This window comes from Salvia miltiorrhiza, chromosome 2, assembly GCF_028751815.1.
Source record: "Salvia miltiorrhiza cultivar Shanhuang (shh) chromosome 2, IMPLAD_Smil_shh, whole genome shotgun sequence".
NCBI classification, from domain to species: domain Eukaryota; kingdom Viridiplantae; phylum Streptophyta; class Magnoliopsida; order Lamiales; family Lamiaceae; genus Salvia; species Salvia miltiorrhiza.
The window spans coordinates 22,574,563-22,646,052 of record NC_080388.1 but is presented as its reverse complement, the minus strand read 5'-3'; the positions used below and the strand labels follow the sequence as shown (position 1 = coordinate 22,646,052).

At 37.0% G+C, this 71,490-nt stretch overlaps 5 protein-coding genes and 1 long non-coding RNA gene across 12 annotated transcripts; 3 read left to right on the top strand and 3 right to left on the bottom strand.

Annotated features, from left to right (window-relative positions):
- Positions 1 to 12,128: 12,128 nt before the first annotated feature.
- Positions 12,129 to 13,037, top strand: LOC131011608 (uncharacterized). Of its 2 annotated transcripts, none has more exons than XR_009097043.1 (2): positions 12,129 to 12,430; positions 12,588 to 13,037. It is a non-coding gene; the product is annotated as an uncharacterized LOC131011608 (long non-coding RNA). The 2 variants fall into 2 exon arrangements; XR_009097044.1 differs by having other exon boundaries at positions 12,130 to 12,430; positions 12,527 to 13,037.
- Positions 13,038 to 23,967: 10,930 nt separating this feature from the next.
- LOC131011607 (uncharacterized) lies at positions 23,968 to 29,255 on the bottom strand. 3 transcript variants are annotated; one of them, XM_057939378.1, is made up of 9 exons: positions 28,531 to 29,255; positions 27,598 to 27,741; positions 27,387 to 27,499; positions 26,697 to 26,775; positions 26,585 to 26,613; positions 25,884 to 25,977; positions 25,408 to 25,497; positions 25,067 to 25,259; positions 23,968 to 24,800 (listed from the first exon to the last, which is right to left on the bottom strand). In XM_057939378.1, exons 2-9 carry the CDS (start codon positions 27,739 to 27,741, stop codon positions 24,322 to 24,324), a joined length of 1,221 nt encoding a protein of 406 aa, XP_057795361.1. In that variant the 5' UTR covers positions 28,531 to 29,255; the 3' UTR covers positions 23,968 to 24,321. The 3 variants fall into 3 exon arrangements, with proteins under 3 accessions (XP_057795361.1, XP_057795362.1, XP_057795360.1); XM_057939379.1 differs by lacking the exon at positions 28,531 to 29,255 and adding an exon at positions 28,192 to 28,468; XM_057939377.1 differs by lacking the exon at positions 28,531 to 29,255 and adding an exon at positions 28,131 to 28,448.
- Positions 29,256 to 41,583: 12,328 nt separating this feature from the next.
- LOC131011606 (monooxygenase 2-like) lies at positions 41,584 to 42,474 on the top strand. The gene is made up of 3 exons (XM_057939376.1): positions 41,584 to 41,760; positions 41,826 to 41,972; positions 42,054 to 42,474. The coding sequence occupies exons 1-3, from the start codon at positions 41,666 to 41,668 to the stop codon at positions 42,136 to 42,138; spliced, it is 327 nt and encodes a 108-aa protein (XP_057795359.1). The 5' UTR covers positions 41,584 to 41,665; the 3' UTR covers positions 42,139 to 42,474.
- Positions 42,475 to 44,311: 1,837 nt separating this feature from the next.
- Positions 44,312 to 47,325, bottom strand: LOC131011604 (uncharacterized). 3 transcript variants are annotated; one of them, XM_057939374.1, is made up of 2 exons: positions 47,028 to 47,325; positions 44,312 to 45,448 (listed from the first exon to the last, which is right to left on the bottom strand). In XM_057939374.1, exon 2 carries the CDS (start codon positions 45,383 to 45,385, stop codon positions 44,939 to 44,941), a length of 447 nt encoding a protein of 148 aa, XP_057795357.1. In that variant the 5' UTR covers positions 45,386 to 45,448; positions 47,028 to 47,325; the 3' UTR covers positions 44,312 to 44,938. The 3 variants fall into 3 exon arrangements, with proteins under 3 accessions (XP_057795357.1, XP_057795358.1, XP_057795355.1); XM_057939375.1 differs by having other exon boundaries at positions 47,080 to 47,325; XM_057939372.1 differs by having other exon boundaries at positions 47,064 to 47,324.
- A 9,203-nt stretch (positions 47,326 to 56,528) lies between these two features.
- LOC131011603 (microtubule-associated protein TORTIFOLIA1-like) lies at positions 56,529 to 61,978 on the top strand. Of its 2 annotated transcripts, XM_057939371.1 has the most exons (7): positions 56,550 to 57,542; positions 57,945 to 58,133; positions 59,157 to 59,259; positions 59,366 to 59,940; positions 60,024 to 60,902; positions 61,246 to 61,485; positions 61,751 to 61,978. In XM_057939371.1, the coding sequence occupies exons 1-6, from the start codon at positions 56,850 to 56,852 to the stop codon at positions 61,441 to 61,443; spliced, it is 2,637 nt and encodes an 878-aa protein (XP_057795354.1). In that variant the 5' UTR covers positions 56,550 to 56,849; the 3' UTR covers positions 61,444 to 61,485; positions 61,751 to 61,978. The 2 variants fall into 2 exon arrangements, with proteins under 2 accessions (XP_057795353.1, XP_057795354.1); XM_057939370.1 differs by lacking the exon at positions 61,751 to 61,978 and having other exon boundaries at positions 56,529 to 57,542; positions 61,246 to 61,704.
- Positions 61,979 to 62,507: 529 nt separating this feature from the next.
- LOC131011601 (DNA polymerase I B, chloroplastic/mitochondrial) lies at positions 62,508 to 69,583 on the bottom strand. Its single transcript, XM_057939369.1, has 13 exons — positions 69,087 to 69,583; positions 68,237 to 68,630; positions 67,646 to 68,120; positions 67,350 to 67,537; positions 66,541 to 67,214; positions 66,011 to 66,464; positions 64,853 to 64,948; positions 64,355 to 64,447; positions 63,835 to 64,029; positions 63,396 to 63,488; positions 63,105 to 63,317; positions 62,898 to 62,987; positions 62,508 to 62,792 (listed from the first exon to the last, which is right to left on the bottom strand). The coding sequence occupies exons 1-13, from the start codon at positions 69,215 to 69,217 to the stop codon at positions 62,631 to 62,633; spliced, it is 3,258 nt and encodes a 1,085-aa protein (XP_057795352.1). The 5' UTR covers positions 69,218 to 69,583; the 3' UTR covers positions 62,508 to 62,630.
- Between the last annotated feature and the right edge of the window lie 1,907 nt (positions 69,584 to 71,490).

Here is a 71,490-nt window from a genome sequence, read left to right as displayed (position 1 = left end):
GATAGAGCTAGCTGACGGCTCTATTAGCAGCCCATGGGGCCTTGTTGAGGATGTTGAGGTTGTTGTGAGGGGGATTAGAGTTTTGGCTGATTTTGTTGTCCTTGATGTGGGAAAAGGGATTAGAGGAGAGAATGGGCATCTTCTTTTGCTTGGCCGACCTTTTATGGCCACCACCCATACTCGTATTGACGTGAGTACTGGAAATTTGAGTATGGCAGGGGCAGGGAGGTCTGTAACTTTCTTTGTTTTTGATAAGAAATCTCCTACTCGTACTCCCTTATTGCAAAACTGCTCTTATGTTGAGACTTTTGATGTTTTGGATGAGGACTGTATTGTGCAGGATTTTCTTTATAAGTTACAGGAGGAGGACGAGATTGTGGAGGAATTCCTTGCTAACTTGCAGGATGAGGCTGACATTGAGCAGGAATTTCTGGATAAGCTGCAAGATGAAGATGATATAGAGCAAGGCTTTCTGTGTGCCTTGCTACTGGAAGAGAAGCTTGATGAGGTTGTGTCACTCGATCTCGCTTGATGTATGGATAGAAGGCCATCTCATGATATGAGCATGGAGCGCTCATTAGGAGGACCCGCAACTGCAATTCAATAAGATGTGTTTACACAGGCACTTAAGCAGCTGACGCTTCAATCGGATTTTGGTTAAGGGATCCTCTCAGTCGGGCTGGCGACTTAAAAACTAGCGCTGCATGGGAGGCAACCCATGTTTTTCTTGCTTTCCTTTGTTTTCTTTTTTCTTTCGTTTTGTTCGGGTTTGTGTTTCTTTTTTTTCTGTTGTTTGGTGCAGGTTGGTGCGTTGGAGATTGTTTGTTCTTTGCATGAGAGATAGGCAGACACCGTGGGAAACTACGGGCTCGCCACTTGGATCGATATTCAGGGAAGTTTTTCTCTTTCACCCCTCTTTTTGCGAGCACTGAGGATAGTGCTAGATTTTAAGTGTGGGGGGGTGTTTGTTGATCCTGTGGGTGCCTTTTTGTTGTGATTTTGGGCTTTCTTGTGCGGGGCAAATGGTCTCCTTTATCTTGATTGTTGTTTGGCTTCAAGTAATAATGCACACTTTGATGATTTGTTCACAAGTAAATTTCATGCTTTGTGTTGGCTTGGTTGCTATCTTTGTCTCTCAGGCTATGCATATTCCTCTCTTGATGTAAGTTGTTTAATGTTTTGGATGCAATACCCTTATGAGCTATTCTTGACGTGATTTGTCCGGTAGATGCTAGAGGGAGTGTTTTCATTGTGATAGCCTACGATCTTATCCCTTGAGTTTGAATGTTGGTTTGTTGTGAAGTTTTCTATAGCTCTGGGTCTCTGCTCCTCTGACGGTAGTGTTATGAGCATGGAAAACCACGTGAGAACATTTTGGATTACCTCCAAAAGTGTTGATCTCACGAAAGTTGGCCCATCTATTGAGAATGGAATAACATCACCTTGAAAAGAAAGATGTATAAAATTAGATTTGGTTTGATTGTTTATCATCTTCAAGGAAAATGGGATTTGATTATAAAGGCAATCACATTAGGGAATTCACCTCTAGTGGAGAATTGGGTCTGATCGGATTGAATTGTATCATGTGGTTGTTGCTTCTTAAAATCTTAACAATGAACATCTCGTGAGGAATGTGAATGGCTAAGAGACTTAGATTGGTTGGAGATGTGAATGGTGAGGAAGTTTTCTTGTGAACTATCTTTTGGTGTCGTGACTTTGCTTGAGGACAAGCAAATGATCAAGTGTGGGAGGGTTGTTTAGCCCTATTTTGTGATGAATTTGTGGGTGTTTACGTCTTATATTGACTTTTATTTTGGTCTCTTTCACTCAAGAGTTGATTGATTTGAGCTTTTGTGCTGATTTTGTTGTCTCAGGATTTTATGCTCAAATTGATTGATATGTGGACAAAACTAAAGTCAGAATTTAGTTGATTGGTCTGAAGAAGAATCGAATTTCGTCTCGATACGAGTTCGTAGGCGAAAACGGATCCAAAATCCGACTTGAAACGAGGGAGAACGGACCAAAACAAAAACGCTGCGCATTGCAGTCTGCGAAAGGCATACACGGCGCCGCCGTCCCACGGCGGCCGCCGTCCCTGGGCGCGTTTTTTCCATTTAAAAGTCGATTTTTAGGGTTTTTCACCCCACTCTCGACCCCAGCAGCCTCCTAGGCGATTTTCACTTGATTTCCCTTAGTTTTAGAGTAGTTAAAACATCAACAAACATCTTTTGGCTTTGTGGATTGAAGATCATGTTAGTTTTCATTACATTGGATTGAAGTTTTGGATCGTACTCGTTGTAAGAACTCAGTTAATGTTTTCTATAGGATTGAATGCTAGTTTATTTCCTTTGCATAGATTATTGTTGTTTCGAGTTCATTTAATGAATTGTTTGTTCTTTTATCTCGCCTAGATAATCATTGTTCATGATTGATTGAATTAACTATTGCTTTCTAGATTGCTAGTTTAGAACCCTAGGTTTATTATTTTTCCTGCGTTCTTAATCTGCTTCCTATCTTTGGCCTAGTTAGTTTTATATGCTTTATTTTAATTACGCATTAGTTAATCGGAGAGTGAATGTAAGACTCAAACTTCTGATTAGAGTGTTTAGGTTTATTTCCTGTTTTCTGTGCGTAGCATGATCAGAGCCCTGCTTAGCCTTCCTTGAGAGACGACTTGGGTTAGCTTATTACACTAGGACGACCTCGTACGATTGCGAGTCAATCCCTTAGGTGTTTTGGGTTGAGTCAGATTGGTTAGAGAAAAACCATGCGACGATACAATGCAAGGAGAGACGAATATCATTTCAACCTCCCGGCCAAGAGTCTACTTCTTTTATTGGCATTGAGAGAAAATGGAAAAAGACGCCAATCATCTCAGCGCTACGAGCCAAAAAGCTTTTGGAAAGGAATGATACAACTGCTTACGTTGTATACTTAAATCAAAATGAGGAATCCAAGGCAAACATAGACGACGTGTCAGTCGTGCGGGAGTACCAAGACGTTTTTCCTGAAGCTTTGCCAGGATTACCACCCAATCGACAACTCGAGTTTACGATCGACGTTGAGCACGGAGCCGCACCGATATCAAAAGCACCTTATAGAATGGCACCGGCAGAGTTACAGGAGTTGAAGCTGCAACTACAAGAATTATTGGACATGGGTTTCATTCGACCCAGTGTTTCCCCGTGGGGAGCACCAGTTCTTTTTGTTAAGAAAAAAAATGGCAGCTTGAGGTTATGCATCGATTATCGTGAGCTGAATAAGGTGATGCTGAAGAACAAGTATCCGTTGCCCCGGATTGATGACCTGTTCGACCAACTACAGGGAGCGAACACTTTTTCGAAGATTGATTTAAGATCGGGATACCATCAATTGAAGATACGGTCAGAGGATATTCCGAAAATGGCATTTCATACAAGATATGGACACTATGAGTTTATAGTGATGCCTTTTGGATTAACGAATGCCCCTGCAGTGTTCATGGACCTCATGAACCGAGTTTTCCACGAATACTTAGATAAGTTCGTGGTAGTCTTCATCGATGATATTTTGATTTACTCGAGAAGTAAACAGGAACATGAAGAACATCTAAGGATCGTGTTAGAGAAATTGCGAGCTGAGAAACTTTACGCCAAGTTTAGCAAATGCGAGTTCTGGCTTAAGGAAGTCAATTTCCTGGGCCATATCGTTTCTGCAAGAGGAATTGAGGTAGATCCAGCAAAAGTGCAGGCTGTACAAGAATGGAGATCACCAACTACGCCGCATGAAATACGCAGTTTTCTAGGGTTAGCATGTTATTACCGAAGATTCATTGAGGGCTTTTCAAAAATTGCTAAGCCAATAACGCACCTGCTAAAGAAGGATGTCAAGTATGAGTGGACTGGCGCATGTGAGCGAAGTTTCCAGGAATTGAAGACGAGACTCACCACTGCCCCAGTGCTAGCTGTTCCAAAGGCAGATAAAGAGTACGCTGTCTACATGGATGCGTCAAAGAATGGTCTAGGATGTGTACTTATGCAAGAAAGGAGAGTGATAGCTTATGCTTCACGACAACTTAGACCACACGAGATGAATTATCCGACGCATGATTTAGAATCAGCAGCAGTGGTACACGCATTGAAGATATGGAGACACCATCTTTATGGAGTACGGTGCGAGATATACACCGATCACAAGAGTCTCAAATATTTCTTCGAGCAAAAGGATCTCAATATGCGACAAAGAAGATGGCTCGAGTTAGTGAAAGATTATGATTGTGGAATCAATTATCTCCCTGGAAAGGCTAATGTTGTAGCTGACGCTTTGAGTAGAAATAATCAAGTAGAATTGGGATTTCTCCTTACCCAAGAAAAGGACTTGATCAAAGAATTTGAGAGGATGAAAATAGAAGTTATATTACCACCACAAACGACAGAGATTGTTATGGCCAACGTTGAGTATTGCACCTGATTTGCAATCAAGGATTATCGCGGCGCAACGAGAAGATGAGAAAATGGAGAAATTACGTGTGAAGATTCGAACTGAGAAAATGGAAAGTTATCAAGAAGCGGCAGACAATGCCATCTTATACGAAAGAAGATTGTGTGTGCCTGATAAAGATGAGTTGAAGAATGAAATTTTGAGCGAAGCTCGTGACACTCCCTACACCGCACACCCAGGAAGCACGAAGATGTACCAAGATCTGAAAACTAGGTTTTGGTGGGAAGGAATGAAGAGAGAAATAGCAGCTTTCGTAGAAAGATGTTTAGCATGTCAACAAGTAAAAGCACTACACCAACGACCCTATGGCAAACTACACCCGTTAGAGATTCCAGAGTGGAAGTGGGATCACATAGCTATGGACTTTGTCACTGGGTTGCCAAAGTCAAAAAGAGGAAACACAGCTATTTGGGTAGTCGTTGATAGATTGACGAAAAGTGCCCATTTTATACCTATTTCGATTACTTATGGATCTGACAAGCTAGCTCAAATCTATGTTCGAGAGATAGTACGACTGCATGGAATACCGATGACGATCACCTCCGACAGAGATTCCAAATTTACCTCACGGTTTTGGATAAGCATGCAAAAGGAGTTGGGTACTAAATTGAACTTTAGTACAGCTTTTCATCCCCAGACAGACGGACAATTTGAAAGGACTATACAAGTTCTGGAAGATATGATCCGAACTGTTGTGTTAGACAAAGGAACCCAATGGGAACATGTTTTGCCCCTAATTGAGTTTGCTTATAATAATAGTTTCCAGTCAACTATTAACATGGCCCCATATGAAGCCTGGTATGGGAAGAAGTGTAGGTCTCCGCTCTATTGGGACGAGGTAGGAGAGAGAAAGGTACTTGGACCTGAAGCAGTAGACGAAATGATTTCTACCGTGCGACAGATTCGTCAGAGAATCAAGGAGGCCCAAGATCGTCAAAAGTCCTACGCAGATACCAGAAGAACAGAGATTCATTTCGATGTGGGAAATAAAGTTTTTCTGAAAGTTTCCCCGTCTCGAGGAGTGCATCGATTTGGAGTAAAAGGAAAGCTCAAACCGAGATACATAGGGCCATATGATATACTAGAGAAAGTAGGCCCCGTTGCTTACAGACTTGCGTTGCCACCACACTTCGCAAACGTCCACGACGTTTTTCATGTATCTCAACTGAGGAAGTACGTGTTCGATCCAAAACACGTCATCCACCAAGAAGAAGTATCCCTGGAACCGGACTTGAGCTATGAAGAGAGGCCAGAAGTTATTCTGGACAGGAAGATACAGCAGTTGCGAAACAAATCAATTGCTTTGGTGAAGATCCAATGGAGACGTCATGGCCAAGAAGAAGCAACTTGGGAACTTGAGGAGAAGATGAAGGAGAAGTACCCCGAGCTTTTTCCCGAAGGTAAATAACGTAAATTTCGGGACGAAATTTTTTTTAAGGGGGGTAGGATGTAACACCCCGCATTTTTTCCCTCATTATAAATATTTTGAGATGTATTTTTTTTAGAGCACTGAGAAATAAAAATAAGCTGATGATGAGATGAGATATCCAAATAGATTGAGTTATTATATTTTCGATGTTGGAACTAGAGAATGAAATACTTTGAGAAAATAAGGATGTATAGAGATGTTGGTTGAACATTGATGTAGTTAAAATTTTCTTTTCTTTCATTAGTTGGTGGCAGCTCTGGCGAGCCGAGCTCTGCTCTGGCAGCAGAGCTGAAAACCGAGCTCTGCTCTGGAAAGCAGAGCTGAAGTTGAGCCGAGCTCTGCTCTGGAGGCAGAGCTGAGTCGAGCTATGCTCTGGAAAGCAGAGCTGAAGTTGAGCCGAGCTCTGCTCTGGAGGCAGAGCTGAGTCGAGCTCTGCTCTGGAGGCAGAGCTGAAGTCGAGCTCTGCTCTGGAGGCAGAGCTGAGTCGAGCTCTGCTCTGGAGGCAGAGCTGAATCGAGCTCTGCTCTGGAGGCAGAGCTGAAGACGAGCTCTGCTCTGATGGCAGAGCTGAAATCGAGCTCTACTCTGGTGGTCGAGATGTGCTCTGCTCTGGTGCGGAACTGACTTTAGAGAGGGGAGTCAAAGCAAGTGGATAACTAAGCAAAAGGCAGAGACGGATCTAGAGGCCGGGCAGCCTCGGCGGTCGCCCGGTCAATTTTTTTTTATATTACCTATATATATGTATATATTTAGATGAAATCTCGACGGTCGCCCGGTCTATTTTCTTTACTAAAAATTCATTAAAAACATCCGATGAAGTCTCGTCCGGTTCTAATTAAATTCTTAGATCCGTCCCTGGCAAAAGGAATAAGATATTTTATGCAAGTGGATAAATAAGCATGTGTTATTTATCCAATACTTGATAGCTAAGTAAATGGGATTATATAAAACAACTCATTTCTCTTTCATCCTCACCATAGCAGCCGTCCATTTCTTCTCTCTTCTCTCTCTTTCTCCATCAACACCTTCCATTGTTGGGCATAACCAAAGCTCCATAGATCAATTCTACACCATAGAAAGCTCTTAAATCAAGCACAAAACATCATTATCTCCATAAATCAAAAGCTAGCGTGTGATTGAAAGCTTAGTTTCAAGAAGGATGAGCTATACTTTGCTCTTCAAAAATCATAGAGTAAGCTTCTAAACACATGAATCTACTTATTTTTTTAAGCTTGATAAACATGAAAATGGAGGATCAAAGCATGAAAACATCACCTCTTCTTCTCTTCAATATTTTTGAAAATTACTAGGGTTGGAAGTCTTCTAAAATATTGTCATCTTCTAACCTTAAGTGGAGAGTATATACATGCTATTAAGATGTTATTTATTTGTCTTTTGAATGATAAGCATGGATTTAATTTGAGATATGGAATATTGAAGGTGTTGGGTTGTGTGATGTTGGAAAGTTTAAGTTCATGAAGAAAGTGGGGATTTGAGTATAAAAATGAGCCTAAGAGATTGTAGCTATGATAGTTGATGAATTAAAATGATGATTAGAGATGATTGATAAAAATTATGATGAATTGGTTTGATGAGAAATAGAGTATGCTTGGTTATATGTTTAAGATTGACTAATTGATGAGTTAATATGACTAGCTTAAAAAAAAGAGCTACTGACTTGATGTAATTCGACGGGGTTAATGATACCCAAAAATCTTGAAAATTTTATGGTAAGTATGTATAAGTGTTAGGAACAGTGAACTTAGAGAGGTTTTGTCTGATCGACGTTTATCTTATTACATGAACCGTCTACGCCAATGATTATACCTGAAGACACGAGTCGAGGGCATAAGTAAGATTGCTCCAAAGTACGAGAACCGAAGCTAGGATTTCCAGGTGGGCATTACTTTCTAATACCCCTATTACTGGCTTTCTAAATGATTATTATGATGATGTTTATAAGTTTTTAAAATGATTTGAGATAAATTGATGTTTGAACTAATTAACTTGCCGAGTTTTGATGACGACGAGCCTGTACGTTACCCTCTACGGATGAAACGATTTCGGGTCCTGCCAAAGGCGGGATTGTGTACACGAAGGTAACCGTGAGCTATATACCGGGTTGGCCGGTCAGAAATGACTGTGAGCCGATTGTCAGGTCGGCCGGTTACGGTGCTTGAGAAGGAGGCCTACTTCTTAGTACCTTGATGATGATGAGTTGTAGAAGTGGTACTACATGCTAAGTATTTGTGACTGCAGTCTATTTTTCTTTACTTTATGATGCTTATAATTTATCAATTGCTTACACGGGTTCTTTTGAGTAAAACCCCTGTGTAGAGTATAAATGGCAAGTTAAATTTATAGCTCTAAGAGCGAGATTGTTTATTTTCGGCTTATGTCCACTGAGTATTTTATACTCAGCCCTGCATTTATTTCTAAATGTGCAGGATGAGCAAGGAGAGAGATTGGAGGACTGCTGGAGGGTTGTTATTTTTAGACGACTTTTGAGTACCGTATTCTGCTCCTATACGGTAGTGTGAATAGTTGAAGACTATGTCCTTTGAACTTAATAGGAATGTCACTCTCAGCTATATGTCTTCATACATATAATCTGATCACGTTTTGTTGTGCTACCCTGAACGATATGAATCATTGTAAATTTTTAGCTATACTCCCTTTGTTTTCGTTGACTAGAATCCTGATACGTTTGAATGTATGAAGCCGACAATATTTTCTATTAAGATTGATGATATTTTATTATCTTGAGCATGAATTATTATTAACTTTCGCTTGATGAGTCATCTAGTTTTCCTTGTTTTACCATATCATTTTATTAGTCGTATCGATACCCGATCTACGCTATCACCGGCTAGATGTCGGGCTGCGACATTCAAACTTCTCTAATGTCTCCTGTTGAGCTCTGCGCCTTGGTGCTCCATTAATGGCATTTTGCATCAGAAACTGAGCCAATAAATTCTTCTCATCACTAGTTAGACAACGAGGCCTCCTATAATATGTCATTAGTGTTTTGTGTAATGAATGTAGTATTTGTGTATTTATAGTGTAATTGTAATAGGTTTGACAGATTAGATTTTAGTTGTAGCTTTAAAATTTCCCTCCAACTTTTTAATCACATCAAAGTGGATTGAGAAAGTGGGCAGACATGGATTTTAGTTGTACCATTTTGAATTTTATTTAATGTCAAGTGGGCAGCTGTATTTAAATTTCATAATTGCATTGCATAATTAAGTTACGTTTTATTTGTACTTAATTAGTCTCCAAATAACAAGCAAAAAGTGCCTTTATGATGGGGCCCAAACTCCACTCACTACAATATCTACTACTATCCATCACTTTTCATAATACTCGAGCCATCCACAATGTGGAAACGATATTGCGAACGAAGGGAGTATATTTTATTAATCTAATTTATAATTTATATTGTTTCCTCAAACCCTAAGAAACTAGATGAAAAATTGGAAAAAAATAGGCGCCACTGTTCAAACTCAGTCTTCTCTCTCTGTTCTCTCTCTTGGCTCTCACGGTTTGCCGTCCAGCGTCGCCCCATTCGACGGCGGCGGAGGATGACAACGCTAGCTGCAGAGGCACTCCTTCCACCAAGAAAGCCCTTAAATGTCTCGCCTCCTAGGTAAACATCAACTTCCACCGGAATTCTCGTTAACTTTATTTTACAACCAATTTTGATCATAATTAGTTCGCGGCAGAGTGTCATAATTTTGCATAGATTAATTGATTCTTGTTTTTGGGAAATGGAGATTTCATTGCAATTCTCGTTAAATTTATTTTTTAAACTAATCTGCATCATGGTTAGTTAATATTTCTGGTGGTGACTTAATTAGCTCGCGTAGGCGTGATGTTTTGGTGTTCTATTTTTGCGTAGATTGGAGAAATTATTTGATTATGTGTTTTGAGAAATGGAGATTTAGTGGTGCATAACTTTTTGTATGTCCCTGATGTCTTAGCCCCCACGTCCTTTATAACAAGGAAAAAATGGCATTTTTGTAAACTACCACGTTCGGTCGGTTTTGATAGTGTTGTCGGTCCAGAAAAGATAATCTGCTCGATTTTCAGTTTTGTCGATTCGGTATGGACCGAATGCACACCCCTAGATAAGGTCATTAAATAAGTGGGTACCACCACTTTATTCCTTTAATACTTATTTCTTAATTTGTGTGCTAATGTTCTTTTAGACAAAACAAATGAAACAGATGGAGAATTATTTATATTGATTTTATTAATCACACTATTTTATTAACATGAATATCAAACATGCTCTTAATAAAAAGATGCATGTACATGAGAGTTTGTCTTTAAACTAATGCAAAGACTTAATTCTATACAAATTAATATTATTTGAAATTCGATCTAAATTTAAAGAATAAAAAAGAAATTGTTAGGTCTGGAGGGTCTCGAATATGTGTATGGGGGAGGGGGAATACACCTATAGGCTATTTTTCAAAATGAAACTTTAAATACAAACTGACTCAACCTTTTTACTGAAAAGAGTTTTGTCAAAACAAGGTTGACGACTGAAACTGAATACTCTTCAGTAAAGAGCTATCAGTTAAGTCAATGACTTTAATTGATACACGTAAGGCTTCAGTCGAGTTTGATAAACAGAGAGATGTTATGAATCTTACTGACTATCAGAAGATAGATCAGTTAGACTAATAACACACGCAGCAGAAAACTTTTGTTTCGAAATAGTCTGTGATTTTAATCACGTTGTCAGCAGTTAAGTTTCTCTTTGCATTTAATCAGTTTTCAGTTTAGGAAAGCAAAAGCACAAGTAAGAAGGTAAATATTGAAAGCTGTAAATAACACAGAGATTTTTACGTGGTTCGGAAAACACTTCCTACATCCACGGTCGGTTGATCAGACCAACAACTTCACTGGGCATGTGCTTACAGGTGCACAGCAAACCGATGCGTATGCTTACGGGTACACAGTAAACCTGAACGTGTGCTTACGGGTGCACAACAAACCGAGACAACTGAAGAGCCTATCTTCAGTACCAACACACCTGGTTGGATTTCTCACTCCTGGCGCACACTGGGCACTAAGATCTCATGGAGACAGAACACTGGTCTGAACTCCTTTTCGACACAAACTCTCAATTCGGTTCGTTGAAAAGAGGTTTGAAAACTTGTCAACTAAACCACAAAGAACAAGTTCTTTGCAGTCAGTTTTACCTAGGCTTTGGATATACAATATTTGCCTAAGTTTTAAGAGAATGTATGTAATCAGCAGTGACTGATTTTTGGCTTTGTAATTCTCTTCTTCGATTCAAACTTTGGGGAGGCTTGGTTTTGCTGAGTAACGAATTCGGCAGCGTTTCAGCTTATGTTGTTGAATCGGTGAAGATTGAAGTGATCCTCGATCACAATTTATAGGAGACGTCTTGAATAGATCCGTTGGCGGAGATGGTCTTCAAGATTTCTTCCGTTAGAGAGTAATTTGAACTTTGGGTGAGGCTTCAATCTTCGAGGTTACTTATTTGGTGAGATCGGCTACTTTGAAGAGCAGGAGATGGGACATCTTTGAAAAGGTAATCGCCAAAAAGGAATGGCCTCTGCAGAGAAAGGACGATCCTGAGAACTCTGCATTTAATGCGGCTGTACTTCTGGAGTGTGAGGCTTCCTTTGAACATAGGAGATTCAGTCCGAGGAAGAATGTTTAACTGATACTTGACTTTTGTATCAGTCCGCTGAATCCACGTGGCGCGCATTAAGTAATCAGTCGAAACTGATCCTTCGACTGATAAGTCAAATATCAGTATTTGACTTTGCTTTAATCGTTACATCGGTCGGTGTCTTCAGTCTTCAGAACAACAACTAAACTAAAAAAAGAACTCTAACACTTGAGTTCGAACAGTTCTAGTCTATTACAAGTGAAACCTATTGATTTTGGTATCATCAAAATTAGGATTAGGATATTTCATTAACTTCCCAACAGAAATAGCAACAAATTTGGGTTAGAATATATATATATATATATATATATATATATATATATATATATATATATATAGGGTCAAGTTAAACAAAGAATGACCCTATATGTAGAGAATAGAGATTAAATCTCATCCCTCAAAATCGCTCCATCGTGCGGTTTGAATTAAATCAGCAAGCCACATTTAATTACAATATAAACGGATGAAATTTACTTATAACTACAAAAAAGGTATATTGGTAACATTGAAAATGAGTGAAACGAAACATTCCAAATTCACTCCACAATTATCGAAACCGATCTTCTCCCCGTTTACTGGATATTTTTTATTCTCTCTCTCTCTCTCTCTCCTCTTTCTCTCTCTCTCTCTCTCTCGTTCCAATCCCTCGTCCCTTCTCCCCATTCGACGGTTGCCGACATCTGTTCTGGAACTCACGCAGTGTGAGATCGAAAAATTGCGACTAAATGTTGCGGTCGCAGGCGGTGCTGACACGACCATGGTGGCATGGATCTTGTCGTCCAACTGAGCCTTCTTCAATTCCGTTGTTGGTGAGTTTGATTATTTTTTTCTTAGTCATCTATTTCCCAGTGATTTGCTATGGTGTTTCTTGATAGATTTGATTTTTATTTCTAATTTTTTATCAGAAGACGGGTTGTCGACGTCGCCTTTCCGATGTCTAATCTAATATTTATTTGACATTTCTAGCAATTGTATCAATCAGTCCCATGTTGAGAGAGTTTGATCATAAGAGCCAAGGATTTCAACATTGTTTTTGATTATGTGGCCATCACACACTTGTCGTACGTATATATGGTGCCTAATTTTCAAAGGTTGTGGAGCAGAAGCAAGTGGCCCAACAATAGGTGGAGAGATCAAAGTTTGTAGTCATGAAGGCAGAGCTGCTATTGTTAGGGTTGAGGGTGAAACTGAGTCTGCCAAGCTAATTTATGATGCAACTGTAACTTCAGGGGTGGGTTTGATCGAGCTGAGGAAGATTGAGGCAGCTGCAGGAGAGGAAGAAATTGAATTATTTTAATTGTTTCATTTAGGTTTCTGTTCATTTAAGAATATATCTTGTTCGTTAGAAATTGTGTTATGTTCATTTATAAAATGTAATTCTTTGTTGCATAATATATTCATGAATTACTTTTTTCAGTATAATATTTTTATTTTTAATACTTTGTGAGTTAAAACTGTGTTCTGTGGATTAAAAAATTATATTTCGTTTATTGAAAAATTATGATTATTCGTTTCGTATTATATTCCTAAAAAATATTATTGATATCTCATTCAAACTTGTAAAAATATTTAATATAAATATTTTGAACAAACTTTAAAAGTTTACGAACATCTAAATAAAATAATCGAATTTTTTTTGCTGACATAAATTATTTAACATAAAGTAATTTGAACAAGCCCAAAAAATTTACAAACATCTAGAAGAAAGATTTGAATTTTTTTACTGATATAAAATATTTAACATAGAATTTTTCGAACAAACCTAACAAAATTACGAACATCTAAATAAAAATACTGTACACATAAGACTCGAAAATATATGAGAATTTTAAAACAACAGTTATCTTTTCACGTATAATCAGTGTTCAAAAAAATATTTCCATATCTTGAAGTTAAGTCGTGATCTTCAGAAACGGCGTCAGTGTCGTGAATAAATCAATTTAGGGCTAAAACATATATTTTAATGTAAATAAGGTGATTTGGTGTATCTTTGAAATACTCTTTACGGTTACAAGGTTTACAAAAATAACCTTTTCCAATAAAACAATACATAAAATCGGTCATTATGTGCACCGTTAGATTAGATTATTTAAGGATTAGGATTGATTCTCTATTCTCTACATACTTATCATTCTCTATTTAACCTTTCTCTCTCTCTCTCTCTCTCTCTATATATATATATATATATATATATATATATGTATATATATATATATATATAGTTAAAAAATTATAGAGTTTTTTGGGCCAGCTGACTCGTAAGTTTTTTCTATATAGTTTTATATTTTTTTTAATCTTAGAGCTCTAATTCGTCTCAACGTTTAATGTCCCGACATATAATAAATTACAAATCCATTTTCAACTTTTCAATATTTCACAATTTTGATGCAAAGTGATTTTACATTAAATAAAGCGGGATTATATAAAACTACTGTAACACCCCGTACTTTTTTCTTATTATTAATAGTGTCGAGACATTATTAAGAGTACTAAGATATCGACATACTAGATTTTGCTTATACTGGATGAGACGGAGTTTCTCGATAGATGGAGATGTGAGTATTTTAAAAGCTGATGATAGAGCTAGTGAATGAATCGCTTTGATAGAATGAGTTGAGATAGAGATGCTGATTGAATTGAGCAGAGATTTTTTTTTTGTTTCCGATTAAGGAAGCATAAATATATTTGAGACTGATTGTTTTATTAAGTTTCTTAAGGACACCCGTCTAGAAATAGAGTCTAGGTATGTGAGTGAGAGTCCCTATAGAGAAGAGTCGAATTCGAGAGACGATTAGATTGACGATGAGATTTGATTGTTTTTTATGTGACGTTTGTGTAAGATTATTTGATTGACCGATTATATGTGACTTATTTGATACGCGTGCATCAATGATTGAGTGATTATGATTTTTTTTCTTGTGGATAATGGCACGCGAGATTAATTTTGAAATTTTTAATGAACGGGATTAATTTTGATCGAAAAAGGTGAAGTACTATTGATATTAAAATCTTCCTCACAGAATTTCTTCGAATTTATTTTCTGAGATAATTATGGAGTAGATTTATGTGTGCACTAATTATTAGTATTGTTATTAATTTGGCCACATGAGTACTTAGTTTTGATTTAATTAGTGAGTATTGTTACATGATTTAATTTTACTACACATTCCTACACTCACATTCATTATTTTAATAAGTTTTAAATGTGATTTTTACCACATGGCCAAATGGGTTTAGTAAGCATTAAATGAGCATTAATTGCACAAGAGGCTTAAGGAGCAAGCTTTTAGATTAAACAAAACCAAAATTTCTCTCTCTCCCCCTCACACCCCAAAACTCATGCCCTCCCCCCTTTCTCTCTCATCTCTCTCTTTCTCCTCCATTAATCCTCCATTGATGAGATCACTCAAGCTTTTTAGATCATCTCTACACCAAACTCATCCATAGAAATCAAACTCTAAACATCTATATACTTGGAATCAAGAGCTATTTGAAGAAGTTTTCAAGCTTTGAGTCAAGAGTGAAGAATTTTCATTTTCTCTCTAAATCTTTGAGTAAGTGTTCTAATTTCTTGGATCTAGACTGCATGGTGTGATATATGTGTGTATATGCATGATTAAAGCAAGAAAAGCACCCCCTCCCTTTTTTCCAAATTTTCAAAAATTAGGGCTAGTGCCCTTTCAAAAAAATTTCTCTTTCTTTTCTTAATTTAGAATGAGATTTGTGCTATTTGAAGTGTATTAAGATGATTCATAAGTTTATTGCAAAGCTTTGAGAAGAGTTATGAAATTTCACTTATGTTAGTTTGTCTAAATTTGAGAATTCTTGAATCTATGGATTGATTGATGAATTGAGTGTTGGTATGAGCTATTGAGACTACTAGTTTCTTGTATGAAGTCTGCCAGAGCCTGCGCTTTAATCGCAGTCTGTGGCTCGAAATCCACATCATATTCACTTAAATCGATTGCCCATTTGACTATTCTCCCCAACAGATCTGGTCGCCCTAAGGTCTGCTTGAATGGCAATGATGTTCGTACAATGACTCTATGTGCCAGAAAGTACAGTCTTAGCCTTCGGGCTGTGACCAACACTATCAGCGCTGCTCTTTCCACTTCAGAGTAATTCAGCTCTGCCCCCTGCAACATTTTACTAACGAAATATATTGGCATCTGTTGCCCCCGTTCTTCCCTGATGAACACTGATCCCAAAGATTCTACTCCTATTGCAATATACAAGTATAAAGTTTCCCCGGCCCTTGGTTTTGTCAGCACTAGTAACCCCGCCAAATATTGTTTCAATTGTTCAAAAGCTTGTTGACAATTTTTAGTCCACTCGAACTTGATTCATTTCCTTAAGATTTTGAAAAAACGTAGACTCCGGTCCGCCAATCGTGAAATAAATCATCCGAGTGTCGTGAGTCGCCCATTCAGCATTTGTACCTCTTTAACATTTCTGGGTGGTGTCATGTTTATGATAGCCTGCACTTTGTCCTTATTTACCTCAATGCCCTGCGGAGTCACTCGGTAGCCTAGGAATTTCCCAGTCCTGACACCAAAGGTGCACTTCTTCCAAGTCTGAAGGATGAGAAACGGCAGCCCTGCTCTGCACCATCATATCATCAACATATACTGACATGATGAACCCAAACTGATTTTGAAATATCGTATCCATCATGCGCTGATATGTAGCTCCAGCGTTCTTGAGCCCAAAAGACATCCTTGCAAAGAGTTTAAAATGGAGGAAATTTGAATACTTAGCAAAATGGGAGCAATAAAGAGAAAATATTATGTGCTGAATGCACGTGCACAAGAGCTGCGCCGAGGCCTCAAGGCCAGCGGTCGAGGGCCGCTCTTACCCATCGCCCGAGGCCTTCAACCCAGCGGCCGAGGGCCGCTCTTCTCCATCGCCTGAGTGCGAATCCCAGCGGCCAAGGGCTGCCTTCTTTCCACCCTTGGCGAGCTCCTCAATGTCATTCGCCCGAGGCCCCTATTTTCCTCCGCGGTCGAGCTCAGGCCCAGCGCCCACTGGGCCTTCTTTTGTTCAAGAGTGGCACTTTCAGGTAAAAGAAGGAGAAACGTGTTTTATGGGAGAGACTATTTAAAGAGGCTGACTACTCCTTTTGACCTATCACTTCCGCCCACGTACTGGCACTAAGAACACTTTTTAGGTTTTAGTTTCTTGAGTTTTTTTTTAAGTATTCTGTCGCTAGAATTTAATTTCAGATTTGAATTACAATTTTCCTTTGAAGTTGTAAGCACTGGTGGATATTATTCTCTCAACATTTATCGGTATTTCATCATTTCCTCTTATTTGAATTTAATTGAAGTTCGTTCGCACGTTTCAATATATTGATTTAGTTATGTTCTTCTAGATTAATAGATTTAGTCAGTAGATTTAATGCTCGGTATTTTAAATTTATTCGTTTGATTGTCAGTTTTTACTTTAGTAGGTTGTTAGTTAGTTTTTCTTTAATTATTGCCTATGATTCTTATTTATTTTCTGCATCAGTACTAGTGTTCTATTTATTTTTGCTTATCATTATTAGAATTAGATTTATTTCAGTTATTTAATTAAGTGCATTAGGAAATTAGTACAAACAAACAAATCAATTAGAGTGTTTAGGATTTACCGCTTTCTGTGTGTGACTGATTGAATGTCCTGTTAAATCTTCCTTGAGAGACGACTTGGGTTACCTTATTGCACTAGAATGACCTCGTACGATTGCGAGTCAATTCAATAGGTATTTTGAGTTGAGTCAAGCACACCGCAAAGGCTGTCTTTGTTATATCTTCCGGATGCATACTGATTTGATGATAGCCCTAAAAGGCGTCCATCATGGACAACAATTCGCACCCAGCCGTTGAATCAACTAGCTGATCAATACGAGGCAGAGGGTAGCAATCCTTTGGGCAGGTGGCATTCAAGTCCCTGTAATCCACACACATTCTCCACTCTTTCTCTTTTTTCTCGACCATCACAGCGTTGGATAACCACACCGGGTACTGTACTTCCACTATATGGCCTGCATGTAGCAAAGCCCTGATCTGCTCCCTGATGGCTGCGTCCTTCTCTGGCCCGAAGTGCCGTGTCTTTTGAATAACTGGTTTCTTTGTTGGGTCAACATTTAGGCGATGCTCCGCCAGTGTTCGATCAATTCTTTTTAAGTCACCTGTGGTGAAAGCAAACACATCAGCGTTGCGCCGCAAACATTCGATCATCTCATTCTCCAGAGCTGTACAAATTTCACAAATTCAAAAGGCGAATTTCATCTTTAACATTTGGGGATTTCAGAAAATCAATTTCGTCATTCAGAAAGCTAAATCTAGAAATTCAGAATATAAAAAATAGGTCAAAAATTGAACGGTGTTAATTTCTATAGTAAGAAATTGTCCAAGATTCACGCACTCTAAGTCAACTTTAATTTGGAAAAAAATGAAAAATGTGTTAAAAATTTAATAAGTTTAAAGTTCATGTATTTATAACTATATTTTAAAGTTAGTGTTAAATACCAAAAGTTAGTAAAGTTCATGTATTTATAACTAGGATTTAAAGTTCATGTTAAAAACCAAAAAATGAGTAAAGTTCATGTATTTACACACCAATTACCCAAAACAAAAATCGGTGCTAAAATTGAACACGGAGTAAAGTTACCCATATAAATTGAAACTTTTTAAGTTCATGCTAAATTTGAATTTCGATCAAAATTGGTGATATTACATATATTTAACCCTAAACGTAATAATCAATACATTTTTTTTTTATTTAAACAAGTTATCTACATAATAATTTTTAAACAATACATTGTAACTTGTCTAATACTTTTATGCGCCTAAATCACTAATTTGAAATCTCCTAAATAATAAACGTGCTAAATTGATACTTTAATTGGCGCATAATACATAATAATCAATACTTTTTTATTATTATTTAAACAAGTTAGGGTTAATAGCCAAAAAATACACCAACTATCACCGAATTTGCAAATTACACATGACCTTCAAAATTAGCCCCAGAATATATCACATTTTAATTTAGTTGCAATTTGCACACGCGTTGACCATCACCTTAAGCGTAGTTGATGTGGCAGCCTAAAATTGCAGACGTGACTAACCACCGAGCATATAAAATGAGGTCGTTTTGGACGCATTTTTTTAATAAAAATAAATAAAAAAAGGGAACAGCCTTGTTCTCTCTCAATCTCAATTCCAACTTCCGCTCTTTCTCTGTCTACACACATCCGCTGCCACGGTTGCCCAGTCGCAGTGGCCGCCGAAGAGGTTGTCGTCCTGTCTTCCGATGCCGCTCTTCCCTCTCTTTGTCTCTCTTCTCTCTTTTTTCCTTCATCCCTCCTCTCAATTATCTTATAATTTCAGAACTCAAGAAAACCGTGCCTTAGCTTCTCTTTCAAAATTTTGAGTTGTGGTGGTTGGCAACTTTGGGTAAATTAAATTTTGAATTGGGGTTTGTTGTTGCGTGGTGTGCATGGGTCGGCCATTGATAGGGGCGGCGTTGCCTTCGTCGCTTGGGGTAAAGAGGGGGAAATCCCCAGATCTGGCACCGGCGACGGTGAGGAGGGAGATGATGAGCTGGGGTTTGGTATTTGTTGTTGCGTGGTGTGTGTGGGTCGGAGAAGGTCAGAAGTGGTGGTGGCTCAGCCACTGATGGGGGTGGCGTCGCCTTCGTCGCCTGGGGTAAAAAGGGGGGAAATCCCCAGATCTGGCATCGGCTTCGGCGATGACGGAGAGGAGCTGGGGTTTGGTGACGGGGGCCTGGGGGTGGGGAGGCACTCGACACCGTGGCAGGCGTAGAGGGTGCACCAGGACTGGATGAGGCGGCGGAGGGTGACGTTGGGGGTGAGGTTGGCTTCAGAGAAGGGAGAGGGGCATGTGCGATTTTCCGGTGCCGGAGGAGGGGATTGCTCGGCCTCTAGAGGGGAGAGGGGTTCTTCAATTTTTTTTTTAATTTTTTTTGGGCAAAACAACGTCGTTTTGCCCATGTGGCTTGCCAGCATGTTAAAAAAGCCACAAGTAATGTCATGTAATGTTAAATACTGTCCACGTCATCGTCGGTCAAACTTAAGGGCTACTGAAACTTTCACCGTGTACAATTTACAACTAAATTAAAATGTGATGTATTGAAGGTCATGTGCAATTTACAAATTCGGTGATAATTGGTGTATTTTTTTGGCTTTTAACCCAACAAGTTATCTATACAATAAATTTTAAACAATAAATTGTAACCTAAAAATCAATAAATTGTTATCGTTACAATTCCTAAGAGAATAATCATTACAAAATTCATAAACATTGGACGTATTACGAAATTCATAAATAACCAGCAATAAATAAAGTATAACAAAAATTTGACACAGTTAAATATAAAAACCTGGTATTTTATCTCCTTCCTTTGATATTCCAAAGTGCACTTAACAAACAAAATTTGGATATCTCAGCAAATTTCCAATGTTTGGTATGTTTCACACAATTTTTGTTGTGTTTCCTTTCATCCTCCAATCCAATATATGGTGTAATAATTTTGGTTACCCGTGAATTTGTTGTATCTTATGGATGTTGACAATTCGTTCATAAGAATTCGAGTATAAATCCAAACACATTCATCTGAAATTGTAACAATGTACGCATAAATCCAAAATTATAAGAATTGTAAGAATTTACGCATAAATTAAAAATTGTAAGAATTTGTGCGCACAAATCAAACACATATTGTAAGAATGCGTATAATGACAAGAATTGTGAGAATGCGCATAAATCAATATATATATATATATATATATATATATATATATATAGGGAGAGGTTCAAGAAAGAACCATAAATAAAAAAGAACGGAGAACCATTTTCAGCCATTCGATTATCAAGATCTACGGTGAATGTATCATCTTGTTGGATGAATGCAGATCCTGGGTTCGAATCCTGAAGGGAGCAATTTTTTTTATTTTTTTGAGTGCATTAATTTTAACAGTGAATGCATTAAGTTTTATAGTGAATGCATTAGATTTGATGGTTCTCACATTCTCACAAATAATGTAGTTCTCTCTAGAACCACACCCTATATATATATATATATATATATATATATTAATGCGCATAATCAAATACAAATCAAATCAAATATATTATGCGCAATATATATAGGATATATTAAAAATGCAAAAGGATATAGGATGTAATAAATGAAAAAAAAAAAAAAAAAGGTATATTTGATACATGCATTCACCAAAGTGAGTAGTTTAGAAAATCTCCCTTAAATAAATAATATTAAGAAAATGAGTTATTAGCGTGTAAATACACGAACTTTGTTCACTTTATAAAATTTAACATAATTTTTATTTTTTGTCCACAAATACATGAACTTAGCGTTTTTTCTTATTTTTGAAACAGACAAGAAAAAACTCTAATTTACTGGCGATTACTCTATTCAAGTGCATATTCCGTAGTTCACGTCATGTATTTCGGCCTCCACATCGACAGTAAATAAAAAATTTCTTTATCGGTATTAAAAATCAGAAAAAATGCTAAATTCATGTATTTGTGAACTAAAAATAAAAATCATGTTAAATTTTAAAAAGTAAACAAAATTTATATATTTACGTGCTAAGAGCATCCATAGTGGGGTGACCTGATAGCTGACATGATAGAATGGGGACCACATTGGGTTAAGGAGGCCATAGTGGAGTGGCTTGATAGCTGACTTGATCTTTTTAGTTTTGATTTTGGTATTTTTCATTTAATTTTAATTGCACACATTTAAATAACACAATTTAATTAAAATTAAACTTCATTAATTTTAAAATTCCTAAAAATTACATTAAAAAGTTACCTAAAGACATAATTTAAAATTACTTAATTAAAACCTAAAAACATAATTAAAAATTACATAATTAAAACCTAAAGATCTCCTTGTTCTTTCAACCTAGCTACGATCTTCGCCACCCGAGCCTTGTGGATTTGGAGGGTTTCCAAATCCATGCCATCCGTCTTCATGAATAAGATATGATCGTCGTGGATCTCTCGCTTCAGCTCGTTCATCTTAGCGTACTCGCCGATGATTTTTTCCAGCTTGTCGTCCGATCTATCCAACCTCTCCTTGTATTGCGGTGGAGGCTCCGAGCTTTGCGACACCTTCCCCTTCCCCTTCGCCGCTCTCGCCACCGCTTTCGTCACCTTGTTTCCAATTGGCCGGGAAGACGTGATCTCATCGCCCTACGCCGAGGTGGTGAAGTCGCCTGTCTCCGACGTTTTCGTCCTCTTGGAGGAATGGACGTCGCCCTCAAGGTACATGGACTTGAACCTCCGAATGATTCGGAGCATCTTCCATGCATTCGAGTAGTTGAAGGGGCCAGAAATTGGGCTCCTAGCTTGGAAGATGACTTGGGCCTTCTGTTGGGCCACTTCGCGCAAACCTCCACCCAAACATTCTCCCACAACTTCACCTCCGCAGCCATTCGAGCGAAGTGTCCCTTTATTTGGCGGGGTTTGAAGGCGGCGCCGAGGAGGGCGTTCACCCGGTCTAGAATCCGGCCCCATTAGGCCTCTCCCTTTTGATCGACACCCCGAACGACATAGTTGGTCTCCTCTGCCCAAACACAGACAATAAGGTCCGTCTCCTCGAGGGTGTAGGAGCTAACGCCTTCTCCTTGAAGGCCATCATCTTCCGCCCCTCTCATTTCTTGAGCTTCGACGCACTGTGGGCGGCGGTGCCTCCTCTTCGCCGCTTTGACGAGGTTCCTCCTCCAAGTTGATATCCGCCAAATCGGGATGATAATCGCCTTCGCCAGAGAGATCAGGAACCCAATTTGGGTCGTACCAGTTTGGATTGTATGGATCTATTTTTTTTTCCAGAGAAATTGAGAGAGAAGATAGAAGAAGATGGAAGAAGATAGAAAAAGATGGATCAAGATTAGAAGAAGGAGAAGAGTATATAAAGGGAAAAGAAAAAGTTAAACGGACGAATGACCCTTTCTCAAAAAAAAAAATCTTTTTAAATTGCCAACCGTCTTTTTTTTTATTTTGATTTTTTTTAATAAAGGTGCGTGCACAGCACGCGCCTTCCCCAAACAACATTAGGTCAGCCCCGATAGATCGAGGCACCCTCGAGACGCCAGCTGCTGCAGTGGGGGATCCAATAGATGGGTGATTCGGGTGGCACCTATCGGGTCACCCACCGTGGCTGCTCTAATAACCCTAAAAAAATAAACACTCCACGCGACACGCTAAAATCTGACTTAAAGACATAAATTAGATGAAAATTTTGTTGCGGGGATTAAGAGTGGAGGCCCTTTCATTGAATGACCGCTTTCCAACACTGAAAATTATTGTACTAGTGTATCAGACCCACTCATAACTATCCATCACTAACATTTCTCAACTTATAATCTAACTATTCACTCCAAAAATTACTACTATATTAATCTCGATAGTTTACGAGATGGTCCCATCAATAATTTAGTTTGTTCGACCGAAAAGACTCGAGACTTTCAATCAAATTGATAGATTTATTTAATTCTTATATAATTATCTCTTTTTCACTAAATATGATCACTTGTTTTTAAACACAATTATTAAAATAATGATTAAAGAATAAAAGTATAAAGAATGGTGAAGTTCACAATTTTTTGTGAGATAAAGGAGTTTCATTTTTAAAATTAGCCATTTGTAATGGAATAATTCAAAATGGAAAATGACTTATATTAAATGGGATAAAGGGAGTAAGAGTTAACATTTTGGTTGATTACTTGTTTTCCTCAAAGGACGTTTACTTTGATGAAAGAAGATAAAAAAATATATTTTCACTTATTTTCCATCATTTTCACGTGTTTATTGTGATAAAATATCTTCAATAATAAATTAGATAAACTTGTCCTACATTTTCCAACGCGATTACTAGTAGCACTCTCTAATAGTAGTAATTTTATAGAATGAAATTTAAAAAGCAACCTACCAAAAAGATAAAAAATTAAAAGGCAGCAACTACAACCTCAAGATTAATTTGCAAACAATATTAAACCTAGCAATTCATGCACACCAGTATTTTATAACAAATACTCCCTCCGTCCCATAAAAAACATGCATAGTTTTCTTTTTTCGTCAATCCCATAAAAACATGCATATCCAGTTAATAGTAATAATTATCTCACTAAACATCACAATCAATGTGGGACTCTTTCTCCACTCACTCTACACTTTACAGAATTTCTTAAAACATGTGTCGTCCCATATTATGCATGTTTTTATGGGACGGAGGGAGTAAGTCATCACACAGCAATATAAAATGCCAACAGCTGTAGTATAAGATGATCTCACAATGTGAGTGTTGGAACATCCAATTTCAGTAACTCTCTTCCATACTACCTCTTTAATAATGAAAAATGCATTTTTTTTCTTTTTCAGTATCTCTATCAAGTAAACACAGTAAAAGATTAATGAAATAATAATAATAAAAATCTATCACTAACAAGATAAGACGATTTTGAGCTAAACTCAACAGATATCTGAGGTGTTAAAAGCTGTACCTTGGCCAAGCACAGCCTCCGCCTTAAGCTGTAGATGGTAAAATTGTCTCGTTGGAGCATCCATGACTTTCAAGGATCAAAACCAAAATTTCCCTAACTTGTATTTAGGGCAGTAAAATGAGCCAAGTTACTCAGATATCGACTCTATTGAAAAGGCTACTCTACTACTTACAATAGACTACTCTTGTCCCCACCACTAAGGAGACTGAAAAATGGATCTTTATTGTTCCTTTCTGTGACCTTCAAATCAAACCTCGATTGATCTGTAGTCGATGGAGGTGGTTGTTTAACAGTTATAAAAGCAACCTTCTTACTCGTTTCCTTTCTAACTGGTTTTGAAAGAACCAATGTGGTTGAAATAGCAGGCCGGCTAGCTTCTATGTGTGTGCCTCTGGCTTCAGAGGTTCTCATAAAGCATGAATCATCTCCAGCTAACTTATTTCTGTTTGTTTCGGAGAATGTTCTAGCCGATGAATTGGTGAAACCATCTTCTAAGGAAACTATATTTGCAGTTGAAGATGGAACTATATCTGAGGCTTCCGGAACATTTTTATCATCTTTCTTCAATCCAGCATAACTGCAGTTCTCTTCAACATCGTTTGTGTCTGTTGCCGGATGTACAGAAGTTGCAGCCCCAGTTTCATCAACTATATGAAGAAAAAGGTTTTAGGAAAAAGCTAATCATTCAAAATGAATGGCTCCAAGCAGGATGAGAATTGAGAAGAAATGCAATTAAATAACATGAACGGTAAATGGAATTTTAAATCCAACAACCTTATAAGCTCAATTCCACTGAATCTTGAGTAGTTTTTTTTTTTTTTTTTTTGAGGGTGATCTTGAGTAGTTATTAAATTATTACAATGACATCTTCATTGGGTGAAAAAAACAAAAATAACAGAAGACTATATATTACCTCCTAGTAAAACCTCAATGTTCTCATATAGTATTTGTGGAGTGCTCAGTGAGAAGTCTCCTGGGTCATCCTTCTCTTGACTAGTGGTCTCACTTTTGTGGGTCGTCTCAACTAAGACAAACTTATCCTTCTGCCAAATGCATTCTAGTAATATTCTCACTTCCTCTTTTCTTGGAAAATATTCTCTAAAGACCTAAATATGAAGTAAATAAAAGGGAGTTCCATAAGCAAACTGCAAATAAGTATAGGCAAAAAGATGAAAAAGAAAATACGAAAATAACCAAAATAGAAGCTGCAGGTAACTTATATATTGCTTCAAACACAAACAAGAATGCACTGACCTCGAATCCTTCTTGATTTAATTTAATACTTTGTTCCTTTTGTGAAAGAGAAGAAACGGTGTTGTATAGAACAACAGCATCAAAAAGCATCTGCAAATAAGGAAATTTTAAATAAATGAAAAACACATCAATTACTTACTTAGACTTGGGCTATAGTTTATGTTACAGAACCCACTCTTTATGAAGTTAGGGCAATCTAAGGAATAGCTTTATGATAATAAATATGCCACAGTTCCAGATTATTGGCAACTGAAAACATCCAAATAGCTGAACAATACCCTTGACAGATTCAAACCTCACCCATTGAACACCTCAACCAACACACATTCTCATCCAAAGGAGAAAAGGGACAGTTTCAAAAAAGTCCAAGAAGAAAGAGAGGTCATGTGCACAAACGAATCTCTGATAGATGATGACATAAAATTAGTTACTGTAGCAACTTCAGCATGAGCTGTTTACAGAAAATGTTGCCTTACTTGTTGAACCAGTACTCGAATACGTGCAAGCACAGCCAATACCGCCAGTGAAAACTTCATGAAAAATGACCGTGCAAGAAGCATGGATATCTCCCTTTGCATAGTTAAGATATTCACAACAACAAATTCGTGAGGATAAAATTGGATATCCAAAATAACAGGCGGTTCCCAAGTCCACTTTGTGCCAAAAGACATTAACAACAAATGGGAAACAAGAATCATAGGTCACTTAATTTGTGTAGATTTGGTCATAGGGATAAACTAGGGAAAGTTGAAATAAATGAAAAATAAAGGCCAGACATCACGAACTGAATCACAATTTAATGGCAAGCGACAACACGGAAGAATTAGACAAGACTGAAATAAATACAGGAGGATAACAACCAAGAACTGGTTATGACACAAATTGAGAAGACTATAAACTTGGCGTAATAATTTTTGCAGGACAAATGTAGAAGTTCTGCTAATAATATGTGGGTCAGAAGTGCAAAAGTAGATGTTATAAAACTCTCATCAAATTTATATAATATAATTAACATTGAACAGTACTGATATTTTTTTTAAATGACATAATATTCCATACAAGAAGACTTGACTATATTTTATGTGATTTACAAATATGGACAATCATTATCCTACACACACACAAACAGATGCATACACACACAAACACAATCAACAGTTAAGAACTATAAGGATACATAGCTGCCTTCAGCAAAGGCTCAACAATCTGCAAAAGCATGACAAAGAAGCCAGAAATGAGAAATACTGGCTTCAACATGTAATGTTAAAGTCGAGAATAAAGGAAACCACCTGTGACAATAGACGGGTAACTCCCAAAAGCCTTTCCAGAAAATTATATTTTCCACTGTTAGTTTTTCTCCTCTTCAAACTACATACGATAGGCAATAACATTACAATAATAAAAAAAATTGATAGAACTACATACAAAAGAAATCATGCTAGAACTCCCCCACTTACATATTTGACTTAAGCTACCAATTATAATAAAAAGACCTGACCCTAAACCAACAAGATAGAGCCACCGGCCACTTTTATTTGAATCTTAGAGCGTAAAATAAATTTAGTAAGTATGACATCAGCAGAAGGCCACTTCCTGGCCTACCTAAGATGAAATTTATGAGTCTGAGACTCTGAATACCAAGCAATACATGGATCTAGGATAAGTGACAGATGATAATAACAAGAAACGCCAGATAGATCACTTATAAACTAATCCATTCACATCTTTGTGCGGGAATATTCATATTAACCGGAAATTTGCATATGCCAATCAAGCATGTATAGTCTTCAGTACTAACTCAAAATGGTTCAATATTAGCTTGAATTTGTTCTACCACAAAAGTCTAGCTTCAAATTTCATAGTAAGAGGGGTCACATCCATTGACAGACGAGTATTTGTAAGGAATTTGATGATACTCAGTTGAGATAGATTGATTAAAGAGAAGAAGGTAGAACAAAAGAAGAGATGAGGAGTAATACCCTTCTAAAAGCTGAACCTTTTGTTTTGGCCTATCGCCATTTATCACCAGAAAAGACGACTCCAAAACCTCTTCCAGGTCACCTAATTTCAGAAGCTGCAAATCCCTTCTAACCTATCACGCAACCAACAAACATATCAGAACTTGTAACAATATCATAACATATAGCTATATTCCTGATGGAGAAATTAAACATTACCAAGACTACAGACCTTGAGAATGTATTGAAAATAAGAGCATCTTCGATGTTGATTCTTGTGTTTATACACAAGCCTCTCTAGAATTCCACATTCCGTGTGAAGCTGACTGGTGAAAGACTTCAATCTCTGTTCAACTGTTTTGATGTCTGAACCCATCTGTATTCAGTTGTAGCAATGAATCAACATTCTAATCCATCCATGAAGTTTATGCACTTCTTTCACATTAACAATTACCTTAACTGCTAGAAGGTGTGCGCGTCAAAAGAATGGTTAGTACTGGGCCATTGGCTATTAGGCTAATAGTATTAGGTTTTCTTATGATCGTCACATTCCCCGTTTAATATTTTATGAAAGACTAAAGCTGACAACCTCTCTACACGTACTTGATAATGTTTGAGATATTTTCCCCTTTGGCTGACAATTAGTACTCCGCAACCTCAACCAAGCATTGTATTAATCTTAAATGTCAAATAGTTGGTTTCTATCTAAGATTATTAATGTCAAATATAACAAAGATCAAATCATGAAAAGGTTGACAATATTACCAAGCTCATACATAAAATCTACACATAGAGGAGTAAAATCGGTACAGGTCGGGTGCATTACCCCGACCAAGCTACTCGGGTACTCGTCGGGCACTGCATAAACAAAATACCCGATTTCTTAATTTTTAGCTGTGAGTAAATCCGTTTCGTGGATGAGGAATCTTTGGGAGATGAAAAGATTATATGTATTCGTTTGTGCAGATTGCTGCTGCTTCTCTAGTGGGGAACCTCAAATTAAATTGGAGAGAGACTGGTGTAGATTCTTTGATAGAGTCCACAATACGTGAGGGAGAGAGAGAGAGCACCCCAATCAATTTCGTATTGGTGGGCCAAGTCTCAGCTCAGACATTAAAACTTGAAGGAAAAAAAGAAAAGAAAAAGTTTTAGGGGTAGGGCTTACCTGCTAGTGACGGAGGCAACTGATACTTCTGAGGCACGGAGGACGGAGGAGGCGGCGTGGGGCGAGGGCGGCGGCGTCGCCCACTGCTGCTTGGCAGGGCGAGGGACGAGGCCACGGGCGATAGGAGACGGCTGCAGCTGGGGCGACCGGCGGGGACGGTAGAGAAAGGCCGGAGACGAGAGACAGTGAGAAACAAGACCGATTTCTAACTCCACATCTACTCTGTTAAAAAATCAAACTCCAACACAATCAAAAGTGACATGACTTGTCAAAAATTCGCATAGTCTAGGATAAATAAAGCATTTATAAATCAAATAATAATTATAAACAAAAAAAAATGAATTTAAACAAAATCTTTTATCACTAGTCATTCTCGACTTCCATGGCTACCTCGACTCCACAATAACAAAATTGAAAGAAAATAAAAAGGGGTGAGCATATCAAATATACTCAATGAGGAACAAAACAATTATTCATATACGTTAATTATATAATCAAATCATGTTATCATGACATGTAATACTTGCAAAACATGAGCCAATAGGGTAGAGACCTACTTAAGCCCCTTGACGAAAACTTAATCATAGCTTGAGTTGATGGGGTAGAGACTTGAGCCCCATGACAAATCATAAACTTATAACATGAATTGATAGGATAGAAGTTTGAGTCCCATGATTAAATCATAGACATAAAAATGATACATGTATACACGTAATCAAATATGAAATAAAAATATACATAATAATACGAATAAGCATAAATTTTCCACCGTAGCATTGCTTTGAAATACCTTGATGAACCCTAAAAGCGAAAAGAAAAAGACAGAAAAATAAATAAACTGAAATTTGGTGTCTCTATAAAAAAAATTATCATAAACTTGAAAACTAAATCATTGAATTAATTCAATTATAAATTTATAGGATAAAGACCATTTAAAAGTTAACCGTATTTTTATAAATCACTTTTGCCTTTTCTATATATGAATTCAATTTGAGTAAATCACTTGATTACCAAAACAATTTTTCAGTTTTCAATACAAAAATTATTCGTTTTACTTAAAACCCCAAATTTGAACTTTAAATATTTAATTAATAAGTACAATCCAAAATATGATTAAAAAATCAACAAAAATATCCTCATGTAAATTAAAATCTTATTTAAACTTCTATATATAATTATTACTATTGTTATGCTTCTATTGAAGGATATAGCCCACAGCAAATCGTTTCTCGGATATCATAATTAATCATACAATGATTAATTCCTAACATGCTCCTATGAATTGGAGTTAAAATCACTTACTTGTGAATTGGATGCAGAGGCTGTTGACAACTGAATCGAATGACTCCAGTTCTGACATTCTGAACTGTATCCCGCTCAATTTCCAACGTTGGATGGACAACGAACTATGAGAACTCCCACAAAGAATTCGACCCCTACTGCTCTCTCTAAAACCCTAATTTTTGTGTGTATTATTCCGAGAGCAGATAGCTGTATTTATAGACAAAACACAGTCCTAGGGCCCCAATAACTGTAATAGGCGTCCCTCACTCCTTAATGGGCTCAGGAGACTTTGGGCCAGTCCAGGGATCAAATACAAGGAATAAAGATGGGCCTCTAATGAATTAATTCTTATGATCAGCCCAGATCATAATTAATTCATAAATATTAATTCATTCCACTAGAGAATCAATACTGACTTACCCCTTTATTACCGATGATGAGTCGGGGCTTGTATTTAGACTTATTAAATCTCCGTATTTAAAATACCCGACATCCATTAATTAATTGAAGCTCTGACAGCTTAATTAATTAATCTCTTTGTAATCCTTAAGCAGTACCACTCAAACCTTATTATTGCACCTGAACTTAATCAATCTGCAGGGTTTAACGCAATAAATCTTATTGAGCTCCTTAAAGGGATGTCACTATCCTATATCGGATACGGGTACTAATACAGATAACCAAATATCATATATTGACCGTTATCACCAAAGATACAGAGTACTCAAGTTAATATATAACTCTCACCCATGGTAAATCAAAGTGATACACGAATCAACATATATATCTGAAATCTTATTAGCATTAAGATTTTATTAAGTCACCGAGATCTTGATTCTTCACTTATGTCAGATAGAAGAATACATCTCACTGTGATCCTATCAATACGTTATGACGTACCAGTATAGACAAATAGTCAAGACAAACTATTTTCATCTATACTGCAGCCTAGACCAACGACTCGTCCTAGAGTCATCTCGGTTGTGATCTATTTATATCTCTTAAGTTTATTCCAATTATATGACCTTCTGTGATCTGTTAATCACCATATAATCTACTTATATAGAGATAAAGGACATACATATGCAATCATGAACACAATCAGATAGGAGATAAAACAGTGAATACATGAATCATTGTATTCAAGCATAAAACATTCTTGCTTTCAGTATACAAATCCAACAATCTCCCACTTATACTAAAGCAAACTTTTAGTAAACAATGCGTCTAAATATTAGCTATTACAACACAATCACTTCTCTCACTTATACTTAAAGTTTCTCTAAGTGGGTGGCATCAACCGCAATCCCATCCCTTGAGCATGCTTCTCGTAGGCCTTCTGCGGTAAACTCTTTGTGAAAGGATCAACTAAGTTCTCCAAAGTATTGATCTTCTCAACCAGCACATCTCCTCTGTGTACGATTTCTCGTATGATGTGGTACTTTCTCTCTATGTGTTTGGTCGCCTTGTGGGTCCTGGGTTCCTTAGAATTTGCCACTGCACCCGAGTTATCACAATAAATTATGACACTCTTAGGCAAATTAGGTACCACTCCTAGATCCAAGAGGTAGTTCCGAAACCATACAGCCTCTTTAGCAGCTTCAGAAGCAGCTACATATTCGGCTTCCATGGTGGAGTCTGCAATGCACTGCTGTTTTGCACTCCGCCATGATACGGCTCCACCTCCCAAGGTAAACACATAACCAGAGGTAGATCTCTTCTCATCCCGGTCAGCCTGGAAATCCGAATCGGTATAACCCAAAGGAGTTAGACTGTCTAACCGGTAAACTAGCCTATAGTCTCGAGTCCTTTTCAGGTACTTAAGAATATGCTTTACCACAGTCCAGTGTCCTGGTCCAGGGTTTGACTGATATCTCGCAACCATGCCAACGACATAGCAAATATCAGGTCTCGTGCAAAGCATCGCATACATGAGGCTACCTACAGCGGAAGCATATGGTATTTTCCTCATTTCCTCAACCTCACTAGGCGTCTTAGGACACATGTCCTTAGACAGAGGAATGCGATGTCTGAAAGGTAGCAATCCTTTCTTGGTAGTTTGCATGCTAAAACGAGCAATCACAGTATCAATGTAGGACGCTTGAGATAAGCTTAACATCCTTTTCTGGCGATCACGAACAACCTTGATCCCCAGGATGTACGCTGCATCTCCTAAGTCCTTTATCTGAAACTGTTCGGATAACCACATCTTTATGTCCGATAACAGCGCCACATTGTTGCCAATGAGGAGGATATCATCTACATAAAGTACAAGGAAAACCACGTCACCATTGGCATTTAAGCGGTACACTCAACTTTCGTTCTCCCAACGAGTAAATCCATAGGATTTAATGACCTCGTCAAAACGTTTGTTCCATGACCTCGAAGCTTGCTTAAGTCCATAAATGAACTTCTTTAGCTTCCACACAAGATGCTCTACACCCTTCTTCACAAACCCTTCGAGTTGCTGCATATAGATGTCCCTTCCTTCTTCAAGGAAATAGTTTAAGAAAGCGGTCTTGACATTCATTTGCCAAACCTCAATGTTCATGTGGGCTGCTATGGCAAGGAGTATTCGGATGGACTTAAGCATGGCAACCGGCAAAAAGGTCTCATCATAATCTATGACTTGTTCCTGGGTATAACCTTTCGCCACCAGTCTAGCTTTAAAAGCTGCGACTTCGCCATCCGAATCTCTCTTTGTCTTGTATACCCACCTACTACCTGTGGCCAAAAAGTCATCTAGTAATTCAGTTTTCTCGTATACCTCCATAGCAGTCATGGATTCTATTTCAGAAACCATGGCGTCGTACCAAGAATCTGCATCTAAATCTTCCATGCTTGTCTACGAGGATAAATCGATCGGGTTAGACGATAACATAAATCGACGATAACCCTCCCACTACGACGAAGCGGCGTTGGTACAGCTGTGACAATGGTTTGTGCAGTGTCATGTGGTGCATTCACTTACACACTTGGCTGGGGTGATGGTATTGCATGTCCATTGCCTTCGATTTCTTGAAGGACAATCTCGGACTTAGACTTGTGTTTATCTATATAATCCTGTTCCAAGAATCGTGCGTTGGTGCTAACAACCACTTTTTGATCCTTAAGATTATATAAATAACCACCTTTCGTTTCCCTAGGATATCCTACAAACAGCATTACTTCACATCTAGGCTCAAATTTCTTTGTCTTCTTATCAAGCACGTATGCAGGACAACCCCATACATTTATATGATGCAAGCTGGGTTTTTGCCCTGACCATAATTCGGTAGGAGTTTTAGGCACAGATTTGGACGGCACTAGATTCATTAAGTAAGCCGTTGTTTCCAAGGCAAATCCCCAAAACGAAATAGGCAACGATGCATAACTCATCATTGATCGTACCATTTCCAAAAGAGATCTGTTTATTCTCTCCGCTACACCATTCTATTGGGGAGTACCCGGTGCAGTCAATTGGGACGTAATCCCAGAATCTGATAAGTATTGCTTGAATTCGTTTCCGAGGTATTCGCCACCGCGATCAGACCGCAATGACTTGATAGATTTACCAAATCTCTTCTCCACTTCCGTCTTGAATTCTTTGAATTTTTCAAAGCATTCAGACTTGTGGTGAAAAGTAAGTAAATATATCCATATCTTGAGTAATCATCAATGAAAGTGACGAAGTACTCATACCCTCCACGAGCTTTTGTGGACATCAGCCCACACAAGTCAGAGTGAATCAATTCTAACACATGCAAGGCCCTATTCTCCTTTGCCTTAAAAGGCCTTGTCGTCATCTTTCCTTCTATACAGGATTCGCAGGTTCTAAATGGAATAGCTTGAAAATCTTTAAAAATTCCATTCGACACGAGCCTTTGGAACCTGTTTAGATTGATGTGACCTAACCTTAGGTGCCAAGCATGTGTATATTGTTCATGAGAAAAACATTTCCTCTTATTTGGATTTGGACAAATTTGTGATGATGGCAGTGGATCTTGGACCCAGTCCAGATCCGAACGGATCTGGATCTCAATTTTTTGGACCCGACGGATCTAGATCTGGATCTGGATCTTAGTTTTGAAAACGGAATCGGATCTGGATCTTGAAATTTTATATTCGAATCCGGCCCAGATCCGACCCGTGGATCCGTTTTATTTTATATATATATATTTTATATTTTATATTTAGTTTACTAATAATATTAACTAAATTAAAAATAATAAATAAATTATATTCAAAAGAATAAAAACTAAAAGTAATTAGATAAAAGTATTTTGTGTTATATTTTTCATGATGGAAATTAGATGTTGTCGATTTTGTGAAATTTTTTTAATTTAATTTAAAAATAGCAGATTCATGGATCTGGACCCGTGGACTCGCGGATCTGGATCCAAAATTTTCAGATCCACAGATCTGGATCTGGATCTAGTATATGAAAACGGATCTGGATCTGGTATTGGCCAGACTCGATCCAGATCCGGCCCGTTGCCATCCTTAGTGATGTAGATGCAACATGGATAGAACTATAATTTGGACATGTAATAGTATAGAGAGAGTTGTTCAAAATTCTAGAACAAATAATCATGTTATTTTTCATGATAGAAACACCTCTATCAAAAGTAACAGAATATCCATCCAAAAGTAATTTTGAAACAGAAATGATGTTCCGCCGAAACTCCGGCACATATAAAATATCTCTCAAAATTAAAATGTCATCACCAAAACATAAAGATAAATCTCCAACTGCAACAGCTGCAACTTTCGATGCATTGCCCATGGAGATGGTGATCTCATCACTTGTCAATTCCCTTGTCGGCTTGAAGCCCTGCAAGGTGTAACAAACATGGTCAGTTGCCCCCGTATCCACTACCCAAGAATGAGTAGAAAACGAAGCTAAACATGTCTCAGTTACTAAAACTTATGACGTACCTTGTCCATTTGCCTTTAGCACCGGACAATCTTTCTTCCAGTGCCCAGTCTTGCCGTACTTGAAGCACTTTTTCTTCTCCGTTGGCTTCTTCACGCCGCTGGTAGGGCCGCCCGCTCCGCTACTCCCACTAGCTTGCTTGCCTCCCTTGCCCTTCGGACCTTTCCACTTCTTTTTCCTGCCTTTCGACGAGGAAGCAAGTTCCTTGGTAGCGACAAGCACCCCTTTCCCTTTGCCCATGACTCCCTCTTCCATAACTAGAGCATTCAACAACTCATTAAGAGAATAGTTAACCTTGCTCATAATGGTATTGAGACGGAAGTTCTCAAAAGACTTGGAGAGAGTGTTTAGGATGATATCGACTTTGACTTCCCCTTCGATACCTCCTCCGAGCAACTCAAGTCTATCAAAAAGATTTGTCATATGCATGACATGCTCGTGTACAGAACTGCCCTCGCTCATCTTACATGCTAATATTTCTCTCATTATGTTAAAGCGAGCAGATCTCACGGACTCCCCAAACACCTCAGTAAGGTTCAACATGATGTCAGTCGCGTAATTCATGACCTGATGCTGGAGTTGCAAGGTTTGTGACATAGTCGTCATCATATAGTACTTGGCCATATTATTCGACTTGTGCCACCTTTTATGCGCCTCTCGTTCCTCATCAGTCGACTCATCAGTAAGGGTCGTGGGACGTGGAGTAGTGAGCACAAAATTGTGCTCCTCAGCGACAAGAATATACATAAGATGGCGTTTCCACTCAACATAATTCGGATCGGTGAGAGGATCGTTTACAAGAATAGAGATGATAGGAGACATAGACATATCTGAAAGTAAACAATTTAAACATGTAAGAACATGAAGCACATAATTCGTAACAATAATATTGTAACCTTTTGATAAAAACAATATTAATGAAACCTCCAACCGCCCAAGGAATCTAACGAGTAAGCCACGATCGTGTGGACGTTTACACATGAACCCCTCAACCAGACTATTCACCTAGTCATTTAATTTCCATCCATGTCAACTTAACCTTTTGACAAAAGAAATTAATGGTTGGACCTTAACTAGACCATATCATATTCAAGAAGGGACTCCGATGGGGAGTTGTACATTGTACTTGAAACGATATCTAAGCAGCGACCACAATTTAACCTTGACAATTAAATTCTCGAAATTGACATACTCACTAGGACCATGCTGCTTTCAATTTAATCTCTAGGTTATCTTATTTAAATCCATCCTCTAAAGTACTTATGAAAAGCATACGAGCAAGCCACGATCGTGTGGATGTTTACCGCATAACTCCCACTACTTAAATGGATTTAAATATTTTTAATAGAAATCTCAACTTGACAAACTCGAGAAATCAAACATGAAGTAAGCCACGATCGTGTGGACGTTTACGCACATTCTCAATCACTTTGTCTTGAGACCGCTTATGGAGGTCTAAAATAATTTTTAAGCACTATAAAAATTATTGCAAAAATAGCTTAGTCTTTTTCTTTCAAAAGGTTTGATCATGCTCAACACATAATCCTAAACATGCTCTTCTAGAACGCAGCACGTAAGAACATGCTCGCAGAATTCTAAAACATGCTTAAGAAAATGATAAACCTAGCATGCTTGTCTAAGCGCAGTTAATAAACACATATTAACAAGCAAGGACAAAAACAACATGCAAAGAGCATAAAGGATTAACCCCACGACATGTTCTCCGTTCTTTGTCTGGTCCACTCCAAAGTCTATTCTCCGTTCTTTGTCTGATCGTCGTCGTCACCGTCTCGTTTTCCGCAATTACAGATTACAACTGAAAAATAAAAATAATTGAAATTCTAATCTGACCATGGATTTTCTCATGGTGGAAAAACGATTACAACGTCAAAACGACGTATCCCACGAATCAACAGACCACGAAGAACAGCAGCAGATAAAAACAACGCATATTATTAATCGTACGTGAATTAATTGACAGAGCCAAGAAAATCAATCAAGGCTTTGATACCAATTGAAGGATATAGCCCACAGCAGATCGTTTCTCGGATATCATAATTCACCGTACAACGATTAATTCCTAACATGCTCCTATGAATTTAAGTGCTGCACATTGGAGTTAGAATCACTTACTTGTGAATTGGATGCAGAGGCTGTTGACAGCTGAATCGAATGACTCCAGTTCTGACCTTCTGAACTGTATCCTGCTCAACTCCCAATGGTCGATGGACAACGAACTATGAGAGAATTCGACCACCTAGAAATCGGCGGCCCCTACTGCTCTCTCTAAAACCCTAATTTTTGTGTGTATTATTCTGAGAGCATATAGCTGTATTTATAGACAAAACACAGTCCTAGGGCCCCAATAACTGTAATAGGCGTCCCTTACTCCTTAATGGGCTCAGGAGACTTTGGACCAGTCCAGGGATCAAATACAAGGAATAAAGATGGGCCTCTAATGAATTAATTCTTATGATCAGCCAGATCATAATTAATTCATAAGTATTAATTCATTCCACTAGAGAATCAATACTGACTTACCCATTTATTACCGATGATGAGTCGGGGCTTGTATTTAGACTTATTAAATCTCCGTATTTAAAATATCCGACATCCATTAATTAATTGAAGCTCTGACAGCTTAATTAATTAATCTCTTTGTAATCCTTAAGCAGTACCACTCAAACCTTATTATTGCGCCTGAACTTAATCAACCTGCAGGGTTTAACACGATAAATTTTATTGAGCTCCTTAAGGGGATGTCATTATCCTATACCGGATACAGGTACTAATATAGATAACCAAATATCATATATTGACCGTTATCACCAAAGATACAGAATACTCAAGTTAATATATAACTCTCACCCATAGTATTAAGATTTTATTAAGTCACCGAGATCTTGATTCTTCACTTATGTCAGATAGAAGAATACATCTCAGTGTGATCATATCAATACGTTATGACGTACCAGTATAGACAAATAGTCAAGACAAACTATTTTCATCTATACTGCAGCATAGACCAACGACTCGTCCTAGAGTCATCTCGGCTGTGATCTATTTATATCTCTTAAGTTTATTCCAATTATATGACCTTCTGTCTTGATTCTTCACTTATGTCAGATAGAAGAATACATCTCACTGTGATCATATCAATACGTTATGATGTACCAGTGTAGATAAATAGTCAAGACAAACTATTTCCATCTATACTGCAGCATAGACCAACGACTCGTCCTAGAGTCATCTCGGCTGTGATCTATTTATATCTCTTAAGTTTATTCCAATTATATGACCTTCTGTGATCTATTAATCACCATATAATCTACTTATATAGAGATAAAGGACATACATATGCAATCATGAACACAATCAGATAGGAGATAAAACAGTGAATACAAGAATTATTTTATACAAGCGTAAAACGTTCTTGCTTTCAGTATACAAATCCAACATCTATAATAATTCTGAAAATATTGGGGTGTCACAAATAACATCAAACACGACATAGAGATATCACACATAATCTACAAAATTATAGTACTCCATCCGTCCATAATATTGTTTCCACTTTCTAGACAACACGAATTTTAAGAAAGTGATGAAAATTAATTGATAGTAATGATATTGTTGTGAGTGGAGTTTAAATCTCACTATTGTTGTGAGTGGAAATTTGTGGACTCTACTGCTATAAATGGATGTGGAAACAATATTGTGAGCTGACTAACATGGCAAAAGTGGAAACGATATCGTGGACGGAAGAAGTAGTATTTTTATTTGTTACGAACTAATCTATATATTGCACACACACATTATGCTAGTGATGTAGTATTAATTGAAAACACAATGTATATAATATATAAAAAATGAGTTTTTTCCCTCCTTTTATCTCTCTCTCTCTCTCTCTCTCTCTTTTATCAATTTTTTCACTATTTTTCTCTCATTTTTATTTATTTTTTCTTCCAAATATCATCAAATTTGGTGCATGAAAAAATATTCAATATATATCTTAAATTTAAGTTCTTGACGAGATCTTTAATATGGTATAAAAATCATCAAAAATAAATTTAAAATGATTAAATGATAGATGATAGATTTAAAATAAACCTTACGACGAGATCTTTAATATGGTATAAAAATAATCAAAAATAAATTTAAAATGAATAAATGATATATTTAAATTTAAGTTCTTGACGAGATCTTTAATATGGTATATATACATATCAAGTTAAACCTTATGACGAGAGCTTTATTTTGATACTATATTATATGTAAATGATAGATTTAAAATATAAAAGCTATACAAGTTAGAGGTTTCAAAATAAAATATTTTTCTCTCCTCTCTATTATTATTATTATTGTTGTTGTTGTTGTTGTTGTTGTTGTTGTTGTTGTTGTTGCTGTTATTATTATTATTATTATTATTATTATTATTATTATTATTATTATTTAATTGCATATATTCTTTCCTATTTACGCTTTTCATTGATTGATATTTTTTGTTCTTTTTTTTTATTGAATGGTATAGTATCACAAAATTCATTAATTTTTTTTTAATTGTAAATCAATATTATCTTTTCATTCATTCCTGCACTACAATATATATGTCTTTTTGAAATATAAATAATTTCTCTAAAGTAAACGTGATGAGATATGTATTTACAATATTATTATAAAAAATACAACATCATTTGATCCATTTCATTTTGAATATCATATTAATTTTTCATAAGACTTCACCAATTCAAAAATCTATATAAAATGATAATTTTTGTGCAACCACAATAGTTTTGCAATAGAATTCGTCAATTGAAAATCTAAATAAAATGATACACATTGGTGATTTTGCATTATATTAGATGCTCAATAAAATGATATATAGAATTTGTACAATTCATTTAAAACGATAGTCGGATTTAAGTTAGCCGATATAATTATTACATAGAATTAAGACGAAAAAAACTAATTAGCGAGTATATATATTATTTATTAGTATGAATTTTCACTACGTAATTTTCTGTCATAAGCAAATTCTTCATGTGGTTAAAGTGGATTTTCTGGAGCTGGATGCGAGTTTCAAACGCCTTGGGCACATGAAGAATGATTGGACGGACTATACAATTTTACGCGATATTGGTGTAAAAGGTCGCATCGCTCCTCCGCCTGATTTGATCTCTGTCAGTTGGTGGCCTCCTACGGCACCTTGGATGAAGGTTAATACTGATGGGTCAGCTTTAGGGGCGTCGGGCGCTCTCGGAGCGGGGGGTGTTTTTCGAGACCACTGGGGTTGGGTGAGAGGCTGTTTTCACTATAAACTTGGGGTTAGATATGCTTTTGAGGCGGAGCTCTTTGCGGTGATTTCTGCTATTACTAAAGGTTGGACTAATCTTTGGATTGAATCCGACTCTACTTATGTGGTTGGGCTTCTTCACGAAAGATCTAAAACTGTGCCTTGGAGGTTCTTTGCTTTATGGAAAGAGTGTTGGGTTTGCTCTCAATGTTTAGATTGCATGCATGTCACTCATATTTATCGAGAATGTAATAAAGTTGCTGATATTATGGCTAATACGGCGCGCACGGTGGGGTGGTGGCCCCATGAAATTGATGAGATTAAATATGCGGCTCGTTTGGATATGTCAACTCATTCTCATATTCGCATGGTTACTTAGAAGCCAAGTTAGGGCTTTGGTTTTCACTTTAGTTTTCTGCCTCACTATTTTGGCGAGCGTTCTTCGACTGGGTGGCTCAACGCGGCGTTGGGCGGGGTTGGATAGTTTACTCAGCTATGTCGTTCAGAAGGGTAGTTGGACGGATGTTCTTCAGTTGTCGGCTATGGAGATCGGGCCTGGGGACGTTGGTTTTGGGGCGGCACACGACCTTTTTACGGATTAAGGGTGCGCTCGTTTCTGGGGTGCTGGTGTTTGTTCTCCATTGGATGCTCACCGATGGCGGGTTTCTTTATCGGTTGTGAGCTTTATTATCACCATTTGGACTGTCATTGTGGTTTTGGTGACGGGTTTTTTAGCCCTTACTGCTTTTAAGATTGTTCGGTTGATGTTGATTGTTTCGTGGTTGTTCGGTTGGGACTGTTTGGGCTCTTTTCTCGGTGGTGGAGGTGCCCGGGATAGCTTAGGGGCGATGGTTAGGCCAGAGCTCCTGAAGCTTTTCCACCCTTCGTCACCGTTTTTTGTTTTTGCGTCTTTTCGCTGTTTTCTCTTTAGACGAGTACTCTTTTTCTTTGCTAAGGTTTTTCCCATTGGGTTTTCTTTAGCAAGGTTTTAATAAGGCTCGGCCCTTAATCTGCTCTCTTGTACTTTCAAGGGTTCTTTTTAGGTGTTCTTTTTTAATAAATTTGCATTTTAATAATTCGAGTTTTATTGACACATGTAACCAATATTATAACAACTTATATTTTGTTATTTAGATAAACTATAAATGAGTTTGGGTAATTAGTGGGTATTATTATATGGGTTCGGGACGAGAACAAGTTGTAAAATTATTATTTTTTAGTTGTATTTGAGATAGGTACGAGTTTATAAATTATAGGGTTAAGTATCAATTTCACCCCTAACGTGGAGGCCCTTGGAACGTTTAGCACCCTATGGGCAGGGTGCTATGGGCAGGGGTGTGTCAACTAAGTCTCTGAAGTACCTATTTTCCTCCAATTAAGCCCTCCGACTTAACGGAGAGTTAACACCATTAACTATTTTTATTTTTATTTTTTTTATTTTGTTGGTTGTGGAACCCACACCTTCTTCACCACCAAACTCGCTGGAAACCTAATCCACCCCTTCACCACCAATTCCGGTCAATGCAATAGCCAATTTGCATTCGTCTTCGATCACAACATAAATCATCATTCCCTATAAAAGTAGAGCACACATTCATCCCAAACTTCAACTTCTCTTTTTCATCACGCTCTGATTTTTGGTAATGAAGAGTCAAATGGAACCCACAATCTACGAGCAAGATATGTTGATAGTCGGAGGCGGCATAGCTGGCCTCACCACAGCTCTCGGACTCCACAAGTACCTCCTTCAACAAATTGTGTTTTTCATGCACCCCAATAGTTTGACGAAATGATTGTGTGAAGGTTGGGGATTCGGAGCCTGGTTTTGGAAGCGTCGGATGGATTAAGAACCACGGGGTTCGCCCTAACCATGTGGACGAACGCGTGGATAACTCTAGATATAGTCGGAATCGGCGACACCATGAGAGCCAATTCTCTCCCAATTGAAGGGTATTCGCAGCTCTAGTTTTTGTTATATCATGTCGTTTCAATTCGTTTTCTGATTAATTTGTTGGTTTGATTTCGTATTAGTTTTGAAGTCGGTAGCTTGGATTCCGGCGTGTTTCCGGCGAGTTTGGTGGTAAAGAAGGTGTGGGTCCCACCACCAACAAAATGAAAAAATAAAAATAAATAAAAATAGTTAACGGAGTTAACTCTCCGTTAAGTCGGAGGGCTTAATTGGAGGAAAATAGGTACTTCAGGGGCTTAGTTGACACACCCCTGCCCATAGGGTGCTAAATGTTCCAAGGGCCTCCACGTTAGGGGTGAAATTGATACTTAAGCCTAAATTATAAAGTGGTTCAAACATTAATCGATATGACTACATAAATTGTTCTCCATTTTTTAATCTGTTGAACAACCACAATAGTTTTTTAATAGAATTCGTCAATTGAAAATCTAAATAAAACTGTACACATTGATGATTTTTCATTATATTTCACTAATTTAGTGCCTCAACAAAGGATATATAGAATTTGTACAATTCTATATTCTTGACAGGTACAAACATTTATCAACATGAGTACCTGATTTATTTTTTTCTAATTTATAATGTCTTATTTGTGTATATTAATGTTTATTCTGTAATATTCGAGTCTCTATTGAGACGGATAGTCAATTATTATGATAAATTATATCTATAAATTTAAACATGTGTGGATAATTAATACTCCATATTACTCCCTCCGTCCACTAATTCAATGCCTAGGAGAGGAAACACGAGTTTTAAGAAAAATTATATTTTTATTAGTTGAGTAGAGAAAGAGACCCACATTTTATTAAAGTCAAAGCAAAAAGGCATGAATTGAGTGGAGAAAGTGTACTTTTGTGATTAAAATACTCCCTCCGTCCCACTAGACTTGGCACACTTGCCTTTTTTGTTTGTCCCACTAGAATTGGCACTTTCCTAAAATAGTATGTGATCCCTACTTTCTCTACTCACATAAAATAAGTGGACCCTACCTACTTTACACTCTTAACCCTTTATTCTTAATCTCCGTGCCCAACTCAAAAGTGCCAAGTCTAGTGGGACGGAGGGAGTATAAATAAATACTTACTAAAAATAGATAGACCTTGAATTAGTGGACGGATAAAAAAAAACAAGTATGCCTTGAATTGATGGACGGATGGAGTACTATATATTTTTGTGATGAGAACAAGCAACATAATCATTATTTACATATTAAATTCAGATGTATAAGTCTAATATAGAAAATAATTCATTTATTATAACTATAAACATAATTAAAGTACTTACCCGTCGAATTTTGACGGACTACACACTAGTTATTCTTTATACAAAGTTGAAAATATATGTTTTCAATTTCACGGTTTTATGAGTAATTGATGTGGATTTAAAATATATTTTTGATTTTTTTATATTCTAATTTTATTTACTAGTATTTATATTTATTTATTTAAATATATTATTTAATTCGAGTTCTAGTGAAACTCAAGAAGGATTGAGCCTGCTTACGTTAAGGTTAGGTTGAAGTCCCAAAATAGAGGTCGATGAGATTAAACAGATCTAATTCGATTCTTTTACACAATTTGACAGTTTCACATACACCAAACAAGTGTGAGCCATATAAAAAGTGTTGTTGCTATCAATTTCATGACAAAGATTGATTTCACATGATAAAGGCCGCATCTCATATGCTTCCCATGAATACGCCCTAAAGAAACTAGCCAACACAAGCAACAACAAAATCCTGTGACAAAAAGCACATACATCAAGATTCCTAGCAACATAAATAAATAAAGGAAAATTTTATAAGACATGCATATGCACTATACTAATCCATTTGTAACCCATTGATTGTGGGTCATGTGACTGATGGATCCCCATTCCACTTGTCGCAAAATAAATGGTATTAATAGGGTGTTTATTTAGGCTTATTTTAAAGAACTTACAAAATCCAACAATCAATAAAATGTTTCAAGAATTTAGAAGATGTAATGCTTCATAAGCTTATAAGTTTTTAAAGTATTTGGATAATTGAACTTATAAGTTATAAAGAATATATTGAAGAGTTAACGGAAAATAACAAGCCATATTAGAATTATTTTTGTAAAATAATTGTTGCTTATAAGATTATGAAAAATAAATTGGGGTTAAAGAGCTTATTTTTGGCGAAGTTATAAGTTGTTGGATCTTATTTTCATAGCTTATAAGCTATAAGGAGCTAACCATAAGTTGTTTTAAAACTAAGCCAACCACTCTAAAACTCCTCGTTTTCCAGTTAGCATCCCTGTTTCAACTAATGCAGTCAAAACTGGCAATTATGAGATGTGAAATTCAGCAATTAGTAGCAAATTATTGTCCTTTGCAAATAAACAGCAAGCATAAACAGTTAGAAGGATAATAAAGGCTAGCAGAGACTCCTATATATATGAGCTTGTGTCGCAAAGCAAAAATCAAGAACAAGACTGTTTAGCCTATTATACCTCACATTCTAAGCAAGTGTCATTCCGAGACACGATCCAAAGCAGTCCCTCTTGAAGGAAATGCATCTCCCACGAAAGACGGCCCACGCACCACGTAGTTTTATCCCTGCACATCCCGAGAAAACAGAAGCAGCAAAATCTGATCCGGTGGCGATAGGGACTAGAGGTACCGTGGGATCTCTCATCATGCAAGAAATAGACCACTTCAGCCGCCTGGATTCAGGTGTCGCGAGCAACTTGAAGAATCCTTGTAACAATCAACCCGTAGACCCGCCTTTGACAGACGAGTTCTTCAAACCAAAGCTTGACTCGGTGATCACCATTCCCAGGAGAAAGAAGAGAAGAGGCAAGAGGCTCGTACCAAGTATATGTTCTGTGATCGAAGTAGCAAACAGCAATATTCGGCCAAGTTCGTTTTCTGTATATGCTTACAGAAATCTAAAGAATGAAATCCTAAGAGGGTCCAAACCTTAGACATTAGAGTCAGACAGTTTCGAAAAGCTGAGTTTCTTTAGACGGTGTGTGATAGGATTTCCACATTTTATGTCGACTATTTCAACCATGCCGTGACCTTTCTTGGCTGGCTTGTTTCTTGTAGGAGTTCCGTCTACTGATGTATTATCATATGCTGTGAGCATGGGAATTTGAGGAGTACCATGCTTCCTCCTCGAATTCTCGGGGTCTTTATGGCTTCTAAAACTGCCTGCGCCACTGCTACTGCTCGCCTCATCTGCTGACGTTCCAGGTTTCAGTCTTCTTGGAGCTGCATCACCGGTCGAAGCAGAGACGGACGTGCATGTACCAGGAACCTGAGATGCAGATTCGAGTTCTCGAGACATTAGGGCACTTATTGTCCCAGTAGTACCTACTTTAATGGAACCTCCACCACCCCTAATAGCTTCTAGTTTCTGAGCCATAGCACGCTAACGAGCGAAAGTATCAAATAATAGTTTCTTCAATATTTCAATATGTTCAACAGCCTGCACAAGAGCAGCTCCCAGAATGTCATTTTCATAATAATGGAATTATGGAAGTAATTAAGTAAATGTTACATAGCATTTTAAATTCAACATAACAATTATGAGGATTGTATGATATGATGCCTTGTTTTCACTGCCACATTAATGTCTAAGGAGCAAGAGGAGACATATAATGCCAATGAGAATTATTCATTGGCTTATATGCATGACGGTTAGACATCTTTTTTTCACCTTTTTCTTGAAAAAAAACAACAACATCCCAACAACTTGTACATTTAAAAAAGCAGATCGAGAGATATTGATTCAACATAATTAATGAACAGTATAAGAATGCAATGAAATCTGCTTGAAAATAATCAGACATTTTTAGAAATGCATGGAAAAGATCTTCAGATAGCAGTAAACATATACAAAAAGAATCATATGAAGAAAAAACAAAATAAAATTAAACATAGTCTGTGCTTTAGGCTTTACGTGATTAGTGAATTCCTTCCATGGCTAAGAACTGCATTCTCAACAACTATATTTTGTTGCATACAGTAACTAAAAGATAATTTATTGAGTAGTATTTTTTTACATCTCGAGTAACTTGTTCCCATAAGTGGATAGACATGTATTCATTCTAAAATAACTTCTTCGGGCGTTCCAATCCAAAATAGAGCATACTATCTGAAGCCAAAAGTAATCTAGGAGAAAGCATAACTGTAATCACTCTCAGTTCATTTACAAATGCTTCTATACTAATCGCCAAAGCTTCAATGTTTCCAAGCTTAACATGCCAAGCTAAATGCAAACTCAGAAATTGTTTTCAAGATAATAATAACACAAAACATGGTTTCTTATATAGTTTCTTAATCACGATGAAACAATGGCCAGCAGTTCAAAACCCTTCTTTGCTTTCCTAATCTTGATCAGCCTACCAACGTGGGGGAACCTCCGTAGTTGTACGATAGAAGCACATCCAATGCTGAGTCCACATTAGGTATTCTCCAAACATAATGGGAGTGGATAATGCAGATAAGAAAGTGTCCCGACCTTGATTATCCCTTAATCGGATGTGGATCCCCTCCTATAGTGCTGGTTAAATATTTGAAAGTAATTTCTCTAGTGGTAAACAACAACCAACAACATGAAGAAAAAACAGATTTTGCTGATTTCTAACACAATAACATGCAAGTCTTGGACAGTCTAATACTGGTAGTGGTTGCCTAAACACTTTCATCATCGGTGAATCCTCCATTAATCCAAATGAACCAATACAAATGTAAGTACCTAATACAGCTGCAACATAAACAATTGGCAATAATACTGACTAACACTTGTATAAGTATTCATGACCAACCATCCTGAAACCCTTAATCAACGTTGAAGATTATTGTTAAGATTAAATTAAATAGTACTATTTCATAATTTGACAAAGGATAGAGATACAATGGTGGTCTGACTACACACAAACAGATGAAAGAAAAACATCAGCCAATTATCCAGTCATCATAAAACATTAAAATTGGATATTGAACATGTATTGAGGCAAACAAGAATCAAGAAACCATAAAAAAGACGGGATTTCACGACATACAGGCAAAATTTGAGGAATGCAGTTATCAAGATTTACCAAGGAAAAAACCCACAAAATTGCAGCTTCTAAAGCATGAAGTAAAATGGCGAGTTCGATCCAAAATGTCCGAAAGAGACGAGAAATGAACAGCCGGAGAGCCCAGAAAGCAGATTGGAAGTGATGAAGAAAAAAATGATGGAATGTGGTAGGAAAAAATCGAAATCTTATTTTCTCAGCTGCTATGGTCTTCGCTTTCATAAACCTATTGTGAGTAAAATTCAAACATGTTAAATGCTCGAGCCAAGATCCGCCTTAGTTTTTCTTAAATTTACTGTGGGACAAGTTTAATGGATATAATATAGGGAAAATTGCACCTAAATACACAAACTTTGTCAAAAATTCATATTTGATGCGAAGTTAGGATTTTACATTTTAATACACCAACTTTTGTTGTTGTCCAAATTTGACACGACTTAATTCATAAAAATTCAAAAAACAACCTTTTTTTGTAAATAATTATACAAAGACCCACTTATGTTATAATTTGGGACATTTAAACCAAAACAAGATATCATCATAAGGAAATATCTTGTTTTGGTTTAAATGTCCCAAATTATAACATAAGTGGGTCTTTGTATAATTATTTACAAAAAGGGGTTGTTTTTTGAATTTTTAAGAATTAAGTCGTGTCAAATTTGGACAACAACGAAAGTTGGTGTATTAAAATGTAAAATCCTAACTTCGCGTCAAATATGGATTTTTGGCAAAGTTTGTGTATTTTCACGCAATTATCCCAATATAGTAAGTGACCTGTCGAATTTCGACGGGCTATTAAAATATAAATTTATAAAATTATTAATGTATTTTTTGTTTTATGAATTAATTTTCATAAAAATAGAGAATTTAATAAAATTATTTTAAGGATTAAATGCATGTAATATTATGAAATTAGGCCGAATTCCAAATTTAGCACGATTTTTAAAAGTTTCAATTAATATGACCATCTTTGTTCCGTGTTCAATTTTAGCATCGATTTGTTATCCGGCAGAACCACGTGGCAATGACGTGTCTTCCGGCGGACACGTCATACTTTTGTTCTCCAGAGAGAGAGAGTGTCTGGCGGAAAATGTCCGCCGTTGTTTGGCGGCGGCGCTCGTCTCGTCTCCTCCGCCGACATCGCCCAAAAATCGAAGAAGAAGAAGAAGAAGAAAGTGGAGACGGCGCGCAGTGGAGGCAGCGCGGTGGATGAGACAGCGCAGTGGAGGAGTTAGGGTTTGACAGTGCGGTGGTTTCTTGAATTGGGGGTTGGATTTGTAGAGGCGATGAGTTTGGGGAGTTAGGGCTCCGATTGGCTACAGCCTCTTTGCCGTTTGGAATTGGAGCAGAAACACAGCGGCGGGGTGTTGTCGTCGGAGGTTGCGAAAGGAGCCGCTGTTGTTGCCGGAAATTGAAGGAAGTGAGGGCGGCGGCGGGTTCTGTGAGCAGAGGGCGGCGCTCGTCGCCGTTGAAAGAGGAGGAGATGAAGGCAGCGGCGCACTGGAAGGATTTCGAAGGTGAAGGCCTCAAGATTGGGGGAGGGGAGGAGAAGTTGTTGTAGTGGAGAATTTCGAAGCGGCAATAGAGGATTTCAAAGGTGAAGCTGGCGCGGTGGAGAAGGCAGGGCGGTGGAAGAGATGAGGGTGGAGCCGGCGGGAGAGAGAGAGAGAGGGGCGGGGCCGCCGACCGGAAGCTTGTGCCGGCAAGCCACATCAAAAAACGGTACTAAAATTGAACACATAGCAAAGGTGGTCATATTAATTGAAACTTTTTAAAGTCGTGTTAAATTTGGAATTCGGCCTAAATTCATGATATTACATGCATTTAACCATTGTTTTAAAGTAAAAAAGTTATAATATTTATTTGAAATTGACCTAATTTAAATGTCTTATAAAATTTATATGTAAGTAGAGTTTCGGTCCAAAAAATATTAAAAGAGAAATTGAAACAATTATTTGAAACGTATCTATATTAGATGTCTGTAGTTGGAACCAATAATTAAAAAATAAGAAAAAAAATTAATTAAATAATATCATTAATGACTTAAACTTTAAAAATTTGAATAAATTATTAAATTTGCAATTACCTCATAATCTATCGAAAATTTCATCATATAATACGTTAGTTGTTGCGTCTTGCATATGACCTCTTTTTTTAGTGACTTTTGAGATTGTCACGTAAAATTGTCAATAACTAAGAATAGGTTTCGGCAGGTATAATCCTACATTTGAAAGAGACTGTCCATGACTTTTATTTATTGTCGACATAGCAAAACAAACACTCATAGGGAATTGCCTTCTCTGGAACCGAATTGAAAATTTAGTGAAATGCTATGAAATCGTAATCATTTTAGCTATAGAAAACTTATTGCGCTTATTTTTTTCCTGAAATGAGTTTCCCTTCACTTACGTGTTCCCCAAGTTGAGTTATTATCAGACTGGTGTCATTGCAAAGTTCATTAGATTGATCATATTTTTGAGAAGCGTGATTATGCATTCCTCTTTCAATTTAATCTCACGATTTGACAATCCTGAACACTTGATCATGTCGAGATATTCAACCGAGAATATTTATTCATCGAGCTCAATTTATCCATCTTCTTTGCAAATACTGTATGAACTTAGATAATCTCTTTCTTTAATAGACATTAGAGACATGACATAATCATTTATCATATCATTCATCTCATTAATTAGTGGGGGCCAAGATAGCTCTATTCTTAAATATTTCTGTATCAAATGCATTATTAATTACGCTATGGATATAAATAAACTTTTCTTGATTTGTGGAATATTAATATAATGGTTTTTAGACATTTCATAGTTTTTAGATAGTTAATGGTTTTTGTATAGAGAAACTGATTAAAATTTAGAAAAAGAAAAAGAATGAATGAGAATTGAGGAAAATTAGAATGAAGTGATTATACGACGTCACATAGAATAGAATTTATTTTGTTGAAATGTTAATATAATGATTTTTAGATATTTAATAGTTTTTAATATATCATAATTTTTAGATATTTAATGAATTTTAGATATGGAAATTGATAAAAAAAATTAGAAAAAAATAAGAATGAATTAGAATTGAGGAAAATTAGAATGGAGTAATTCGAATGAATGAGAATTTATAATCTGTTCGAATATTAGCATAATGTTTTTTAGATATTCAATAGTTTTTAAATATATAATGGTTATTAGATATTTAATAGTTTTTGGATATGAAAATTGATTAAAAATTAAAAAAGTAAGAATGAATAAAAATTGAGGAAAATTAGAATGTAGTGATTATACGACCTCACATAGGATAAAATTTATTTTGTTGAAATATTTACATAATGATTTTTTTAGATATTTAGTTTTTAAATATATCATGACTTTTAGATTTTTATTTAGATATGAAAATTGATTAAAATTTAGAAAAATATAAGAATAAATGAGAATTGAAGAAAATTATAATAGTGTGCACGTAGGATATGATTTATTTTGGTTATATATATATATATATATATATATATATATATATATATATAGGGGAAGGCTAAAATAAGAACGCTTCTTAAAATATAAATTAGGAACCATTTTCAGCCCTTAGATCATCAAGATCTACGGTTGATTCATCACCTTGTTGGATAAATTCATGGTCCTGAGTTCGAATCCCAAATGTAGCAAAAAATTATTTTTCGCAATTCATGCCTTTATACAGTTTATTCATGCATGTTATACATAAAATTCATGCATTTTTGTTGGTTCGTAATTATTAAAATAAGGGTGGTTTATTGAATAATCGAGAGAGAGAGAGAGGGGGAGAGAGAGAGAGATTAAATGAGTGGAATCTAACTTTTCGTAAAACTTGGAAACTCGATCTTTTTCTTTTTCCGAAACTTTTTCGAACTTTAAATTACAATAAATGATGGATGTCAAACTATACAAATTAATAAAATTAAAGTTCAAATGTTAACATAAATAAAAAAAAAATAAAAAAATCTATAAATTTGATTATTTTTTGGTTTACATAATAATGAAGAATGCAAGTATGCAACATATTTATTTTATTTTCTTTGGTAAATACCAACTTACTATTGAATATTTAAAATTAAACAATAGTTTATTAATTACGCTTAATGGCCCAACCTTTAGGCCAACTTGTTGTAAAAATGATATAATCTTTCAGATATATTTAGATTTTTAAATATAGAAATTGATTAAAATTTAGAAAAAAATAAGAATGAATGAGAATTGAGGAAAATTAGAATGGAGTGATTATACGATACCACGTAAGATATGATTTATTTTGCTTTAATATATATAGATATAGATTATTGTTCGAATTATTTTATTATAAAAAATAGAGTGAATTTTTAAAAATAGCCTATTTCTTTTAGTAAAATTAAAAATTACTCACTAAGATAAAAACTTAAAAAAGTACCCACACTTACCATCTTACCCCTTCAAACACTACCCTTTAAAAAATTTCCGCATTTCACAACCCAGTGAAATTCACAACCAGAATTTTTTGTTTGTGAATTCACAACCATAATTTATTTTGCTTGTGAATTCAAGTAGTCGTGAATTTGAGTTTTAAAGTTTGAATTCACAACTAAAAACATTAATTGTGAATTCGCAACTAGCAATAGAGTTAGTTGTAAATTCGAGATTTAAAACTCCAATTCACAACTAACACTAGCAATTCAGCCGTGAATTCATCAAAATTCACAACCAAGATTTATTTTGGTTGTGAATTCAAGTAGTCGTGAATTTGAATTTTAAAGTTTGAATTCACAACCAAAACAACTAGTTGTGAATTCGAGCTTTAAAACTTGAATTCACAACCAAGATTTATTTTGGTTGTGAATTGAATTAGTCGTGAATTTGAATTCACAACCAAAACAACTAGTTGTGAATTCAAATTTTAAAATTTGAATTCACAACCAGCAATAGAGTTGGTTGTGAATTCATATATCTGGTTGTGAATTCAAGAATATTTAGTTGTGAATTCATAGATCTGGTTGTGAATTCATAGATCTGATTGTGAATTTAAGAATATCAAGTTGTGAATTTATAGATCTGATCGTGAATTCAAGAACATTTATTCATATAATACTAATCGCAATAACGAAATTTCGATTTACAGATCGTCGGATTCGACATCACGACAACCGGCAACAGCATCTTTATGAAGTATTATAATAAAAATAAATGTCTAAAACAAAAAAGATAATGCTAACAAGGGCTAAACGTGAGTGGTGCCCACGTAAGATGCTCACATAAGGTGTGTAGCATAACATTCCTATATATATATATATATATATATATAGCTTCCATGGCAACCACCCACTTAGATGGAGAATAGAGATCACATCATGTCCGTTGAATGAATCTATATCAAGGGACCATAAAATTCCATGATATTAAATTAATTTGGTATGTTTATGAAATCCCGTGAAATTCTCTATTCCTTTTCTGATATGATACCATTCGTCAATGAACGTAATAGCTGAACATTAGTATGTTCATTTGTTTTTCTACGCATATATCGTCGAACATTAGTATGTTCATTCATTTTTCTACGAACATTAGTACGTTCATTAGTATTTTCTATGTGAACATTAGTATGTTCGTTTGTTTTTCTACGAACATATCGACGAACATTAGTATGTTCATTAGTATTTTCTACGAACGTGTAGGAGAGAGAGAGAGAGAGCGTGAGTTTGGAGAGAGAGACAGATCAGTGAGGGAGAGATTTGCGCATAAATAAAAGATTTGATTAGTTGTAATTAGAGAAATAAATAAATATGAAAAAATTACAATAATTAATGGACGAATGATCACCGTTAGATTAAGCAAGATCAACGCACAAGATTTGGTCTTCATTCTCTATATAAGAAGTGGTCTCCATAGAACTTCATCCTATATATATATATATATATATATATATTATGTTGATTTGTTTGTGTTGTTTACATGTTATCAGGTTATGACATTTATTTTTATGGGTCTGTGTAGGAATATTGAAGTTGAGATGAAATTTGAGAACGTTTAATCAATTCCTTATATTATACTTTTGGAGCCAACAATTCCATCTATTCCTAGAATGTGATTGTATTTGTGGAAATGGTTATTTGTAGTTGGTTATCTTAAATCAATGAAACTATATTTTGATTAACAAATATATTAAAAGCAAATTTTATTTACAGTGTTTTTTTGATATAAATATTAAAATAAACTTGAATATAATAGTATTAGATTCAATCCGCTTCAATTACATCTATTATTGTTTGAATTCAAATTTAATATTTGGATCACTCCATTTCACTCATAAATTAATCCACAATATATTTTTCAACCATTTTTAATTAGAAATTGTGGAAAGCTTGAAAGTGCTTGCCAATAGGGGTGTTGATTGGTCTGATTTTAATAAATCGTATCGAAATTAGCTGGATTCTAGCAATCGTTACCAATCCAAAAATTATTTTGATTATCTATTTACCGAGTCAGTTTTTGGTACAAAAAGCCTAATACTTTTAGGGAAAAAATAAAATTTATTTTGAAATTCTAAACACGACAGTGGCGAGCAACGGCGCAACACAACAAAGGACTCACGGTGTTGGGCTCTTGATGATGCATGCTCGCGATGAGGATGTTAAGCGCGACAGTGGCAAGCAATGAGCGACATGGCTGTTGTGGTGTGATTCGTGCAATGACAGGAGGGTGGTGCGGCGTGATGCCGATAGGCGATATGGTTTGAAATAAAAACTTTCAATTGTTGTATTGGTATTCGTGTGTTGTATATTGTGTCAGGTGGGCGGGGGTCATGGGGATGTTTTTAAAAATTTAATAATTTAAATGCTCCTTCCGTCCATGAAAACTTGTCATAATTTGTCATTTTTGTGCATCCATGAAAACTTTTCTTAACCATTTTGTGGAAATAATTTCACTAACTACTACCCTTAATATTCTCACATATTGCCCATAGTTTGTGGGGCCCTTTTTCCGCTTGCTAACTATTATCCTTAATTTGTAGGGCCTTTTTGCAATCACTAAATACGCAACTAACTTTTCTTAAAACACGTGTCGATGTTCCATATGATAGATTTTCGTGGACGGATGAAGTAATAATTAATTAAAACAAAATTGATTTTTCGATTTTTTACCTATCGGTTTCGGTTAATCTGTAAATTGAAAAAAAAAATCCTAAATCTATTACCATTACTTATCCAATATCCAAAAATTCGATACTTGATAAATTGAAACATATTCATTTAGGTAAATACAAATTTACCGAAATCGTTTAGATACCACCTGCTTGCCAACTCCAATAATTGCATTTATTGGGCCTATTCCATATTTAATTTAGGGTAAATATCATGAAAACTCCTGGACTATACCCACTTTATCAAAAATACCTTGAAATTTTCGAAATGTTCTCTAAACCCTCAAACTATCAGATTTTTATCAAATATATCCTGTATCTATTTTTCGGTTACTAGAAACGTGATGTGGCTCGTCGAATGCCACAATGTAATTTATATTCTATTTTTTTAAAAATGGCATGGAAAAAACGACTTCGTTTCGTACCATATTCTATTGTGTTTATCCATAATTCTAGGTTATTAGCGTGAATTTCAAACACGATAGGAGTGAATTTTAAATTCATAGTGGATTTTTTTTAAAAAATGATATGGTACGAAACGACGTCGTTTTTGCCATTGCATTTAAAAAAATAGAATATAAATTACATTGTGACATCCGGCGAGCCACATCACGTTTTTGGTGACCGAAAAATAGATGGGGGATATATTTGATAAAAACCTAATAGTTTGATGGTTTAAAGAACATTTTGAAAGTTTCAGGGTATTTTTGATAAAACGGGTATACTTAAGGAGTTTTCATGATATTTACCCTTTAATTTATGACACAATTGTCACCATTGGGTCAAAAAGCCCACTATTTAACTCCTTACTTTAAAACCACTAATTTTAGGTTTCGCCATGTAAGCTTATTTCCATATTTTTGGGTTTTAAATTTTTAGGATAAATGTCACTTTATGTTCTAGTATCATTTTTTTGAATTCTCAAAAATATCTCAATCTAAAGGTATTAACAAAATGATACCCAACCTACCAAAAAAATATTGTTTGTCTCCTATTAAAAATTTTCTACTCTTGAGAATTAATGTGGGTTATCGGATGTCCAACATAGCTTCCTACATGGTAGAAAAGAAAAAAAAATACACATCTTTTATTCACGCTATAGAAAACCTTCTCTCTCTAATCTCTATCCTACTCCCTGAAAATGCCACCAACCATCGTCTACCATCTCAAAAATCCAGCCAGGCTAGCGCTATCTTTTGATTCCAGCTACGTCGACTCAATCAACGCCGTCCTACAATCTCCTTCCTTAATCGTCACCTCTGTTATGCCCAAACACCCACAGACTGAAATCCCCTTCAAGAAGCCACCACCTCTTCTCAAAATCTCGCCCGTTGACGTCGCTTCTAAGGATTCGGTGAGCCGTTGCATTGATATCAACATCACTACTCCGATTTCGACCGCCACCACTTCCTCACTCCATCTCTCAATCTCGCCTCTATGCTCCTGTTTCTCACGTAACCAAAAGAAATCCCCAAATCTATCAAACCCTCTCTCTCTCTTGGTCGGATGTTCGAAAACTATAGGTCACCTCTGTGCCATTTTCAAATTCAACCCTAATTTCTTTCCCCAATTCGTACAATTACCGATCGTTGATGACATCAATAATATCATTGCCCCGTGAGGAAATGGGGGAAGAAATTAGGATTGAATAAAAAATGAGGAAAAAATTGTGCATGATTATCAAATACAAGATGAGGTCGTTTACTTATTTTAAGCAAGTGTCAAAAATTATATAGCCTCGTCAACTGTGCTTTTAGGGTAATTCGTCGTCAGGTGTAAGATCAAATAATTAACAAAGTGAAAAAATTTGAAGTATGTGAGCAAAATGAAAAAGTGGATAAAATTTTAGAATTTATAGGCCATTATTCCAAATTGTAATGGACATAAATAATATATTTTTTAATAAATTAGGTATCATTTTGATAATATCTTCAAAGTTAAAGATATTTTTAAGAATTTGCAAAAACTATAAGATAGAAAATGGCCTTTACCCAAAATTTTATCGGAATGTATAACCAGGTTTTCTTTTTTTCGACGGATGTGGAACCATTTCTGGGTTTTAGATTTTGATTTGAATTTGTACGTGGAACAAGAGGGCGACACAGAATATGAATTTGGAAAACTCATATATAGATAATTTTGGATAAAATATTAAAATAGAACGTCTAAGAAGAGACTAAATAACATGGGATAGATAATTTTCGATAAAATATTAAGTAGAACGTCTAAGAAGAGACTTAAATAACATGCGACAAAATTTTGTCCAATCCAGTTATTTGAAATTTAAATTTTAGTCATCAGTTTATATGATCGGTAGCGTAAATAAAAATGCAATTACAAATGGGAATCAACCCTAATAGTAAATCTTTTTTAAAAATGTAAAGCAAGATTAATCTTTTACGTCTGAAAAAAAACACAGAAGTAGAAGTAGAAGTAGCAGCAGCAGCAGCTCCCATCTCAATTCTGTGTTGGTGGTGGTGGTGGCCACAGATCTCACATTCCTCTCTCATTTTGCTTTCATTCTCAGTAAAACCCCACTCCCATTCATACATCGCACCTTAATTCTCAAATCTCAATTCCACCCTTTCCCTCTTCAACGGCTTTCAAATTCCCTCATTTTTCGCACACATTGCGCTGCAATTTTCACAGATTAGCAAAATGAGTTCGCAGAGATCTGCAAAACCCTCGAAACCCCCCAACCAAACCCCAACCAGATCATCCTCCACCACCTCATCGTCTTCCCTCTCATCCCACCTGGCAATGGTGGAGCTCAAGCAGCGCATTCTCACTTCCCTCTCCAAGCTCGCCGACCGCGACACCCACCAGATCGCCGTCGAGGACCTCGAGAAGATCATCCAGTCCCTCACCAACGACGGCGTCTCGATGCTGCTCAACTGCCTCTACGAAGCCGTCAACGACCCCAAGCCGCCCTCGAAGAAGGAGGGCGTCCGCCTCCTCGCCGCGCTCTGCGCCGCCCACACCGACGCCGCCGCCACCCACCTCACCAAGATCATCGCCCACATTGTGAAGAGGCTCAAGGATTCGGATTCGCAGGTCAGGGACGCGTGCCGCGACGCCATTGGCGCGCTCTCGGGGCTCTACTTGAAGGGCGGCAGCGGAGGGGATGGCGTGGTGTCACTGTTCATGAAGCCGCTGTTCGAGGTGATGAGCGAGAACAACAAGGCGGCGCAAGGTGGGGCTGCATTGTGTCTGGCGAAGATGGTTGAGTGTGCTTCTGATCCGCCTTTGGGTACTTTTCAGAAGCTTTGCGTCAGGGTGTGTAAGTATTTGAATAGCCCTAATTTCATGGCGAAGGCTTCGCTGTTGCAGGTTGTGTCGAGCTTGTCGCAGGTTCGCCCCTTTTACTATATTGGTGCTAGTTGTTAGATTTGAATTTGAGGATTGGTGATTTACATTAGCTATGATTGGGAAATTTGCCTACCAGATGTAAATAAATGATGCACCAAATTTGATGATATGGTTAACTTTTAGTCTATGTATATTTGGTGTTGCGAAATTGTAATCGGAGAAGTGGGGCAGTTTATCGGGCTATCGGTTTGTATAGCCAACTCGATCCGTGCTCAGTTGAGGGAAGACTTTAGGATGTATTACTCATATAAGCTAAGGATCGTCGTGTTATATTGCATTTTAGCAAATCAGGAACGATGACATCACTTTCGTGCAAGCATGGAACCCTTCTTGCGCTAGTGTTTTGATACTATAAAGATCTACATATTCTTTGTACTGTTGCAGGTAGGAGCAATCACCCCTCAAAATTTGGAATCATTGCTTCAGAGTATTCAAGAATGTCTAAACAGTTCGGATTGGGCAACTAGGAAAGCTGCAGCTGAGACATTAAGTGTGTTGTCTTTGAACAAAAATATAACAGTAGAAGGAGCTGCTTCGACATTGAATGCACTTGAGGCTTGTAGGTTTGACAAGGTACAAAATTCTGTCATGTTCAAAACCATTGACATGCCTCTGCAGATTATCTGATTCACAGGGCTATTCAGTGCACAAAACACTAACTGAATTGTCTGCCGACTTTATCCTGTTTATCTGCTAGAGTTTGTTCGTGCAGAATCTGAATTTATGGTGTAAATGCTATTCACATGTTTTGCTGCCTCCATTAATAGCCTGAATGATTTCTTAGTTGACTGCTGAATCAACTAAGATGGAACACTTAAAATTAGTCTCCTAAGGCAGTAGTCTTAGAATTCATAACTTGGTCTATACATGTATATTACTTTTTAAGATCCGATGCCTGATATAAATATCATCTTTTTATGAACAAATCTTTTTTAAACAAAAGCAGATCCTTAGTTCCTGCTCTTTTTACATATTCTATAGGACGCCTAAGCAACATACTGCTTTCCTGGTGCATGCAGTAATAGACAAAAGACGCTCATTTATTCTCTCTGATTCAGATGCATTCACCCAGGGCTCGAGATTCATAATGTGTGTTATACTTATTTCTTCATTCGACATATATTTTAAGAGATACATCTGACCCATTATTTAGTAGCTAAACTTGTATGTTTCATTTTCCATTTAGTTGAGATTTTTGGTTCACTTATATGGTCTTGATTCTCATTTCTCAATCATTTCAAGTTGTGCTCATAGATTTTTGGTGAAATTAATTGTCTTGGACTCTTGGTTCCCATGTCTCAGTCATTTCAAGTGCGAGTCATAGTAATTGAATGCCAAAGACCCAATTTTGCTCTCAGTTTCAGCTATACAGCACTGTAAACAAATTAATGAATATGGAAAAGTGCGATGTTGTAATCCACTATATCCTCTGTTAATAGATAGTTTCTGCCTTTCTGGTTTGCACACAAATGACAGTTTCTTTTTGGAAGACTAAAATGACAATTTTTGGATTTCCAATTAGTGGACTTCGTCAAGGAACATACAGTTGCTTGTATGGTAATCCATTCAACTAAAACTGATGCTGGAATTTCCCAGATAAAACCTGTTAGAGAGAGTATGAACGAGGCCTTACAGCTATGGAAGAAAATTGCTGGAAAAGGAGATGGGTCTTCTGATGAAACAAAAGCTTCATCTAATGGTAGGCATTATTAGATTGGTCTGATCATGAGTACAATTCTCTACTTGATAACAATTTCTGTTTCTTTTTCTTCACACGGTTTATGTTCTAATGCTCTTCATTTCAGATGATGAAGCCTCTGAAATTGCTGATCAATTGGATAAAAAGGAACTTCGTGAAAGAGAAAGTGCAAAATCACTGAAGGATTCATCTTGCGGATCATCGCCGGCTGATCCTAATCTGAAAGGCAAGGGAAACAACATTCTGGACAAGGCTGTTGGAATATTGAAGAAGAAGGCATTAACTGAAAAGGAACTGAACCCCGAGTTCTTCCAAAAACTAGAAACAAGAGATTCAGATGATTTGCCTGTTGAAGTGATTCTTCCTCGTCGATGCACCAATCCTTCAAATTCACAAAATGAGGAAGAGCCAGAATCAAGCACAGATCTAAACGGGAGGACTAGGCATAACTACCAGGCTGGTGATGCACCCTTCAAAGATAATTATGAAATCCTTCAGAGAGGAACTGTTGGTGATCAGCGTGACTATAATCAGATTGAATCCTCCAGTGCTTATTCAGATTTTTCCAGATCTGCAGGTCAATCTGAGGGATTTATGAATAACAAAGGAAATTGGCTAGCTATTCAAAGACAGTTGTTACTGTTGGAGAGGCAACAGGGTCATCTCATGAATATGTTGCAGGTATACTTCTATTTTTAAGGGGCTCATTCAAAGATATGCATTTATCTTATTACTTTGTTTTTTTTCTTTCCATTTCGTTCTAGGATTTTATGGGTGGGTCCCATGACAGCATGGTTACTCTAGAAAACCGAGTGCGGGGGCTTGAGAGAGTTGTAGAAGACATGGCACGAGATTTATCAATATCATCATCAGGTAGGAGGGGTGGAAGTAATATGGGTGGATATGAAGGATCTTCAAACAGGTCTCTCAGCAAGTACAACGGCTTCCCTGACTATTCTGGTGGCAAGTCAGGAAGAGGAAGCGATGGACGCTTTCACTTTGGGGAGAGGTTTGTTGCATTTGATGGGGGTGCCTTGGGAATGAAATCTAGGGGACCCTCCTGGAGATCCGATGCATCGGATGCTTGGGACTTTCATTCATATGGTAAAAATGGACATATGGGCTCAAGGAGAGCTGGTGGTCCTATGGATATTAGATCTGGAAAATCAGAAAATGAGGCTGATCAAGTTGGCAGCAGAAGAGCATGGGAGAAGGGAGCTGCACCTGTTAGGTTTGGTGAAGGACCATCTGCAAGGAGTGTCTGGCAAGCTTCCAAGGATGAAGCAACCTTGGAAGCTATACGAGTTGCTGGTGATGACAATGGAGTAAGTCGGGGTGCTCGAGTGGCCATCCCTGAGATGACTGCCGAAGCATTAGGAGACGATGGAGCTGTCCAAGACCGTGATCCGGTTTGGACTTCTTGGAGCAATGCAATGGATGCCCTTCATGCCGGTGATGTGGATGCTGCTTTTGCTGAAGTTTTGGCCACTGGGGATGATGTCTTGCTGGTAAAGCTCATGGATAGATCTGGCCCCGTTATAGATCAACTATCAAATGAGGTAGCAAGTGAAGTTCTAAATGCTATTTCACAGTTGATCATGGAGCCAAACTTGTACGAGATCTGCTTATACTGGATCCAACAGGTAGGCCTTTTTGTAGTATTCCTCGTCTTTTATCTGTTCAATTCTGTTTGGCATCATACAAGTAAATCTTCTCTGTGATTAAAATATATGTTCAAACATAATTATATGTTAAATTAGCTGATTGATTATCTTTCATTATTCATTATTGTATCTTCTACTGGTCTATATGCATTACTGTATCTTTCATTATGCATTATTGTATCTTTTATTATACATCTTCAACTTAAAATGTTGAAAGATCAGCTCCAGACAACTGCTAGAGGGGCTCACTTCTCATTATTTTAACGCTTGGTAATGTATTTTAGCCCGTCTCCGGGATTCTGATTTCTGGTTGTGTTGTCAGTTGGCAGATATCATTATGGAGAACGGGCCTGATGTGCTGGGCACTCCAATGGAGGTAAAAAGGGAAATTTTACTGAATTTACACGAAGCTTCGTCAACAATAGATCTACCTGATGACTGGGAAAGATCAGCTCCAGACCAACTATTACTTCAGTTGGCAACAGCCTGGGATATCGATCTGCAACATTTCGGGAAATAACTTCAACTCAGCAGTATTTTTGGCTTGATATTTGCTTTAAAGGTCCAATTATTGTCTATCAAAACATGCATTTGTTTGATCTTTGAATGATTTAATTACGCAATACAAATGAGAGAAAAGTGATTAATGGGGTAGGATGTACGTCCTCTGCATGTGCATTATGTTAGTATTTTAGATCAGCAGGTTGTTGAATTGTGTATGCTACTTTGGAAAATTTGGAGATCTTGTGATATAGTATTTTCTTTGGTTGCACATATTCAATTAATTATGTTCTTCATTGATTATATTCCTATATTATTTTATGCAGGGTGCTGATCAATGATCATCCATAGCATATGATTGGAATTGGTATCTGAATTAATTAGATTTGGGAAAATATGTTGAAATGTTCCAACGTTTTTACACTTTTTCAAAAAGTGTCTCACTGTTTAACAGTTACATTTGTACCCAATCTTTGAATATTTTAACAAAATTGTCATGAGTTAAGAATACTGTTGATATGTGCCTTTTAAATAAAAAATTAGGGATATACATACATTCTGATGCCAAAGTTTTAAGATTTGAACGTTGCAACACTTTTGCATATTTTTATTAGGTTTCATTGTGATCAATCAGAGCATCTCCAATGGGTTGTGTATTAGGGGGTGTCTTAGATGGTGGTCCCCACCTAAGACACACCTCTCTCCAATGCATTGTGTCTTAAAGGGTGTCTTAGATCTTCATTTCCACAAAATTCATATTTCTATACTTTTATTTTTAAATTCCCAATTTCATTAAAAATAAAATTAAACATTACAATAATTAAAATAAAATTAAAAACATAATTAAATAATGAATTTCGAATTTTTTTGAATTTAAATAATGAATTTCGAATATATATATATATTTTTTAATTGGGCGCGTGACGCGCTATACATTTCTCGCCTTCAACCTGTGTCTTGGCAAAGACACGGCCTCGCATCAGCCCGCGTCTCCAGTGCAGCCCCCCTCCCCAAGACCCGGATCGATCCTCCACTCGCTCTCAGGATTTATAAAAAAACTCAAAAATAGAATAGACAAGCAAATAGATGGAATTTGAAATCTTAAACATTGAATTTCGCTTTTACAGAATCTGGAAACACAATGAAGCCAAATTCCATACATTGACAAATTATATACAGAAATTAGGGATGAGGCGACACCGTCGTCTACTTGGCAGCATACCAGCTCTGAGCACATTTGGCATCAACAGACAAACCAACTCTAAGAATATTTTTGCCTTCAAAGGGCCTTGACATGCAATCAACAACAATAGCCTTGGCCTCCTCAGCCGATTCACTTGGCCCTTCTAGGATCACTTCGTCGTGAACCTGCCCAACATAATATAGGCTTTTTGGCAAACGATCTAAAGAGATTTTTTTTCTTCTTTATTTTAACATTTGTTTCTTTTCTTGTTCCTTGAAAGCTAAAATTACCTGTAACAGAAGTCGCCATCCTAGCTCCTTCAAACGTTTGTTCCTCGATATCTGCAACATGGCACACATAGCAACGTCTGCAGCACTTCCCTGTATCATAATTCAAGGTTGTGCGTGTTAGTATGTCAACACGTCCCAATAATTTGGAAAGGCAAGATAGTCTAAACCCTAAACCCTAAAATTAGAAGGGCACTGGGAAACATGGACCTGCACGGGGGTATTGATAGCAGCACGTTCGATGTGAGCTCTATGTGCAGAGCTGGCATTCTTTAGAGATGGGAAGTGGCGAGCTCGCCCTAACAATGTGTAAACACAGTGATAGTTATGTGCTTGTTTCTTGCGTAGTGTCTGCCAATGTAGTACTTCTTGTCTATCGCTGTACCAGAGATTAACTGTTTCCTGAGCTTCCTCGCGAGAAACCTGATGGTGCAGATAGTGTTTTAAACATGGAACAAAACTTTCCAAACAATTGAAAGCTCTCGAGAAATTATTTATTACCTTCCAGTCCCGAGCAAGTCCAACAGTTGTTTTTCCATATGCAATGGAAAAGTTAAGCATCTTAGCTTTCCTTCTTTCCGAACCAAAAGCATCCTGAAATATCATCCACAAAGACCCGATTACTTAAGGTAGCCCTTATTACAAAGCTCGATACACCATTGCTAAGTTGGACACAAGCAAAAGACCATATTAAATGAGAGCTAAATATGTGACTACATTTTTAGCTTTGCTATCTCAACTGCTAACTTGATGCTTGATAGATAGGGCAACCATTTTGCAAGATATGAATTAATTTACCACTTCCAATCTGACAGAAAAGTCTATAACCAATAAAAAGTATTTAGTCAATGGTTGACTGGTTCGAACAGCTTATGTTTTCCCACACCGGTAATATGGCTATATTTTCATGGAACAATGGAATGCAACTCTAAGAACAGACCTTTAGCAACGGGGCTGGAGGCTTATCTTCATCAGACTGAGGATGCCACTCGAGAAGCACTTCCTTATCCTCAACGGCTTTACGAATGTGTGGATACATGTTCATTGCAGTCCTTGAGTGGAAGTCTCCACCAGCTTTAAAAGCATCAAGCATACTCTTACAGTTGGCCAGATGAGCTAGAATCCTAAGCTCTAACTGATTGTCAGAACAGAATAAAACACAGAAGATTTAGTATTTTCTTTTTCTTATCAACATTAGTTACTTTGGAACTGAGACCAAATATTTGAAGACTAGTTCTTTTCTGAACACACTTTAACTATTTATAAGAAATTATTCTCATTTAAACTCTAATATACATATTATCAGACTAAATGGTGTAAATATATGTATATAGTAAGTTGGAACTATATATTTTCAAGAAATAATATATACAGCAATAAATTATTGAACTAAGACACAGTAAATCTTCTTGAATCTACAAACGAACTAACTCTAAACAAAGCATTGTATAAGTTATTACCTGTCCGTAATCAGCAACTATTAGAGAGTTTCCAGGTGCTGCTATAAATGCCTGACGGATCTTGTAACGATCCTTCTCCAGTGCTGGCTGGTTCTGGATTTCAGAATATACAAAGATATAGCTCAGAAACAACTTCAAGAAAGGATAATCTTACTTAAGTTTGTTTAGTGAGGAGAGCAAATATACAAGTGCCACAAAATATATCTATTTTAGATTTCTTCAGTGACTCAGCGACCAACAATGTTTCAAATAAGTGACAGCTTATGTAAACTTTCCAAGAAAGATCTCTAGACTTTATTAATTTAGAGAGCCAAGAACGAAAAATTTAAAACTCGAATAACATCTCAAAGAGTATTGGAAAGTCACTTATCCATACCCAAAAGATACCAAGCAACCAAAAGTAGTTCAGTGGGAATATGCAATCAGAATTACAAATTAATTTCTTGAAGTGCATATGAACATTATCATGGTAACACGGAGAGAAAACATTGCACAAACCTGCAGATTAGGTCGTCTAGCAGACAGTCGGCCAGTTTCTGTGTTGATATTCAGAGAACAATGGATTCTCCCATCCTTGCCTGCAATGTGATTTCCCTGATGTGGACAATGAAAAGCAGAGTTAGGAACATAAGAAATTTCCGACTCCTGTCCTAATACACACTTGTCAAATTACAGAAAGAGAAGAGATGATACTCAAGTCTCAAAGGCAAGCAACAAAGACAATCTTATGCAATTATCAAGAACAGCTTAATAATTTGTGTAAGAGAAGAGAGATAGGCAGTCAAAATTAAGGCTTAAGTTGCATGATGAAGATGGATTAATTTAAGGGCTTTACTAGATATTTTGTTGTGCCCTATATAAAATTATTCAAAGAAAAATCTTAATATGGTTTTGAAAAAAAATAATAACTAACTAATGCAGTAATCAGAACATCATATAAAGGCCTTCTCAAAATCACTAGAAAATTTGCACATTCAAAAAAGAATTCCAGTGGAGTTGCCAAAAACTTTATGATAGGTTAATGGAGATATCCCTCAAATCTTCTGTAGGAAATTTAAGATAGAATTCGCTTATCCTTCCAAAAAGTGGCATCGTAAAAACTAAGATCTCATGTTTCGTGCACCCACTATAGCCAAAAAACCAATCCGAGAAATCCCCCCAAAAAACAGGAAAATAAAAAGAACAAATACACAAAGATATACTATATGTGAAGAATTCCTAATGATGTAATCAGCAATGTCCAGAAAATAACCTGGGTTATTATATTGTGCTGTCATAAAAGTATTCAAAGAAAAATCTGAATATGATCTGGAAAGAACTAACTACTAACTAATGCAACAACTGAAAATAAAAAATTGTATAAAGAAGCATCTCAAACTCACTAAAAAATTTCCACATGCAAAACAGTAATCAATGGGGTTGCCGAAACTAACTTATGACAGCAGATATAGAATAATACTAGAATTCTTTAAGCCTTTTAAAGAGATATCTTAAAATGCTCAGAAGCTCATATTTGTGCACCCACTATAGCCCAAATTCAATCAGAGAAAGCCCCGAAAGAAGTAGGTAAAAGAACTAAGATGCAGATATCTGACACCCACATATACATGTGTAACATAATCAGCAATCTATGTGGTTAGCCTAGAAGAAGAAAACCTGCAAGGGGAGAATAAAGTTGGATATCAAAGAGTCAATAGAGCAAACTTCACATAGAGCAGCAATGGCATGACAAGCCTCAATTCCCGCCTGTCCACCACCAAATGCAGAGTAAGCAGTTCCATAAGCAGAGATATCTCTGTCTCCACTTTGGGGCGCTCCATTGTCCTTCAAGGAGTTTTGGTTCTCTTCCTCAGGAATTTCTTCGTCATCCTCTTCATCCAGAAAATCAAAGTCCGCAGAGACCTTGCCCGCAAGAGTCTTCAAAGCATCCCCGCTAACAGAAGGCCACCCACTTGGAGTGAACTTATCAGCTACTATGTTAACACCTTCAGGCTTACTCAATACAATTTTACGATATTTTGTGGCTTTCTTTTTGCCCTCTTCAATTATATTACCCACGTTGGGAACTTTAAAATCTTTCTTCACAGGAAGAAACTCATTTGGATCCTTCCTGTAAATAAAATAACAAAGAATAAGTGTATGCTCATTAGTGGCCTTCAACAACAAAGGTAGTGTATGCTCACTACCTGTTCTGTACACCACCAAAGAATAACTGGCGCAACTGTGCATCACTTCCTACATTCATGTCTTTTGCATCAGGGCAAAGTTTAGTGGCCCACTTGCGAAATCTATCAGCAGCTATCTGCTGCTCTACTTTAGCAACCTTCTCAATTTCAGCAAGATAAGAGCGATCGACCAGCATTCCCTCTCTCTCCATTTTAACAAGGAGCTCTCCAAATGGACGTAAATACTTACAGTAGTTGTCAAACATTGACCCTTGGTATTGTCCATCAACAGACCAAGGGGTTTTCAACAACTTCTTCTCCAGGCTTTCATACAGGCTCAATGTGCTTATCGAATCCAGAGCAGAATAACAAATCCATAATTTTCTCTCATCTCGTTGTAGCTCTTCAACGGGAGGAATGGCTATTATTTTACCCTCAGATCCATCTTTCTTAAGTTTTTTCCGACCAAAAATGTTCTTCATTGACACCTTCCCAAGAACCTGTTGACCAGGGCCTTTCCTAGCATCTGACATGACAATGGAATCTCTTGTGAGTGCTTCCAAAGAATACCCTCCCTCTGTTCGTCGAGAGGAATTCCACAATCGAGCCATGTGCATCGTATCAGCATAGAAACCAGAAAGTTTAAGCCCGTAATTCTCTATTACATGATTATCGAAGCTGTAGTTGTGCCACACCTATAAAAAGTCCGGGTAAACTGATTATATTTATAAATTAATATCTCCTGAAGGATGTTTTGATTGGATAAAATTATTGCAGAGGAACAATGGAACATAAATAGCCAATAACGAAACAACAAATAAATGAATTACTTTTTTAATAGACGGATCTTCAAAAAATGGAGCAAATTCTTTGATAAGACCCTCACCACCTCCATCAAGGACATCCACCCAGATACAGGACTTCCCATTACCAAAATCAGCGTCTGGGCCAGAATATATGCTGAAACATATCACTTCACCATGGTCCACAGGTGAATCATCTTTAACATCAATATTTGCTACCTACAGTAACAAAAATCACAGAAAGCTGAGCGGTGGCTTAAATTTGTACAAAAATGGTATACAGAGCATATACTATGGATTTTAAATTTACAATGAACCTATACATGCCTCTGTATCACAGGCATGAACAAGATCCTTGTATTGAGTAGTGAGCAGACGGACTACTTCCCTAGCTGCAGGTATGCTATCAACAATGAGAACCTTTTCATAGACCTGACCAAGTCTTTCATGAAGTTCCGAGTATTCAGGACCAGTGATTTTCTCACTCAAAGGTTCACCAACATCATCACTTGGAACAACTTCGTTATCAGCAGAAGCTGTCTCTTTATTATGGAATACTTCATCCTTGTCAGGTTTGGGACCTTGAACACTCTTAATGCCCCAGCAACTAGGATGAGCATCTTTTTCCATTAAATGGCCATCCAATACTATCTTCTTATCATTCTTTGGGAGGGGAACTACATGAGATCCAACCTGACCTACAGATACCTGGTTATGGGAAATATGATGCACATGTTGCCTGCCATTTCCAGTATACTTCACCTCATTCCTGCTTAATGCTCTCCCTTCTCCTTCATACTGCAAAATAAACAATATTCCCAAGATGAGAAAGCTCTGAAAGTGGCGGTTAACATAGGAAAGCTTTCAAAGAAAGAAGTGACTTCATAGCTTTGCAAGTAATAAGAATAACATACTATTGTTTTTCTCCTATTATCGCCTTCTGAAGTTGTTTTAAGCTTTGCAGAAGTGTTAGTCCCATGAACAAACAGTCTCTTGTTTATTCTATATTCTTCTGTAGCTTTACCCCAGTCTTCAATAGTATGTCCACAGTCATTGGTAGTTTGTGCGGTATTTAATACTTCCGTCAAAATTCCTTGACTGTCTTCCTCTATTGCTTCCGCCTCTCTATTAAAAGAGGGCTTCTTTTTCCACTTATATGTAAAATCACTCCTTTCTCGATAAATCATTTGATTCTCATTGTGCTGAAATGTACTGTAGTTCGACTTTTGGTTTAATTCAAGCACATCAGCACTGATAGCTCCATTGGTGATGCCACTATGAGCACTTCGGGTCGCTTTATCTTCCACCCTGTAAAAAATGCAAGATTGTGTCTGAGTCTACATTCAAGGACATCATAAAGATAGTATATTTTTTAATTAAATTTTTCTTTTTAGTTGGGGGATGAGGAGATTGGGATAACAAAGGGAAGGAATGACACTGAGGTACAATGCTCGTGGTAGCATAACGAAATTACTTACTCACAAACTAACATTGCTCCTAAAAGATCTCAATCCACTAACAATACAAAGAATCTACATACTCACATAAACAGCACATAAATAAGACTTTGATACACCAAAATTCTACATTTCCAAGCAACATACACAAATTTCAAGGCGATAGAACCTCACGGTTAACAATAATAAATCCAGAAACCATTAAACAAGCTCCACACACACACACACAGAGAGAGAAAGAAAATTGACAGTTTATCAACATAAAAAAAGCATCCAAAATGTTTAGCGAGTTGAAAAGAAGCTGAACCTGCAGAAAACTTTGGTCGAAGAAGAAACGGAGTAGAACTTAATGCAAGAGCGGCAAAACCAGAAATACGGCGGGCAAAACGACGAGGGCCGGAAAGGGGCGGTGGGCGCAGAAAATCCCATTTTAGCCATAGCGGTAGCAACTCTGCCTAGCTTATTGCTAGTTCTGTGAGTGATAAAAGCAGCCGTTTTGATATCTTTGAAGAAAAAAAAAAAAAAAAACAAAGTAAAAGGAAAATGTTGAGGGATTAATTGGCGGCTGTAAATAAGAGGGGTTTAAAAGGGGTTTATCGTTTGTTTGTCAGGGAGTGTGGAAGTGGCGGAAGGAGGCACAAGGGCACATGCGTTTCTACAAAGAGAAAGTGGGATTGGTAGAGCGTAGAGAGACAGAGAGAGAGGGAGGAAGAGGCAGAGAGAATAGGGAAAGGGCACATCAGCGGCAATAGCAATCGAGTTTTTCTTCTTTATATATAAAACTGTATTCGAAAATTCAGTCATAATTCGGGGAGCAATACTTCTCGCGACTGTAAATGCATTGTCACTAGTACACTCGCCCAGGCCTGCTATCCACGGCGAAAATAATTTTGCATCAAAATTAAACGATTTAGTGTATGTATCGGGCCATCGTCTAAGCGATTAGGTGTTAATGTCTAAAACTGAAGGTCTTGGGTTCGAGCCTCCTATAGCGTGACCTTTAAATTTTTTTAATTAATCATGTTAATTTATCAAAATAAAATAAAATAAAATTAAATGATGTATCAAATAAATAAAAAAATAAATATTAAATATAGTTAGAATATAAGTAAATGTAAATTATTTTTTCTTAAAAAATAAAATAATCTACATCAATTACTTAGTAAAGATCCTTAATTTTATTTTATAATTTTCAAAAGTATCATTTTTAATTTTTGATGAGGAGTAATATGTGCAGAGCAGATGAATGATCTTTATCAGAGGAACGGACCTCGCCAGAGGAACGGATATCGTCAGAGGAATGAAATTCACCAGAGGAGTGGCTCTCGACAGAGGAATGGCCCTCGCCAAAGAAGTCACCAAAGAGCATAAGGGTGGTCTACCCATGCGCCTGAGCAGAGGATTCGCTCGCTTGTGAGCGAATTTACCACTATACCCTCGACCACGCGGGGAGCATGTTCTTAGAGGCGAAATTATTATTTTACCCCTAGCATGTAATCTATAAATACCCATGCATACGCACTCTGTAATCTACGCTCTCATTACTTTTCAACACTATTGCGGTTTATTCTCGTGCTCTCAGCAACTCAATTACTCTATTTCATTTTTTCAATCAAACACTAGGTATAATTCACGATTCAACGATAATTCACCGATTAATTCTATACCTGTTCATTTATAATTCACCAGCTGGCGCCGTCTGTGGGAAATATAAGGTAAGGCGTGAGTTTCGACCACCTGCGTATGCAGATCTGTAATTACGATCGGGTTTGCGTGCGCAGGCCTTAATTGAGCCAATATTTTGAATACCCATGCGAATCTGGACTGATAACTGTGTTTTCATGCTGATCTACCCACAAACCCATGAGATCTGTGGTTTTTACGATTTTCCTTGCTTGGGAAGGCGGTATAAACTGGGGATTGGGTGTTAATTCGTGGCTACCTTGCGCGTGATTATGTTAATTGTGTGCGGTTATAATGTTTTCTTGCTTAATTCTTATTTTTCTTACGAATCTAACGTATTTCGCTAACGATCTGTTGATTGGTGCTCTGTTTTTGGTGTTTTTTTGGACTTTCATGGTTGGTTCATCGAGTGATACGTCCTCTCTTACGAGTTCGATTCCGAATCTATGGGGAAATCTCCATCGTTCTCTCTGTTCACGTTTTAATCTGTGTCCTGGGTTTATTTCCTAGTGCATGGGGGCATTTCTCATGGGATCTCGTAATGGCCTTCGCGCCAATGTTCGGGACATTCTATATTTTGGATTCCTCTGACAGCGCACGATCCGATCTGTTTTTTACTTGAAATATTTTCTCACATTTTTCACATGTAGGTACTATGGATTCCTCTGAAGCTCGCCGCACTCTTGAAAAGGAGTTCGACAACGCCGGACTCAGCTCTGCTGCCCACACCACTGAGGTTCCCACTTCGCTGTTCAACGGTCTGCCTGCCAGCACCGTCTTCACCACACCGCCGGGTTTCCACAACGTCTCCGCTACCCCGCTGACGGGTTAAAATATCGCTCCCCAGAGATCTGCTCTGGTGGCCCCCGGATCTGAACTACAAAGCCTGGTTCCCACATCCGGTGGTAGCCCGCTAAACTTTGTGTTGGCAGAACAAATGATGGCTCTGCTCAACTACGCTGCTGTGCGTCAAGCCTTAGGGACCTCGTTGCTGTCTACTGTCCCTACTACGACTCCCCTGGTGGGAG

Coding starts and splice junctions, on each gene's coding strand:
- LOC131011607 (XM_057939377.1), bottom strand. Junction 27,500..27,597: donor ATTTTCAATACATTCTCAAG/GTCTGTAGTCTT, acceptor GTTGCGTGATAG/GTTAGAAGGGATTTGCAGCT. Junction 25,260..25,407: donor TAAATCAAGAAGGATTCGAG/GTCAGTGCATTC, acceptor CTTCATATTTAG/GTCTTTAGAGAATATTTTCC.
- LOC131011606 (XM_057939376.1), top strand. CDS start 41,666: ATGAAGAGTCAAATGGAACCCACAATCTACGAGCAAGATATGTTGATA. Junction 41,761..41,825: donor ACAGCTCTCGGACTCCACAA/GTACCTCCTTCA, acceptor GATTGTGTGAAG/GTTGGGGATTCGGAGCCTGG. Junction 41,973..42,053: donor AATTCTCTCCCAATTGAAGG/GTATTCGCAGCT, acceptor ATTTCGTATTAG/TTTTGAAGTCGGTAGCTTGG.
- LOC131011604 (XM_057939374.1), bottom strand. CDS start 45,385: ATGGCTCAGAAACTAGAAGCTATTAGGGGTGGTGGAGGTTCCATTAAA.
- LOC131011603 (XM_057939371.1), top strand. CDS start 56,850: ATGAGTTCGCAGAGATCTGCAAAACCCTCGAAACCCCCCAACCAAACC. Junction 59,941..60,023: donor ATCTCATGAATATGTTGCAG/GTATACTTCTAT, acceptor ATTTCGTTCTAG/GATTTTATGGGTGGGTCCCA. Junction 60,903..61,245: donor GCTTATACTGGATCCAACAG/GTAGGCCTTTTT, acceptor TTGTGTTGTCAG/TTGGCAGATATCATTATGGA.
- LOC131011601 (XM_057939369.1), bottom strand. CDS start 69,217: ATGGCTAAAATGGGATTTTCTGCGCCCACCGCCCCTTTCCGGCCCTCG. Junction 67,215..67,349: donor AAGATCCGTCTATTAAAAAA/GTAATTCATTTA, acceptor GACTTTTTATAG/GTGTGGCACAACTACAGCTT. Junction 64,448..64,852: donor CTAGACGACCTAATCTGCAG/GTTTGTGCAATG, acceptor TCTGAAATCCAG/AACCAGCCAGCACTGGAGAA.